General features: G+C 46.7%; 5 protein-coding genes and 2 pseudogenes across 11 annotated transcripts in view; 3 read left to right on the top strand and 4 right to left on the bottom strand.

The window, feature by feature from the left end:
* Positions 1-16,357: 16,357 nt before the first annotated feature.
* LOC140222422 (uncharacterized) lies at positions 16,358-17,389 on the bottom strand (annotated as a pseudogene).
* A 2,116-nt stretch (positions 17,390-19,505) lies between these two features.
* Positions 19,506-24,995, bottom strand: LOC117852689 (cysteine-rich receptor-like protein kinase 40). Of its 2 annotated transcripts, none has more exons than XM_072293218.1 (8): positions 24,794-24,995; positions 24,042-24,301; positions 23,689-23,950; positions 23,319-23,388; positions 23,059-23,209; positions 22,749-22,946; positions 20,940-21,164; positions 19,506-20,447 (listed from the first exon to the last, which is right to left on the bottom strand). In XM_072293218.1, the coding sequence occupies exons 2-6, from the start codon at positions 24,198-24,200 to the stop codon at positions 22,905-22,907; spliced, it is 684 nt and encodes a 227-aa protein (XP_072149319.1). In that variant the 5' UTR covers positions 24,201-24,301; positions 24,794-24,995; the 3' UTR covers positions 19,506-20,447; positions 20,940-21,164; positions 22,749-22,904. The 2 variants fall into 2 exon arrangements, with proteins under 2 accessions (XP_072149319.1, XP_034590784.1); XM_034734893.2 differs by having other exon boundaries at positions 23,319-23,556; positions 24,794-24,970.
* LOC117853564 (cyclic nucleotide-gated ion channel 1) lies at positions 19,938-20,945 on the bottom strand. The gene is made up of 2 exons (XM_034735885.1): positions 20,940-20,945; positions 19,938-20,447 (listed from the first exon to the last, which is right to left on the bottom strand). The coding sequence occupies exons 1-2, from the start codon at positions 20,943-20,945 to the stop codon at positions 19,938-19,940; spliced, it is 516 nt and encodes a 171-aa protein (XP_034591776.1).
* A 4,815-nt stretch (positions 24,996-29,810) lies between the features above and the next one.
* LOC117851451 (cyclic nucleotide-gated ion channel 1) lies at positions 29,811-44,386 on the bottom strand. 5 transcript variants are annotated; one of them, XM_034733270.2, is made up of 9 exons: positions 44,179-44,386; positions 37,947-38,013; positions 37,760-37,863; positions 34,994-35,426; positions 34,175-34,387; positions 32,780-33,066; positions 32,554-32,665; positions 31,736-31,972; positions 29,811-30,748 (listed from the first exon to the last, which is right to left on the bottom strand). In XM_034733270.2, exons 3-9 carry the CDS (start codon positions 37,789-37,791, stop codon positions 30,050-30,052), a joined length of 2,013 nt encoding a protein of 670 aa, XP_034589161.1. In that variant the 5' UTR covers positions 37,792-37,863; positions 37,947-38,013; positions 44,179-44,386; the 3' UTR covers positions 29,811-30,049. The 5 variants fall into 5 exon arrangements, with proteins under 5 accessions (XP_034589161.1, XP_034589160.1, XP_034589162.1 ...); XM_034733269.2 differs by lacking the exon at positions 44,179-44,386 and adding an exon at positions 38,541-38,681; XM_034733271.2 differs by lacking the exon at positions 44,179-44,386 and adding an exon at positions 38,153-38,299.
* On the top strand, positions 38,814-41,682 carry LOC117851450 (pentatricopeptide repeat-containing protein At3g57430, chloroplastic). The gene has a single exon (XM_034733267.2). The coding sequence runs from the start codon at positions 38,951-38,953 to the stop codon at positions 41,552-41,554; it is 2,604 nt and encodes an 867-aa protein (XP_034589158.1). The 5' UTR covers positions 38,814-38,950; the 3' UTR covers positions 41,555-41,682.
* Positions 44,387-47,310: 2,924 nt separating the features above from the next.
* LOC140222625 (uncharacterized) lies at positions 47,311-62,465 on the top strand (annotated as a pseudogene).
* Positions 62,466-67,440: 4,975 nt separating this feature from the next.
* LOC117852226 (probable protein phosphatase 2C 56) overlaps positions 67,441-70,392 on the top strand; it is a 3,584-nt gene continuing 632 nt past the window's right edge. Inside the window, exons 1-7 of one of the 2 annotated variants that reach the window (XM_034734228.2) lie at positions 67,441-67,831; positions 68,653-68,780; positions 68,858-68,956; positions 69,063-69,254; positions 69,666-69,752; positions 70,013-70,104; positions 70,203-70,277. In XM_034734228.2, the coding sequence (XP_034590119.1) occupies positions 67,584-67,831; positions 68,653-68,780; positions 68,858-68,956; positions 69,063-69,254; positions 69,666-69,752; positions 70,013-70,104; positions 70,203-70,277 (921 nt within the window). In that variant the 5' untranslated portion in view covers positions 67,441-67,583. The remainder of the gene's footprint in view (positions 67,832-68,652; positions 68,781-68,857; positions 68,957-69,062; positions 69,255-69,665; positions 69,753-70,012; positions 70,105-70,202; positions 70,278-70,392) is intronic. The other variant, XM_034734229.2, reaches the window with a different exon arrangement.

Raw genomic sequence — 70,392 nt, 5'->3', positions numbered from 1 at the left:
TATAGAAAAATGCTAAAAAGATAAATCCAACTCTGCAGTGTGTGTTGCTGAGTATAGAAGCTTGGAAAAATAAATTGGTGCCCAACTCAGGAAGATTTTTATTTTTGCATCATGATTAAACCAGAGATGATAAAAATGTGAAACAAATTGGAATAAGTCAGTGGTGTAGTGTAGTTTTTAGTAAAAATATAGAACCTAATCAGAAGCAGAAAGGAAACCACTTTCCTTTTTGAGGAAAACTAATTAGGGTAAATGTATGGAAAAAGATGCCCTTCACTAAAAATTATGAAAAATTCACCAAAGGCTTTATTTCACCTCTGAAACCTACTGTTAAAATTTCATACCCAGATTCGTTATGGTTTCTGTCTTAAAAATAGTTAAGCACACACTACCTTATCATAATGAAACAATTTTAATTATTTTTGTGCAACTCTAATGAGCCTCAAATTTGTGCAGTAGCTTAATCATGATAAGGTTAAGTTGCTGGTAAAATTTCAACTTCATAGCTTACTGTTCGAAGATTGAAATAAAATTTGGGAGATGAACCAAATTAAATGGAAGAAAGAAACCTTAAGTAAGGGTAATGATCTCTTTCGGAAGAGGTAAAAAAAACATTCAGAATTAGGATAACTTCCCGATCTAAAGCTTAATAAACTTAAGTTATATATATGTACACAATCACCATCAAATCAACCCCAGGTTTTATACCACAACACACCTTACCTTATGCAGATAAAGAAGGTTTAGAGCCTTATTTAGGTGAATGTGGTCATAATGTAATTTACACTCCAGTGCTAATTCATGTTTTGCATCCCAATGAGAAAGCATGGGAGTTGAACTTGATGCATTTGTATTTCGTGTAGAGCTGAACCTTGTTGACGGAACGTACGAGCTTCACCCGGCGCTAGAAGGAGCCGTAGCTGATCTACATCAAGTTGGAGCCGAGCCCATACCGGAGCAAGCCGATGACCAGTTTGCTAACTTCCCGTGTGAAGGCAAGCCCCAGAGCATGAATTTCTATTTTTCTTAAATACATGCAATATGATTGACCCTTTTGCCCTCCCAAGCTAAGCAACTATTTAAACCATAACTCAAATTTTTGCTTAAGGACTTAAAAATATGTCCAACTAAGAGTTGTAGAACTCAACTTCCCTAACAACTTTTATTTATGGTGTTTTGTTTGAATCTGAGCATAAGACCTTCAAAAACTTGAAGTTCAAAATTGTGTTAATTTAAGAAAAACAGATAAAGTCCCAAATTTGGAGCTCTTCATCTAAAATTTTCCAAAATAAACTTAAGCTGAACTCTATACAAAATTTTTAGAGCTTCAAGCCCTTAACAACTTGGACTAAAGGAGTAAGGTTGAAATCTGCACAGAAGGCTTTCAAAACCTAGGTCAAAGTTGGCCAAATTGGTCAACTCAGCCCAAGACCTACAAATCTAGGCTAAGTCTGGAATCAGTTCAACCACGCATCAAGCTTATCTCACAAAACTTGCACAGAGTGCCAGCAAAACCGTTTATAAGAGTTTGAAAGCTAAGTTTATACAACAACTTTGTCTTTTGGACCCTGGTCAAATTTACCTCAGAAGCTTTTCAAAATTGGGGCAGGGCTCTGTGAACTGTTTTTGGTGGTCGGTGGATTGCTCTGTCTGTCTACATGAAATTGAACTAAGGTCGAGATGTGATAGTGTTCATGATCAAGTGTTTGAAAGTACTAATCTCATACCTAGTATGGGATGGGGAAGCCTAGTACTTGATTGAACCGGAACGTGAGCGGATCGTTCCATTGTCTCTGTAACGAAGTTCCCTTGCGGCCGCATGTGGTGACAAGTGTGGTCATAGAATGGCAGAGGCCGGGTTTGTGGAGCCTTGTACCAAGGGAAGTGGACCCAACATGGGTCTGGGAATTGATGGGGACGGCTGACAAATGAAGCGACCCTTCGCGGTGCGTGGATGTCGTGGGATTAGGTTCGCCATGCATGGTTAAGAAATTCGAATCGATTCGTCTGCCTCTTACAGTTTGGGACTACTTGATCGCTATGCTACACTGAGTAAGAATGGAACTTGAGGATGATGTTAATATTAATGCTTGTCATAAATTCCTTGGAAATTATGCTTGGTTTAGTATAGTTGCTAAATTAGAATGGTAAAACAACAGTAGAACTTGTGGCTAAAATATAGAAAGTAAGGACCTACACTAGACGCTTTTGGCAAAAACAAACCCCAGAGCTAAAAAGCTTGCATGTCTAGGTGTTGGTGGAATAGTACCACCGGTCGGTTAAGTCTTGTTGAGCGTAGTCGCTTAGCCTTGTTGTGGCTTTCAGGTGATGTTGATACCTCTGAGTTCGCTGCAAGTGGCTCTTGGCCTACCCAACTTCCTCCTGGTTGGACGGTCGAGTGGGATCCCTCCTCGGACGATAAGGATAGGGATCATTGATGTCATGATCGGCTTCTTCATGATATCCTGCAACGACGTTTAGCTTCCGCTTATTTATTTCTGTTATTGGAAAACCCTGCAAATCTTGTTTGAATTTCGAACTTGATGTTGTAATAATTTGATGCACTTGTTTAATTGAGATGGGCTGTTGTAATCGCTGTAACCACTCATCTTCATGTGAGTCTTGCTTTCTCGATCCTGAGTTAAGTGGTTTATCGGATGAAATCCGACGGACAACCAAGTTGATTTGTTTAAAGTACATGATTGCGTGTAAGCGGCTTAAGTGTGCTTTTGGCCAAGTTAATTTGGGCGGTTTCGCCATAGCAGCGACTAATCTAGTGCCAAATTCGATGATGCAAGTCTTTGCTCCGTCGAAGAAATTATCCCCGATAGAACTCGAGATTCCAAAGAAGAAGTCGGGGGCAACCAAGGTCAAGCCGGCAAACGAAATCGATATGAAAGCCATTGACCTTGAGATTGGTGATAGCTCCAAGACAACCTTGATTGCCTCAGGGCTGGACCCCAAATAGGAAGACGCGCTCATCAGCTTCCTTCGGGCCAACCAAGACATCTTTGCATGGAAACCATCAGATATGCCGGGGGTACGCAGGGAGTTGATCGAGCACTCACTAAATGTGGATCCGAAAGCTACGCCAAAATGACAACGACAATGCCGATTCGCCCAAGATAGAAGAGAAGCAATCAAAAAAGAGTTCGCCAAACTACTCGCGGCTGGCTTAATAAAAGAAGTCTATCATCCAGAGTGGCTGGCCCATCCTGTCTTGGTGCGGAAGAAGAACAACAATGAGTGGAGGATGTGCGTTGACTACATAGATCTCAACAAGCACTATCCAAAGGATCCCTTCGAGCTCCCTAGGATTGATCAAGTCATTGACTTGACGGCTGGATGCGCTCTACTCTGTTTCCTTGATTGCTACTCGGGGTATCACCAGATAGCTCTTGTAACACCCAAAATTCCATCATGAAAATAATGTAAGCAACTCACGATCTAGCTTTTGTTCTCTAAGGATTAAATAAAATACCTTAAATAAATTATGAACTTTAAATAATTAAAGAGCAGTTGAATTTAATTTTAGAGGCAACAAGTGCTTTGTAGAGTTTCTCTTTTGCTTTAGTTTTGTTTGATGTTGTGTTTGTAAAAGTTTCCTAAAATAAAATCTCAATTTGTTTCTCCTCTCCTATCCAACCAGCAGATCCAATCTTTCCATCTCTTTCTTTTGGCCCAATAAACCTGGCAGGCTAGCCCCCTCCTTTCTTTTCTTTTCTCTCCATTGCACTGGCCCGTTTTCTTCCACCTACCGGCCCAACCTGCCAACCCCCCCTCCTTTCCTCTCTTCGCAGCAGCCCACCAAGCACCGCTGGCCCAATCTCCCTCCCCTCTCTTTTTTTTCTTCTCTAGCCCGCCTCTCCTTCCCTGGCGCTGGCCCAGCAATCTCCTCTCCACCAGCCCAATTGGCTAGCCAGCCCGCATATGCGCCTCCTCCTGCTAATAGGTGGGCCCCACTTGTCAGGGTCATCCTTGACCTCCAGCCGCATCTACTGCACGCGCTAGAAACGGCCGCCGCCTCCCGCACGTCTGGCGCCCCCTTGCCTCCCCATCTCCCGTGTCTCTTCAAAGCTGCGCCACCCAACTCCTCCATATCCCCGCGCCGCAGCAACCGTTTCCCCTCTTCAATCTCCTAGTAATGGACACCCCACACCTTCGAGGCCTTCAATGGTCGGCTGGCCATTGAGCTCCCTCGGGCGCCCTTTCGCTTCCCCTCCTCGGCCTATAAGTAGCCCAATGTGGCGGATCCACTTCGGATTAGCTTGATTAGACAGGGTTAAGCCGCCTAACATGCGACACCCATGCTTAAGCCAAATTAACACGAAGTGCCGTCGGATTTCATCCGATTAACCACTTGAACAAGATCGAGTTTAGCAAACTCACACGAATGTGAGTGGTTCCAGAGAATACAACGAGTCCACTGAGTTAAACGATTTAACCCTTTAGTTCGGCCACAAAAACCAACATCAGAGTTTTTACAAGGTTCAAAGGAAAACAACAAAAGGTAAAACCACTAGCGAAAGCAATCGTCGGGGTCGGACATCCCTGGTGAGGCCAACCGGGACATCACTGATTTCTCTCCTCGCCGTCCGAGGAAGGATCCCACTCGACCGTCCAGCCCGGCGGGAGCTGGGGCGGCCAAGCGCCAGCGAAAGAGGGGTCGGAAGCAGCAACTTCACCTGAAAAACAAGAGCCACACAAGGCTGAGCTACTAAGCTCAACAAGACTTAACCGATAGGAGTGAGCTACTCCTCCTTCTAGACATGCAGGGCTTTTTGGCTGAGGGGTTTGTTTGCCAAAAGCACTAAGTAAAACCCTATTTTCAAGTTTTAGCTCCGGTTCTAGGTTCGTTTACCAGTCTAGGTTTTGCAACCTGTTCTAATCAATCATAGAACCAAACCAGATGTATAGGTATATCAACAAACATGTCATCATCAGATTCCTCATTTACTCAGGGTGACATAGCGATCAAGCAATCTCAAACTATGAGAGGCAGACGAATCGATTCGAGTTCTTTAACCATGCATGGTGAACCTAGCCTCACGACATCCGCGCACCCGGAGGTCGCTTCCTGTGTCGGCCTTCCCCATCAATCCCCTATCCCGTGTCGGGCCCATTTCCTTTGGTGCAAGGTTCCACAGATCCGGCCTCTGCCATCCTGTGACCACGCTTACCACCACGTGCGACAACCAGCCGGGGAAACTCCGTTCCAAGAACAATGGGGCGACCGCTCACGTCTAGGTTCAATCCGGTACTAGGCTTCCTCATCCCATACTAAGTATGAGGCTAGTACTTTCAAACACTTGATCATGAACACCACCACTGTCGGGCCTTAGCAAGTTTTTATAGACAGACGGGGCGACCATCCGTCCACCAAAGAGTTACCAAAACCCTGCCCCGTCCATCGTCCTTATAGTTGTAACAGAAAGGTAGACATCCAACTCCTACAACTCGCGAGTGACAGGAGATCACTCGACTTTTACCGTCTCCTAATTAAGCAAGGCAACTACTTGGTCCAACAGCTAGTGCTCAGATCATGGGGATAACTAAGTCATGCATCTAGGGTTTCAAACAACTCCTATACGTAAATGCACAATCATGTTACAGAAGGCATGCGCAAGTCTGGTAAAACACACAGGGTTTTCATGCAACCGGGGCTTGCCTTCGAGCAAAGAGGAAGGAAACTGCTCGACTATGGGTGCGACTTCGGCTTCAGCGGGCAGGAGCTCAGCTACAGCTTCGTCTTCTGGCGCCGGGTGTAGCTCGTAGAAACCGTCGGCGAGGTGTAGCTCTACACGAATGCAATGCAAGAGTTAGCATAGACGGTTATTTCAACAGCAACACTAGCTCGTCTGAGCCCAGAAACTTGCGACAAGGAGCAGGAGGGTAGGGAGGTTCAAGAGAGCTGGTGATGATCAAGAGGCAAGGGTAGGAAAGGAAATTATGGTCTGATCCTTGAACTAGAGGATGTGGTATACTCGGGATCCTCAGACGCAAGCGCTAAAGGGTTCCTAAGTTTTACACATACACCCTCGGGTTGAAGAAAAAGATCACAACCGAACCCTCGGGCGAGGCGGATAAGGGTCGGCGGAACAGATAGGGTCGGGCGAGATGGAACCGGGGTCGGGCGGATAGGAGGGGTCGGGCGAAGCGGACTGGGGTCAGCAACTTACCTTCTTCCTGAAAGGAAAGCTTGGGGTCAGGAAGAAGCAGACTTGGGTGGAGGGACTAAAGCTTTGAACAACGGCTAAGACCGGGCAAAACTACGGCGGCGGCGGTGCTTCTTGCTGATCACAAGAGAGCTTTACGTAGCACGGAGGAGCAAGCGGCTGGGTGGCTTGGAGAAAACTGAGAGAGAATCTGAGAGCAGAGTTCCTCAGGAACTTGGTGTGTGGCGCTAGGAGCTTGAGCAGGGAGCGAGAGAATGGCTGAAGGCAACAATGGCGGAGGGAACTCCGGCGGCTGGTGCATTCCTTTTATAGCTGCTAGAACGGAGAAAAGGAAGCGGCGCGGGAGAGAGAGAAGGGGAGCGGCGCGAAGGCCGGGGAGAAGCAATGGAGTGCTCTGCCGGGGCGGCGATTGCGCGAAGAGGGCGGTGGTGCAGGACTCCGGGGGTGACGCCAGCGGTCATTGGGTTCTGGCGTCAGGGCGGCGTAGGAGCGGATAGGCCGGTGGTTGAGATTTGGCGGAGGCGGGCATCGCCGTGCGGAAGATTTGATAGAAGCGACCGGTTTAACGGTGCTAGAATTGAGGGCGCACAGGTGAGGAGACAGGCAGCCGCGGGCGCGCGGGCGAGCGCGGAGCAACAGATTGTCGGGCGGCTTCTGACAGGGCGGGGAAGGAGCTGTCGCTGCCGCGGTCGGGGTTGGCGATGGAGGAATCGTCGTGTAGCGGAGACCAGGCGGCGCGACTGTGGTTGAAGTGACGGAAAAGACGGGCGACATCGGGCTCTGGGGCCGGGATCTGGCGGCGTGATATTGGGCGCGGGAGGCGAGGCTCTGCAGAAAGGTTGCAGAGGGGCTTCCGCTGCCATTGGGGAAGGGGCGCGAGAACCCGCTCGGTCGCTAGACAGAGACAAAACTGAGCGGCGGGCGTCAGAGAAGATGAGCCACACGGCAGGAAGACTCTGAAGCAGGCATGCAACTCGAGTGCGCCTGTCGCGGAGGATCTGGGGAAAAAGATCTCGCGGGTCCACCGGGCGGATAGACGGACGTTTGAGGAAGATTTAGAAGGATCCGACGGCGGGCTGAGCTTGCCGGGGTCGGGAGAGGAGCGAAACGGGGAGGGGTCGGGTCTCCGGGGTCGGAACCGGGCGGAAGGCTGAGCACTCAGGCGCGGTAAACAAGACAGATGACTATGATCAAGGGCTCCGATTAAGATTATCTCGGGAGATTAGGGGTCGGTCGTCACACCCAAACTCTTCACCCGGCTTTCCCCTTTCTATTTTGCCACTTGCTCACCCTCTTGCGCCCCGAAACACCAGCGTCGTTGCTGCCCAAGAGCTTTGTCGTTGCCGGTTCCTGTTCGCTGGCCGTGCGCCTCTGCTTCCTCCCTTTCGCCGCCGGTGAGACTCCTTCCTCGCACCTCTTTCTTCTCCCTCACCTGTGCTAGTTTTCCCCCCTCCTCGCCGCGCCAAGCGCCGGGAGCCACCAGTCATGCACCGCCGGCCATCTACGCAAACTCCTTGCCGTGCCCCTGTGCAAGCTAGAAGATGATAAGGCTGTTTTGCGATTCAGATCCTGGCCTCTCTGTAATTATCCTGCTTAATTCATGTGTCTTGCCAATCTTGTGGAAAACCCCCTAGAACTTTAGATTCTTTCATTCTAACCTGAGCCTACAACTTTTACGTATCTAACCCCGTGTTTTTCTATTTTTGCAAGCACTATTCGCAAAGTCTTGAGAAACTTCTTTGCTAGCCCCTGAAGTATATAGTTAATCCTGTTTTAGTCCCTGAAACTTGTTTACTCCATGTCTTCATCGTTTTATATCCGATTTCAGCGATTCTCGCGCTCACGCGACCGTCTCTACATGACCGTTAGTTTTAGGAGTTTGTTTTAAGTCTTTTAGCATGTTTGGTGTACTGTTTTATTTATTGTTTGATTTGCTTGTTTGATCGTGTAGACGACGTGCCGTTCGAGGAGACTTAGGAGCAGCAGTTGTTCGAGGAAGAGTACTCCTAGTTTGCCGAGGAAGGCAAGTGGTTATCTCCCCCTGCATATTCTTTTTTGTCCCAATAATATCATGATTAATCACTTTATTAATTTCCTGTATGTGCATAATTTGATGGGAATACCTATTAAGAACTTACCTAGTTTTTAATCCTGATCCTTGAACATCGATTTAATCTTGTTGGGTAGAATTGCTTAGTTGCTTACTTCTGGGATGGAAATGTCATAATTTTTTAGAATATTAAACATGACTTTATTTTGTTGCTATACCTGGATAAATGTAAGAATACTTGTTTTTAATTGGAACATGGAGAACCACCCCAAGAAAATAGTACAACCACAACATCACATGGCTATGATCTTAGCCAACTAATTAGGCATGTGGTTAACTAGTGGCCTTACCGAAAGGGTAAGGAGGGCGGAGGTGTTGGGGGTATGACCCGGAGCGATAGCCTTCTAAGGCTACTAAAGCTCTAGCGGGCTACTAGTTATCTATATGTCTTTTCAAAGGCTTCATAGTGGACCCCCAGTCACTCACCAAAGGAAGTGTTTAAGGGCTTTGCAAACCCGGGCAACACGGGGAACACGAGTTGTGGGTAAAGTGTACAACCTCTACAGAGTGTAAACTGATATATCAGCCGTGCTCACGGTTATGAGCGGCTTGGACCCTCACATGATAATTGAACTTAAAGATGAAAATAAATCGTGATTCCTTGGTTTTTGGTTAATGCTAATGCTTTATGCTTAATTGGGTTGGTATAAACTTACACCTAGTAATTAGGTGCTTGCTAATAAAATTTTATCAACTAAAATGCTAATCGCTTAAAGCTTGAGCCTCTCCTTGTTAGCCTTGCATGTTTCCCCACTTGCTGAGTACCAACCATAAGTGTACTCACCCTTGCCCAAACGCTGTTCAGAAGCTTGTGACGACGCGGAGTTCTTCGACGACTTCGAGCAGTTCTAGGCGGGCGTTCACCAGTCAAGCCTGTGGAGAAGCTTCGCTGTGTGTGTGCGTGTTAAGGTTATCGGTGAACGATTAAAGATCTTCGTGTCTACCTTTCGGAGTGTAATAAGTATCTACTATTTTATTTATATTTTTGAACATTGTCTTTGATGTATTCACTTATGAAGTCAACATATGTGTGAGAACAGATCCTAGCACACATATGCGATGCATTCGATTTTGTACTGAAACCGGGTGTGACAGAAATGGTATCAAAGCTGTGTTGACTGTAGGATGCAAGCCTAGATAGAAATGGTCGAAATAAGGACTCATTTTCTTAGCAAGCCATGTCTGCTCAAAAAAATATCTTATGTTCCTCATAAAAATCTATTTTATTTTTGTTCTTTGTCATAAAATTTGTCTCATTTTGGCTTTGTTCTCAGTATCTGTTCTTTCTCTGTCAGCTGGCCAGGACCAGGTTGACCGCTCGCAAAAGCACTGGAGAATACCAGGTTACCCTTGCCCCTGCTCAGCCACGTGCTCCAATTCAGCCTGTGGAGGAGGTTGAAGAAGATTCGGAGGAGGTCTACTACTACATTGAGATGGAGGATGGTACTATCATGGAGGTTGATTCAGACGGGAATGTGGTGGTCCCGATAGCGTCACCAGCTGCCCCAGCTTCAGATGCTCCTGCACCAGCTACCCCTGCATTGGGCGACACTACAGCACCAGCTGATCTTACTCCAGCACCTGCTACTGATGGTGGAGACCTGGACGACTCCGGTGATGACAGCGATGGTGAGGATGAAGACAACGATGACGACAACGACTACAACAGCAACGACGACCACAACAGCAACAATGACCACAACAACAGCCATGATAACAACAGTGGAGATGAAGATGGGAATCAGAATGGTGGACAACAGAGTGTGACACCAGCTTGTGACTACCAGACTTTGGAAGATGAGCCTGGATACTTTCCCACACTGCTCTGGGAACTACTGCAGACTTTGGGAAGCACTATGAAACCCCTCTACGTCACTCACCGTGTCTCCTACTCTACCATGGATGGTTACTACGCCACCCAGGTCCACATCAGGGCACGTTTGGTGACTTCCAGAGGCTTGAGGACTTGCATGGCACATGACTCAACTACACCGCACGCCACCTACGTCGCAGCCGTCAGCGACGCCACCAAGAGAGCTCTGTTGGCCCTCTGCTTCACCCACCGCCAGGAGTTGAGCACCACCGCCTACCGACACCTTCCTCGCCGAGTTAGTGGTACTGAGGACACAACTGTACAGTTGGGAGAAGCCGGAGAAGACCGCATCAACATCGTTGCTCAAGTCACCGCTGCTCTCAACACCGACCTCGACGGAGCTACAACAGAGCTTGCCAAGACCCGTGAGAAGCTGCAGGACGCTCACGCCAAGATTGCACAGCTTGAGGCATAGCTTGCAGGACAGGAGCCACCTGAGGAGGAAGCCGAGTTCCACTACCCCACCGTTTCACCACCCTGCAAGAGGCTTCGCTATGGCACATCTGGCTCTGTCACCGGTCTTTTAGACTAGGTTTTCTTTTTAGGTTGCCTTCCAGAGTCTTTCGATAGAACCGTTCCTGCGAGGACGTGCGATGTAATAATGTTTGTTGTTTGAAAACATGTTTGATTTGGGTCTTTGTAATGTATGGGATGTTTGGTGGAGTGATGGCCACAAATGCATCATTAAATAAAATAAAGTTAATAGTCTATTGGGTCTCAATCTTGTTTCTTTGCTCTTATCAAAACATCATTCTTATCCGAGTTTCATTCTTCTAACACTCAAATGGTAAACACCAGGTCAAGAGGAGGACAAGATATTCCAAGTCAGAGGCGTGCTCACATAATTAATCAGCAAAATCAAGCACCACCTCCACCACCAAGTTCAATGGTGGAACAATTTTTGGCTGCTCAGATGCAACTGCTGCAGAACCTCACTGCGACCGTTCAGAATTTGCAAGCCCAGCAAAATTAGCAATGACCACAAGCACCTCAGGCACCGAACGACAAGCATAGGGAATTCATGAGCCACCACCCTCCTACTTACTCTCACACAGTAGATCCTTTGGACGCTGATGACTGGCTGAAGGTCATCAGTAAGAAGTTGGATATTACACAGTGCAATGACCATGAGAAGGTCTTGTACGCTGCAAGACGCTTAGAGGGAGCCGCAGCCGATTGGTGGGATGTTTATACTACTGCCCACGCAAACGTCAATGCCATTACTTGGGAAGAGTTCAAAAACAGCTTTCGCACACACCACATTCCAGCTGGTGTGATGAAGCTCAAGCAAAAGGAGTTTTTGGCTTTGATGCAAGGCAACATGTCAGTTAGCGAGTATCGGGACAAGTTCACACAGTTGTCCCATTACGCTCCCAATGAGGTGGTAACAGATGAGAAGAGACAGGAGCGTTTCTTGGATGGTCTAATTGGACCACTTAATTATCAGCTGCAGAGTCACACGTTCCCCAATTACCAAACTCTACTGGACAAAGCCATTGGCTTGGAGAACAAACGTAAGGAGCTTGGGGAACAAAAGAGGAAGTTTCAGTCGTAAGGGCAATCTAGCAGCAACACTCGCCCTTGCTTTAACTCATCGTAGGGATCACAGTTCCGTTCAGGAGAACAGGGAGGTTATCAACAGAATCAGAAGTTTCAACATACAACTCAGCAACCACAGCATTTCAATCAACAGGCACAGCGCACTTCAAATCCTCAGCACAATCGGGCAAACAATACCACAGGAGCACCAATGCATAACAATCCCATTACCCCGGTTCAACCCAATGGATGCTTCAAGTGTGGTGAAGTGGGACATTACGCCAACACCTGTCCCAAGAACAACATGCAAATCCCTTAGAAGACCATTGTTCAGAAGTCACAGCAACAGTCGCAAGCACGTAATGAAAATCCAAACTCTCAGGGCAACAAGGGCTAGCAAAACTTCATGCGTGGTAGGGTGAACCGCATGACAGCTGAGACGGCCTAGGAAGCTTCAGATGTTGTTTTCGGTACGTTTCTTGTCAATTATGAACCTGCATTAGTTTTATTTGACTCTGGAGCAACACATTCCTTTATAACTAATCAATTTGTGGTAAAGCTAAGCATTCTATGAAGGAAACCTTGCTAGTTAGTTCACCAGGAGGTGAAATGGAAACTAGGCAAATATGCCCACAAGTCAATTTGAAAATCATGGGAATAGATTTCCTAGCTAACCTAGTGGTTCTAAAGTCCAATGGTGTTGATGTGATTCTTGGAATAGACTGGTTAAGAGGATGTGATGAAATTATCCTGTGTGCCAAGAGGTCAGTGTTGTTGACTAGCCCTCAAGGAGATAGAATTGAATTTGTGGCTACTGCCCCGTCTAAAGAAAATGGTATAGTAAACTAGATAAAAGGAAAATCTTTACAGGATATCAATGTTGTAAGTGAATATCCCGATGTCTTTCCCGAAGATTTACCAGGTATGCCACCTGACCGAGATATTGAGTTCTCTATTGATCTTTTACCTGACACATCACCTATACCTAAAAGACCTTATAGAATGGATGTTAAGGACTTTGTTGAGTTAAAGAAACAAATAGAAGAATTATTAAGTAAAGGTTTTATCCGTCCTAGCTCTTCACCTTGGGGAGCACTTGTACTTTTTGTTGATAAAAAGGATGGCACCAAAAAAATGTGCATGGACTATAGATCTCTTAATGATGTGACCATTAAGAATAAGTATCCACTCCCTAGGATTGAAGATCTGTTTGATCAGATGAGAGGTGCAAAAGTCTTTTCCAAAATTGATCAGCGATCGAGATATCACCACTTGAAGATCCAAGCAGAAGACATTCCCAAGACAGCGTTTACAGCCAGATACGGCTTATATGAGTATACCATGATGTCATTTGGATTGACAAATGCCCCAGCATACTTCATGTACTTGATGAACACGATGTTTATGGAGTACCTAGACAAGTTTGTGGTAGTGTTCATTGATGATATCCTTAACCAAGCTCTGATACCAATTAAAGGACCGGGAAGGCGACCAGATGGGGGTGAATGGGAGCCGATTCAAATTTTCTCCAAAAACTTCGGCTAAAAACCCACAAGCCTCTCTTGTAGCAAAATCAAGTCCACTTGGCTATGCATGAGCTAATAGACCTAGGAATGATGCTAGGAACCCAATTTGAGAGTAGCGGAAGCAAGAAAGAGTCCAAACAAGCTTTGGAAGAGAAACTTTGAAAACTAACACCCCTGTGCAGAAAAATCCGGAAGAACCTTCGAAAAATTCTGGACGTGCGAAGATTTCCGAAGAAACCTTTGGAAATTTTCGGAGGTTCCGAGATTTCCGGAATTAGGTTCGGAGATTTCCGGAATTCCAAAATAGCCTGCATGAGGAGGAAAGAAAAATCCAAAACTTGATCAAATGAACTCCAAAAATCACAAAATTTGAACCATAGTCTCACAACATAGTAAAAAAGATTCTCCTAAGAAATCATCCCAAAAAGATTTGTCAATCAAAGGGAATTTCAAATCTTGTGAAGAGCACTATTTTTTTCAACCCCTAAACTTGAATCACCCCGATCTATGAACTCGTGAGGTTTCAATCAAATCCCTTTCTTGGAAAGATTCAACTCGTGTCCTAGTTCATCTCCAAACAATCGGTTTGACTCAAAAAACCCCACAACTCATGAATCGAACAAAAATGTGAAGGGGGCGGACAGGAAGAAGCAAGAACGTGAAGAACACAAATGAAAATTGTAAATCCAAACAGGATGGAACAAGATAGCACGAAATAGATCTTTGGATTACTTCACCATGTCCGGTTACAAGCCACTCCTTTGCACAATCAAAGCTAGGATGGCAAAAAGATCAAACAAAGATCCCTCCTCTCTCCCCTCTCCTTTCTCCCAAAGCTCTCACAAACAAATGAGTAGCAACCACCAAAACAAGCTCCAGGAGGATGGCTGCCCCAACAGCCCTCCCACATATATATAGTCATTTGGCCAATGTCCAAAATGCCCTTACATTAAGCATACAACACAAATACCCCCTAGGGGTAAAACCGTCCAACATTTTCTTCGTTCATCGCACGAACATGCTACCATAACGACTTTACTTCGCCTCGACGCAAGCTTCACGATGATGCCACGTGCCCTCCTTCTTGAAGCTTCGGCCGCACCGGGCTCACCCCCGATTTTGAGGCCCAAACCGGCAAACCTACCTGCGCCTTGGTTTTGTGGCCCAAACCACCCAAACCCTCTACACACCCTCCTGGCATGACTCACTCCGGGTTTTTAGGCCAAATCGGTCAACCCTCTTGCACGCCGCACCTGACGTGACTCACCCCCAGTTTTGAGGCCAAACCAGTCAAACCCTCTTGCACGCTGCGCAAGGTGTGACTCACCGATGTCGACGCGTGTCCAGCCTCCGCCAAGTCTTCGACGCCTCCAAGTATTTTTCTCCTGGCTCCCGGGCCACCTACTCGACTTGCCTTCGTCTTACTTGACTCGACTGACGCCGTCTCCATAACCGTCCATGTACTCTTGCTCTTCCGTGCACCATGTGGATCGCCCATGACTCCATCCGGACTCCTCGGGTCCCTCGGTCCAAGCCTACTCGTGTCCACCCTTCACAGCCCTAGTACATCGGCATGAACCTTTCTCTTGACCTTCACCTCATGCCGTCGACCACCATGTCGCATCCTACACCTGCACATCACAAGCCAAGAGACACAACACACAATATATAGTTTACACGAACACCACAACACAACGCACACAACACAACACATTCGGTTAGTCGTTAGCATAATCATACACATATGAAATATGGACTCAACCGGTAAATCCTCAAATCATCTAGTCAATCACTCATCACAAATAGACCAATGCACATATCAACTTGGTCTCTCAACAGCGTGTCTCGTTTCTACAAACTTAGTATGTCTGTCAGGACAGTAGAAACGATAATCTTTTGACTTATCTAGGTAGCCAATGAAATGGCAACTGACTGTCTTAGGATCTAATTTCCTAATATTTGGGTTAAAGACTTTAGCCTCAGCTGGACAGCCCCACACACGCAAATAATTAAGTGAGGACTCTCGTCCAGCCCACAATTCATACGGTGTTTTAGACAGCGACTTACTGGGACCTCGATTAAGAATGTGAATGGCGGTTTTTAACGCCTCCATCGACAAACTAATCGGTAAAGTGGACTAACTTATCATACTTCTCACCATATCCATTAAGGTACGGTTACGTCTTTCAGCTACTCCATTCTGCTGAGGCTCGCCCAGTGTAGAGTACTGGGCAACTATGCCATTTTCCTGTAGAAACCTTGCAAAAGGTCTAGGAACTTGGCCATATGGGGTATGTTGACCGTAGTACTCCCCCCCCATGGTCATATCTTACTATCTTAATCTTTAAACTATGTTGATTTTATACTTCAGCCTTAAATATCTTGAATTTATCCAACTCTTCTGAACATTCCTTAATTGGATAAATATAACCATAACGTGAATAATCATCTATGAATGTTATAAAAGAATCATAACCATCCACAGATGTCACTGGAAACAGACCACAGATATTTGTGTGAATTATTTATAAAATTCATGTGCTTTGTTTGGCGTCTTTCTTAATTTTTTTAAAAAAACTTTCCCTTAATGCAATTGATGCATTGATCTAAATATGAAAATTCTAAAGGTGGAAGAATTGATTCCTTAATTAACCGTTCAATTCTCCCCCTCAAAATATGGCCTAAACGACAGTGCCATAATTTTGAAGATACATCATCAATTCTTTTCCGCTTATTTCTTACATTCATAGACGAGGAGACATTCACATTCTCAGCGCTTACAACATTCACATTCTCACAAAGTGATAATAAATAAAGCTCATTTTGTCTGAAGGCACGACCAACAATCTTATTATTAAACTTGATTTTACATTGTTCGTCACCGAAATGACAAGCAAAACCATCATCGTCTAAGCGCGATACACTTATTAAATTTCTACGCAAAGAGGGTACATAGAGAACATCTCTCAGATGAAGTACAAAACCATTTTCTAATTCTAATGGGAGTTCTCCAATGGCTTCGACTTCAGCTTGGACGCCATTTGCTACTTTAATACTTCTTTCTCCTCTTTGCAAGATCCTCCTTGTATGGAAGCCTTGTAATGAATTTGCAACATGTACAATTGCACCTGAATCAATCCACCAAGTAGATTTTACATAACTTAAATACAAGGTCTCATCTATGAATGTAATAAGGTTCTCACCTCTGTTACACAGAAACTTTAGTAATTCTACAATCCTTCTGGTAGTGTCCCTTCTTCTCGCACCATTTGCAAGTGTCCTTGTCCACCACCTCTTCATGGTTTGATCTTTGATGGTGATCATTGAGTGGAGCCTTTCCATGTGTCTTAGAAGAAGAGGTATTGTTCCACTGAGGTTTCCCTTGTGGCTTAGAATTATTGTTCTGATAATTCCTCTTCTTATTTTGGCTCAGGTTATTGATAGAATCACCATGTGAGCCCTTAAGTCTTTCCTCTTCTTGCACACACATGGCAATCATCTTCTTAATGCCTCATTTTTCTGACTGTGAGTTGTAATTAACAACAAAAGCCTCAAACTCCTTGGGTAGGAAGGCAAAGATCAAATGGACTACAAACTCATATTTGAGCTCCAAGTCCATAGGCTTGAGCTTGGAAGCCATATTGCTCATTCTCAGTATGTGCTCCCTTATTCCACCACCAGTATACTTCATAGTAACAAGCCCCTTAATAAGAGTGCTTGCATGTGAAGAGACAGTAAGTTGACTCTCCACCTTTCTTAGATACTCCCCGGCAGTGGAATACTATGGGATTGCTCCCCTTATTTCCTCCAAAACGGAGCTCTTAATCACCATCATGCACTTTCTGTTCGACTGGTCCCACTTCGCACGATCAAGGTCGTACTGCATTCTAATTAGTGCATGATCATGCACCCGTGCATTGAAATCATCTTCGCTCTCATTCTCGGCCCTCACGGGGTCCTCCGGAGCTATGGGACAAGGATCAGTCAGTGCTAGATCAATATCCGACAACGCAAGCGCTATCTCAATCTTCTCTCGCCATGAGCCGTAATTCCCTCCATTGAGGGGCTCTATGGATGAGATGTAGCTCAAAGGATTGCCTGGAAGTAGAATTCGGAAAAAAAATTGAGTTAATTCAACGTTGGCTAAATTAAAACATAAAACTTCTCAATATTGATTCTACATCACCGTTGGGCAGAAATAGAATCAATAATGATAAAAACAGAACTTAGTAGTACAACAATTTCATCAACAACGTTGGTCAGTAGATAAAATTATTATACTCAGAAAAATTACTTATTTTCTAATTAAATTTTTCCGTTGGTTCCAATTTAATTAGAGAAATAGACTAAAAACTTCAACTTAATGCATAAATTGGCAAAATAATGCCAAAAATTTAACTTAACTTAAACTTAATACAGTGGAATCTTAAACTTAATTTGTGAATTTTACCCATAGGAAAAACTCCTTAAAACTAATTTTATTTGAGCCACTAATTCAATTTCCAGAAAATTACATAAATCATTGGAAAAAGAAAAAGACGGAGGCTCAATCTATATTGTTCCTTCGGCCCGAGTGAGGAAACAGCCCAGCATGCGCGAGCGTCGCGGCCCAGGCTTCCCCACCCCTGTCTGCAGCTGTTCTGGCGGCCCGCGCAAAGAAACGGCCCGACCCAAAATGCCGCAAGAGCTAGTTTTGCTTGGCAGACCAAAAATCGAGCCTATTCTTTATTGTGCTCCCAGCCCGAACAATAAAACGGCCCGGCCTGCTACTTACGCTCGCTTGCATGGCTCTCCTAGGCCACAACCTGGGCCTGGGCCAGCAAAGTTCGCACCCGCCTGGGCCAAAAGTCAGCCCGGCTGATCTGCGCTGTCAGATGAAGATCGATGGCTCTTCGACTGTTTCGCCGGATCAAAACATCATGCGGCCGTCTTCCCTGTAACCCTAGCGCCATTCAGTCCCTTCCTCTGCCGCAACCGTGCGTGAGCCGAGTGAGAGTGACGGCGCGGGTGAGCAGAGTGATGAGCGACGGAGCCGAGCGAGAGGTCGGCGGTGCATCCCCAGCCCGTTGCTTTCCTTCGGCGGGCCCTGAGAGAGAGGTGGCGGCACCGCCGCCGGTCCCCTTGCTGGCGCGCGCTCGCCCTAGGGTGACCGCGCCGACGTCGAGCGGCCCAGGGCGGTGCCCTTGCCGCCCGCACGCGTTGCAGCGGCGCCGAGTGGAGCAGCTGAGGCGGTAGCGCAGCGGCCCGATGTCTGACGCGGCGCGCGTGGCTCCCCAGCGCCTTCTTCCTGGACGGATCCGGTAATTTCCCCTAATCCCCTTTCATCATTCTTTCTTCCCGGAGCAGATCCGGTTTAGGGTGAGGATTTCTCAACTTTTCGCCTTCTCTTCTTTCTTCCCCTTGGGTTAGGGTTTGACTTTCTTCTCTGATTCGATTCATCTCCTTCTAATTTCTTACTGATCGCGACTAGATCTACACACTAGAACCGCTCTAACCATTGATAGCATTGTAGGATCACTAGGTGCACAACTAGTGGGTTAACGTCTTGATCTTTAGGATACAACAGTGTCCTAGATCTAAATAGAGAGACATCCGAGAAGGGGAGAGAGAGAGAGTCGGATGTCTGACACCCTGACACGTTCCCACTCCAGAAACAAAACAGGGAAAAATGGCATGTTGCCTGACCCTGACGGATGTGCAAACCGTGGCCATAGACTCTGGTCTCAACTGGAGGACAAAACGGCAGTGGAGCTGTCCATCCAGAACTTCACAAGAGGGCACAGGAACAGAACAAGTCACGTTCAATGACGGTGGCATATGTGAATGGAGATGCGCAGAGAACATGTTCCTTTTTTTTTCCCCGACCCACCGAATCACGACTGCATCGTCAAGCGGCAAGCACACGTTGATCGTGCGCGTCCATCACGAGACAGACCACTGGGCGCCACGCAAAACCGATATTTTGAGTTTTGACCCACAAGCCATAAGGAATATATAGGGTGCCACCGGCAATCTTACGGGAAATCCTCCAGTTTAGTAAAAGGAAATTCTTTGCATCGATCTCTAAATGAGCACGGCACCCGGCAGCTCGGTGTTTGGATATAAGTTACTAAATTTAAACTTTAGGATTAGGAGGGTCACATCGGATGTTCGAACGCTAATTAGAAAAACTAAACATGACCTAATTATAAAACTAACTGCAGAACCCTATACTAATTCGCGAGATGAATCTATTGAGCCTAATTAATCCATAATTAACACATGTTTACTGTAGCAGCACATTGACAAATCATGAACTAATTAGGCTTAATAGATTCGTCTCGCGAATTGGACTGCATCTGTGCAATTAGTTTTATAATTAGACAATATTTAATACTCCTAATTAGTATCAAACATCCGATGTGACATGAGTTTAGCCCCTTAGACAGCAGCCACGCAGTTTTTCATGCCCTGTTCTCTTGAACAGGGACTGACGCTCGCTAAGTCCATAAGATTAGCATGTTGATCTTTAAGAGGGGGTTAATGATGTTCCGCAAAGTACGGATAGCGAACGTTACTGCTCTTCCGCAGAGAAGTTGGTCTCTGCAGGCTTCCACAGCAGTCTCGCAGGCAGCCGGGCCTTGCGCGTGGCTTTTCTCCTCAAGATCCGTACCATGTTTCTAGCGAAACGTGAAGCATACAGTGCTGCCATGAAGCTGAGAGAGGTGGAGCCTTCAATCACAATCGCGAACGACAACCTCCTCCTTCTCGTACAAGGAATATTCAGTCTTCTTCCTGCAGTACCGGTGCCAGGCTGCTTGGATGAAACAGGCGGCCCAGGTTCTCCACTGCTCCTGGTGCTGGAGCTGCTTGCTGTGGAGTCGTCGGAACTGGGTGGCCACAAACCTCAAATCATCAACCCTCAAAGCAAAAGCTTCGACTTTGGAAATTGTCTTCACCATCCTTGTTGAGTTGGGGAGGCTTGATGTTGATGTGGGGTCAAGAGCCCATGTTAGGAGCTCCTCGCTGCAGAAATCTCCACCTTTCAGAATGTCGGAGTTGAAGAAGCCAGTCCTTCCACCATTTGTTGTCATGCTCATTAGATTTCCTCGCATGATGAAGAGCATTTCGGTTACTGGATCCCCTTCACAAATGATGCAGCTGCCTTCTGTGTATAGAATGGGCTTTAGGCGATCAGACATGCCATTCAAGAGCTGATCGTCCATATTTTCAAACATTGGAACCTGGAAACAATGAACACAGCAAGGTAAAACATTCAGGATGACCATAGGATGGAAGATCAATCCTTGCATCGAGATACAAATAAGAAGTTTGTGCTGGGGTAAATTCAAGGCCCCCTATATAGAAATTAGTGCCCAAATGGAGTCTTGCTAGGACCATGATGTGATATGGTGCTTGTTGACTTTACCAGTTTGTGCAAAGTCCACATTACTGAGTATTCAGATTACAAAGAAAGGAACAAAAGTTAGATTATGGCAACATATCAGGTTGGTCCTTTGCCTGGAAACAGTAGGACGGAACAACAGATTGATCATGGCACTGTATCTGATTGGCCCTTTGCCAGGAAACATCAGCACTAGCAAAAGGGGCAAATTTACAAATCTAAGGAAGATTATGGAGTCTTACAAAACTGGCTCAGCCTCAAGATAAATGATTTACTGATAGGTGATGGTCAGCAGGTTACTCTGGGAAAACAAAACCATGTAAGAACATACCCTCATGAGAAGTGATAAACAAAGATGTCGTTTAATATCCCTCCTAAGATCTTTGGGGAGATTCACAAGGAGTTGCTCTTCATCAACACCGCTTGTTTCTTGCCATCTGTATTGTTCATAACGCCGTATTCTTTCCTTGAGGTTCTCAGGAAGATGTCAATATGACATCCACTGATCTGTATCATGCCTTTTCACTCTCATTTCTTCTATTCTCAGAGAGGCTGACTGCAAATATGGGGAGGGAATAGTTAGAGCATTGTCAAAGATCAGAAAAAACATATTAATTGTGAATTAAGACTCTGAAGTAAGGATTCTTCTTTCAAACTCTATATTGTACAATCCAGGAATTTAGCTTCTTGCCATACTTAATATGGAAATATTTTTCTATAAACACTATTTCTGTTGTTAGTGAGTTAGTCTCAGAAAGATTCTGTTGGTGAGAGTGATTAGTATCCAAAGACTAATTGAATTTGCACTCAAAATACAAATTCGATTATGAGTAAATCCTGCACCAATAACAGTGGTGCAGTATGAAGGGTTCAGTTTTCTAATAGTCTTTCAGTTGTCTAATTGAACCAATGATTTTTTTTTTTGGTCCTGGGATATATGTATTCAAGTTTTCTCCAATAGATCATGTAGCTATCAGAGTCATAACATGTGACACAATCAATTTCAAAAAGAAAAAAAGGAAACCATAAATAATATTTCTGATTTGATGCAGGTTTTATTGATGGTGAGCTTCAATGATGGAAATTTATGAACAGTTAGTATTGTTGTCCAATTGATTTCTCTGTCTCTTAAAATGAGATAAATAAGTTGACTTCCATATCAATAGAAGTCCCGATTTCTAGTTAGATAATGTAACACCCCGCTCCAAAATCTGCTTCCGGCCCAGCTCCTCACGTGGAACGGGCCCGCATACGCATAGCACCTCTCTTACACTTTCGTCCTCGCTTCGTGTAAAAGGGTTAACCCGGAGGTGCTATGTTTGGAACGGCAATGATTATAAGCTGGCCCTCACCCCCCTAAACTTCCAAGGTGGTACCAAATCCACCAGCTACAACCACAATTGGGCCACATACAACTTCAGCTACTAAGAGATATTGGGCTGGGGTATGACAGATAAGATCTGTATCCTGTTTCCAGCGAAACGTGAAGCGTACAGGGCTGCCATGAAGCTGCTGCCATGAAGCTGAGAGAGGTCATTCGCAATCACAAACATCAACCTCTTCTCCTTAATCTTCAATCTTATTCCTGCAGTAGCGGTGCAAGGCTGCTTGGATGAAACTGCTGCAAGTAGAACCTGAAAGTGTGATGGAGCTGCTTGCTGTGGAGTCCTCGGAACTGGGTGGCCACAAACCTCAGGTCTTCAGCCCTCAAAGCAAAAGCCTCAAATTCAGACATTGTCTTCATGACATATCACGAAGATTAATAACTAATCATCAAGAATGAATATCAAGAAGACCGATAAGTGTTTACGCCATTTCCATTTTTGAGTTTTTTATGAAACTTTCTCACATGAAGTGTTTAACAAGGCAATATGTGCAAGCTGTTTCTAGAAATGTGTATTTTGCTGCTTTCCAAAGTATTTCTCCTATTCAAGAGGCGTACATGCCAATTCGGAGTAGAGAGCTTGGTACCATGTGTCTGCTTTAAGATCTGAATTAATTCCGCTATATCTCCAGAGCAATTTTCTCACTCATGAGTGAATGTAGTCGCTTCATTCCATCACAACTATAGTGCAATCAGGGGTGCATTCATCCCTGTATGGAATGACAAAGTGATCACACCTAGTAGTTAGTGGCTTACCTCTTTTCTCTTGGCGCTTGCTGCACCTTCCGGTTCATGAAGCATTTTGATAATTTGGCTTGTTGTAGGCCTTTTCGACCGGTCAAGTTTCACACAGAGAAGACCGATCTGAATGCATCTTCTTATTTTTTGGCAATCATTCTCAAATGATGTATATCACTGTGATTTTTCCAGACTATTTCTCCAATTATTAATTATCTGCAAAAAAAATTCAGGTCATGGATCTAGAATGTTTCTATGCAAAGGAAAAATGTACATCATCTCTCTATATAGAACCTCCACCATGAAAGTTGAAACATAATTTTCTTACAAGCTCAATAAATTCCTGGGAAGATATTTCAGTCTCATCTGGGTAGTCCCTGTGTCCTGTCACTATCTCTATGATTATTACACCAAAACTGAATATGTCGGACTTTGTTGTGATTAGACCTCTGTTTATGTATTCTGGCGCCATGTAACCCCTGCATTGCAACATGAGTGAGTCAACTTTGAAGCCTTGTGAAAACTGTAAAGAAAATTCATTTCAGCGATAACGGAAAGAATACGGTATCAAAGAGCCATCTGACATACAATGTTCCATCACGACTTGTCGTGCAAGTCCAAGTTTTCTCCTCACTGAAGAGTCTGGACAAGCCAAAGTCTGCAATTTTGGGCACCATATTGTTATCTAGCAATATGTTTGCAGGTTTCAGATCCATGTGAACGATAGGTGCATTAAGTTGCCATTCCTCATGGAGATAATGTAAACCATAACAAATACCCTCGATTATTTTGTAGCGTGTGTCCCAACTAAATCCGGAAAATTCATCTGCATTTGTAAGAAAGGATTCTGAAAGTGCTATCTGATTTATTTTTAAAAAAATGGGCATGCTCTAACCACATAAACTACAATATCAAATAATGAAAAATAACAAGATATGCCCATATTGAATTGTTATACCTGAAAGGTACCCACGAAGGCTTCCTTTAGGCATGTACTCTAAGCAAAGCAACCTTTCTGACTTCTCAGCACAGATATATTTCCCATTATACTCTACATATGTAATCTCTGTTTCAGAACAGCAGGCTGTAAGTAGCACTACATTTGGATGTCTGAGCCTCATAAGATGATAGGCCTCATTCTCAAATTGCCTATCCGTAACTCCTGGTATTGACGAATTAAGTTTCTTTTCAGCAATTGTTTCCCCATTTTGTAGTACTCCCTGTTTAAACTCTCTTATTAATACGGGCATGTGTTTCTGCATAGACTGGCAACTCATATTCGAAGGACCGATGGGTCTGATTTAGTCGTACCTTATATACCTTGCCAAAACCACCTTCACCAAGTAGTCGCTCATCAGAAAAGTTGTTTGTGATGTTTCTCAAATATTCTAATGGTAGATTGCATGGTTCTGAACTTCCATTGTGTAACATGCTCTCCAGCTTTTCATATCTGCTAGACTCAGAGTCCATTTTCTTTTAAACAAAATCCTGACTGCAAAAGCACTTTCACATGACTGCAAACATCTATTTGTCTTCGCCAGCGTGCAGGCTTCCTTCAGTGAGTCATGTTGCTGAAAATTCGATATGAATAATTTCACAAAACCAAGAAAGCTGTATAAATGAAGATGAAATATATATGGTGTTAACATACACGAACTGATCACAAAGACAAATTTATGTTTATTGCATTCACCCTGATATAAACTTAATTACTTCATTTAAAAGAAGAGTATACAGGCTACGTTTCATGTCTTGTGTTACCTATCTTTTGACTCCTATATCGCTGAAAGAATGAATCCATCATCTGGATAATTAAATGAATACCTAAGGGCAAATTTTGAGGTGCAGTACTCTTCTGCTGCTACTCCTCTTTATTAGATGCTTAGCACTAAATTTTGGTTTGAATTTGAAATATGTGTTTGTGTGCACTGGGTAGTTTTATACTTTGATATCGAAAAAAAAGCGGAGAAAGGTATTGAAGAAATAGGCCAATACTATGCGAGCCAGCTAACTTTTGGTTTTGGACCTGAATAGAGTACAGACTTCAGAGCAGGACTCAGTACCTTTCGCCTATGTATCCGACGTCAAAAACGAATCCAACGGCTCGTAACTCGTTTTCACCAGTGGACGCAGGCAGCACTCCAATCGCGTGCGCCGTTGACTCGGCGACTCGCATGGACCCACGCCGCGCCTACCTCTCTATCGGTAGCCCTCTCTCAGGCCCGCCGCCGCTTGTTCACCGCTGCTCCACCTCCCCGCCGCCTGGATCGGCGCGGAGGTGGAGGAGGTCGTCGCCGGAGGAGCTCGACGGGGATGCGCTCGGCGCGGCGCGGAGGAGCTCGGCGGGGAATCAATCGGGGTGGAGTAACTCGGCGCGGAGCCGGGCCGGCGCTGGAGCGGAGGCCGCCGCGCGGGGGAGGTCCGGGCGGCGCGAAGGAAGCCAGCCGCCCGCGGAGGAGCTCGGCGATGCGGCTGGAGGGCGGACGACGGCTGCGGACGGCAGTAGGAAGCGCCGGCACGGAGGAGGTGGGCTGGAGGGCGAACGGCGGCGGCTTCGCGGCGGGAAGGCACGGGGAGGGGAGAGGCCGAGTGGGGCAGGCAATCAACGGGCCGGTGATAGGAGCACTACGAAGAATGGTCGTGGGTTGACCTGAGCCAACCCAGCGGGGTACACGGTAACCTTCGGAACCACACAACTACACCAGTCACCAGGAGTAACCATGGCACCCAATTTCATGAAAAGAAATTCTTTCCATCGTTTCTGACTTTCTGGATGAGCATGGGACCCAGCTCGACAGAAGGAAACCAGCACAGCTCATCCGACACCATCCACGCAGTACTATGTATAGATTTCCATTTGGCCCGTGGGCCGGCCCACGGCACGACATTTTGACCCGGTACAGGCACGGCCCAGCACGACGGCCTTGCAGGCCGGGCCGGCCCGGCCTACATCACGGGCCGGGCCTGGGCCGCTACCTCAGCACGTGGGCTGGCCCGGCACAGCCTGGCCCATTTGGCCCGTGGGCCAGCAACGGCCGGCACGGCCTGTTAAGGCCTGCCTCGGCCCGGCCAAACGGCCGTATATAAGGCCGCACGACCGCCCCCGGCGGAAACCCTACCCCCGGCCCCCGCTCCCTCCCGCATCGAGCCGCCTCGCCTCTGTCTCTCTCCCGGCTCCTCGCCTCCTCCCCGCTCACTCCCGGCTCCTCGCCTCCTCCCCTAGATCCTCCGCCGTCCTTGCCCGCCGCCGACTCGCCGGTGGCCCCTCCGCCTCCCTCCCCCCCGTAACTGCTCCTCCACTCTCAGATCCGGCGTCCTCACCCACCGCCGGCTTGCTGGTGGCCCCTCCGCCGGCTCCGCCTCCCTACCCCTGTAACTGCTCCTCCCCTAGTCCCCTCTCAGATCCGGCGTCCTCGCCCGCCGCCGGCTCGCCGGTCACCCATCCGCCTCCCTCCCCGTAACCCCGCTTCTCCCTTAGCCCCTCCGGCCCTCCGCCTCCCTCGGTTCCTCACCTAGTCGCCTCCTCCCCCCGACCCTCGCAGATCCGCCTCACTCCCTGGTTCCCCACCGTTGCGGTTCGTCTTCTCCGGCTCCGGGCTCCGGCTGCGCAGGTAAACACCATCCTCACTCCTCTCGTTCCTCTTCTTCTTCCGTTCTTCGACACCTCACAGATCCGCCTCCCTCACTTTCTTCTCTTTTATCGTGTAGGTCTCCTACAGGGGCCGCGCGTCGTTGAGGAACGGAGCCGCCGAGGCGACGACATCAACGGTGGAGGGCTCGAGGGTGTGTTCTGGTTCCGGGTGTGCTCGAGGATGGACGACGACTATCCAACCTGCCTCAATGATGAGTTGCGGTTGATGGGGGAGACCGGAGATGATGATTCTGATTTGGAGGCGGATCGGCGGGCGCTGCTCGGTGGTGCCGTCCCCGATGCTCAGCCAGGTCCTGGAGATTCTCCAGCACCTGCTGCTGCTGGCTCTGGTGCTGGTCCGGGCTCGGAGAGTACGGGCAGCAAGAGGACTCGTTCTTGCACCTCTAAGGTGTGGGATGACTTTGAGCCTCTGTACGAGGTAAAGAATAACAAGAGGGTAAGAACTGGTGCTAAGTGCCTACATTGCAAGAAAATTTATTCTGGTAAGTCTGCTAGTGGTACTGGACACTTGCATAGGCACCTTCCAAAGTGCCCAGTCTTGCTAGGTGCTTCACGTATGGCTCAGTCCCAACTCAAGTACAATCCTGATGGCTCTCTCCATATGTGGGAGTACAATCCTGATGTTGCTCGTATCCAATTGTGCAGATTGATTGCTAGACTAGACCTTCCTTTATGCTTTGGTGAGTCTGATGCATTTGAGGAGTATATTAATATTGCTCATAATCCTAGATTCAGTTGTGTGTCTAGGCAAACCACCACCAGAGATTTTGTTAAGTATTTTGATGAGCGTCGTACTAAACTCCTGGCTTCTTTGCAATCTGTTTCCTCTGTTGCTCTTACATCTGACATATGGTCTGGTAATGCTAAGGAAGATTACCTTAGTGTGGTTGCTCATTATGTGAATGCTGATTGGCAACTAGAGAAGAGGATCTTAGGCCTTCGTTTAATTGATGTTTCTCATAATGCTGATAATATTGCTGAGCGCATTACAGCTGTTGCTACTGATTATGGTTTAAATGATAAGATATTTTCTATCACACTGGATAATGCATCGGCAAATACTGCCGCCATTGGTAAGCTTCATCCTTCACTGACTGGTTACATGGGTAGACTTTTTTTTCATCAGCGTTGTGCTTGTCACATCATTAATCTTATTGTTAAGGCTGGCCTTGATGTTTTCAAGCCTATGCTTAGTTCATTTAGAACTGCAATTTCATTCCTGAATTGTTCTAACCAACGTATTGCGGCATACAAGTCATATTGCATTGCTGTTGGTGTCCGTCCTCGTAAGTTTGCTTTGGACATGGATGTTAGATGGAATTCAACTTATCTCATGTTGAAGCATCTATTGCCCCATAAGACCACATTCCATCAGTTCATAACCACTCAATATGGTTTGGTTGAAGGTCAAACAATTCTGACAGAATTACACTGGTATATTGCTGAAAAGATTCTGATATTTCTTGAACAATTCTATGATTCTACTGTTATTCTGTCTGGTGTTTACTATCCTACTGCTCCATTAATCTTGCATCATATTCTTGAGATAGCTGGGCACCTTAATTTCTATGCTGATGATGCTGATCTGAAACATGTTGTTGCACCCATGAAGTCTAAGTTCTTATCTTATTGGGCTGATATACCTATGCTTTATGCCTTTGCTTTTATATTAGATCCTAGAGCTAAGATTACTGGTTTTAGCAATGTGCTTCAGCTGATGTCTCAGCTAACTGGTAAGGATTATTCTAGTTACTTAACTGATGTAAGAGCTGAATTGTCTACAATCTTTGGCAAATATGAAGCTAAGTATGGTTCTGTGAGGATGCAGAGGGCCACTCAGCCAGGCCCTGCAGGTAAGAAGAAGACTGCTTGGGGTAACATCTTTGGTTCCCAGGCTGCTTCATCTACTTATTCTGCTGCTAGCCTTGGTGCTGGCTTGGGTTCTACTTCTGTTTCCTCCTCCCTGTCTAGGAGACAATCTGCTAGTGCTTTGTTGCAAGCTGCTCAAACTGGTGCCTCTCTTGCTGCTGCTTCTGAACTGTCTGCTTACCTAGACAGTGACACTATCAATCAATATGATGATGACTTCAACATATTGACCTGGTGGCATGAGCATAAGTTATCATATCCTGTTCTATCTATCTTAGCTAGGGATGTTATGACTGTGCCTGTCTCTACTATATCTTCAGAATCTGCATTTAGTACCACTGGCAGGATCATTGAGGAGCGGTGACGTCGTCTGACCCCTGAGATGGTGGAGATCTTGGCTTTGATCAAGGATTGGGAGCAAGGAGATGCAAGACTGCAGCATACCGTCGACGATACCGAACTTGAAGAGTCATTTGAGGATTTGTATCTTGATGAGTAAGTTTTCTACTCTCATTTACTTCTAATCAGTATACTTGTGTTAGTTGTTACTTGAAGATCTCTAATCCTCCTATCATTTTTTGCAGAAGCTAGATGCCTGCTGCCCTGTTGGTGCTCTGTCAGTGTTCAGGAGCAAGTTAGAACTCAGAAGTGAGAAGCCTTGTGCAGTTGTGCTGTTGTGCTTGTGTAGATCTTGTGACTTGTGAGTTGTGAGTTGTCAGTTGAGTTGTGAACTTGTGTGATTGTGTATAGTGTATCTGAACAATGAACTTATGAGCTGGCTGTACTCTTTTTTCCTTTGTAGGGTTTTCTCATGAGGTGTGAGTTTTTACCTACAAAGATTTTTAATGAGGCAGCAATACAAACAGCTCAAAATAATATTCATATTTGTTTGTGTTATTGTGATTGTGAATCTGTGTGAATCTTGGTGAATTTGTGAATCAGTTGAATCTATGAATATATTGAAAGTAAGTTTCTGTGAATATGTTGAAAATGTGAAAATGTCTTCCTTTGATAAATTAGATTCTGGTGAGGGGTTTTTATTAAAACGTTACACGGGCTGGCACGGGCACGGTGAGGCTGTTAAGGCCCGCCAGGCCAGCGGGCCGGCACGGCCTGCGTAAGAAGTTAGCAGGCCGGACCTGGGCCGCTCTTTCGGCACGCGGGCCGGCCCGGCCTGGCACGACAGATAGGCGGGCCTAAACAGGCCGGGCCTATTCGTACCCGTGCCAGGCCGGGTCGGGCCGCCCGTTTGGCTATCTATAGTACTATGCAAAACAAACACGAGTTGTTCTTGTTCATGCCATGTTCTCTTGCAACAGGGACTGACCGTCTGACCCTCAAGTCCAAAGCATTAGCATGCCATTCATCTGCTAGCAGCGCACGCGCGCCAACTAAGTAAATTGCAATATATACGAGGGGCTGGCGATGTAAAGTTTAGATACCACCTACCAGTCCCGTCTACAATGAGCAAACACGATCGCCAACTATACATATATACTTTGAGGCACATCACTACATTGCTAATCACACCTACGTTACACAAGCACATAAGACCTAGGTAAGGCATATAACTCCTCCGAATCTCATATATATTATTATGCATCTAAATATAAATATGTATTAGAAAAGCTAAAACAACGGAGGAGTACAACGCTACTCGAAAGATCTGAAACAAGCAGCCATCTACGTCATCAAGTAGTCACGCTATCATGGTGCTCTCTCTCTCTCTCTCTCTCTCTTTAATTTCCTTTTTTGGCTTAGCATCCATGTCTGGCAAAGGTTAGGCACAAGAGCGAAGCTACTGCTCTTCCGCGGAGAAGTTGGGCTCTGCTGGCTTCTGCAGCATTCTCGCAGGCACTCGTTCCTGCAGCCGGGCCTTGCGTGTGGCGTTCCTCCTCAAGATCCGTACCATATTTCCAGCGAAACGCGAAGCATACAGTGCTGCCATGAAGCTGAGAGAGGTGGACCCTTCAGTCGCAATCGCAAACTTCAACCTCTTCTCCTTCTCGCGCAAAGAGTCTTCAATCTTCTTCCTGCAGTACCGGTGCCAGGCTGCTTGGATGAAACAGGCAGCCCAGGTTCTCCACTGCTGCGAGTAGAACCTGAAAGTGTGCTGGAGCTGCTTGCTGTGGAGTCGTCGGAATTGGATGGCCACAAACCTCAAGTCTTCAGCCCTCAAAGCAAAAGCTTCGACTTCAGACATTGTCTTCACTGTCCTTGTTGAGCTGGGGAGGCTTGATGTTGATGTGGGATCAAGAGCCCAGGTGAGGAGCTCCTCACCGCAGAAATCCCCACCTTCTAGAACATCGGAGTTAAAGAAGCCAGTTCTTCCACCATTTGTCGTCATGCTCATTAGATTTCCTCGCATGATGAAGAGCATTTCAGTAACCGGATCCCCTTCACGAATGATGCAGCTACCTTCTGTGTATAGAATGGGCTTTAGGCAATCACACATGGCATCCAAGAGCTGATCGTCCATATTTTCAAACATTGGAACCTGGAAACAATGAACACAGCAAGGTAAAACATTTCAGGATGACCATAGGATGGAAGATCAATCCATGCATCAAGACACAAATAAAGAAGTTTGTTGGGGTAAATTCAAGGGCCCCTATGGAAAATTAGTGCCCAAAAGGAGTCTTGCTGGGACCATGATGTGCTATGGTGCTTGTTGACTTTAACAGGTTGTGTAAAGTCCACAGCACTGAGTATTCAGATTACAAAGAAAGGAACAAAAATTAGATTATGGCACCATATCAGATTGTTCTTTTGCCTGGAAAACATTAGGAACGAATAAAAGATGGATCATGGCATTGTATCTGATTGGCCCTTTGCCTGGAAACATCAGCACTAGCAAAAAGGGGCAATTTTACAAATCTAAAGCAGACTATGGATTCTTATAAAACTGGCTCAGCCTCAGGGTTGAGTAAAATACACGGGCGGTCCCTGAACTTGTCATCGGGTGTCGTCTAGGTCCCTAAACTCTCAAAATGCAATTTTCACGTCATGAACTTGTCTCAAGATGCCATCCAGGTCCCTAAACTCTTAAAACACATTTTCAGATCCCCCAACTTGTCTCGGGGTGTCATCCGAGTCCTTAAACTCTCAAAGTGCATTTTAAGAGCACCAAGCAATACATGCGTGATCACTAGCATAAGGTGGTTGTGAAGGCAACGAGCGAGGAGGAAGCATTGCCATCAGCGACATGTAACAAGTTTTAAGATTTGAAAATGTATTTTGAGAGTTTAGGGACCCTGATGAAATCCGAGGACAAGTTTGGGGGTCTAAATATGCACTTTGAGAGTTTATGGTCCTAGATGACACCTTGAGACAAGTTTGGGGACCTGAAAAAGCATTTTGAGAGTTTAGGAACCCAGATGACACAAGACAAGTTTAGGGACCGCCAATGTATTTTACTCATAGATGATTTACTAATAGGTGATAGTCAGCAGGTTACTCTGGGAAAAAACATGTGAGAACATACCCTCATGAGAAGTGATAAACAAAGATGTCGTTTTATATCCCTCCTAAGATCTTTGGGGAGATTCACAAGGAGTTGCTCTTCATCAACACCGCTTGTTTCTTGCCATCTGTACTGTTCATAACGCCGTATTCTTTCCTTGAGGTTCTCAGGAAGATGTCGATATGACATCCACTGATCCGTGTCACGGCTTTTCACTCTCATTTCTTCTATTCTCAGAGAGGCTGATTGCAAATAGGTCTGTTGTAAGAGGGGGAGGGAATAGTTAGAGCATTGTCAAAGATCAGAAAAAAAAACATTAATTGTGAACCAAGACTCTGAATAGGGATCTTTCATTTAAATTCCTTCTTGCAAGATCCAAGAAATTAACCTATTCCGATTGGTGTTTTGGAAATGTGAACTGTTTTTCTGTAAATAGTATTGCTGGTTTGAGCCTTAGAAAGGTTTGTCGGCCAAAGCCAGTAGCGAACCAGTTTCCAACCTGGATTTTGCTGGTATTTAGCTTCACAATGGTGAGCCGGGACAACTGGCATGAGGCATCACAAGGTCCCATGACTTCAAACATGTACAGAGGGGTTTCTCACTAGTGGAACATGATGATGGGTTCAGTTTTCTAAAAATCAACCAACCCAGTTTCTCAGTCGTGTAATTTAATCATATATATTCTATATTTTTCATGGGATATGCCTTTGGCATCAGTCTAGCATTCAAACACACTCCAATTAACTATGTATCTAATAGAGTCGTAACACCATGCATACTTACTTCAACTAAAATAAACAAAATGAAAGTTCTTAGCTATCAGTGTTAGATGCGTTTACCTGCATATTACCAATAAGCAGTGCAAACAAAACTAAACCTGATATTGAGACAAAAACAGCAAATATATTCTCCCATGCATAAGTGCTTGTTTTCAGGTTTTGGCCAAGAGAACTGCATTGAACAAAGCAAGGTATAAAATAAGTGTCGGGCTATCCATATATTAGTTTAAAATACAAATAGAGTACTCATACAAATATATCTAAAGTTTTTGTCTTTTGGACACACCTAAGATTTTGCAGGCCCCACCAAACACAGAAGAACAATTTTACAAAGAAACTTCTTGATTGTGTTATATTTTCTATAGCTGGTGCATAAATCCCGAAGAATGGATCTGGAAGACTGTTTGGTGGACTTAATGAGCAAACAGTCTTTAAAAAAGCATTTTTCTCATTATTATTGACAGCCCCACAGTATATATATTTAGCATCACATGTTGCATTATTTCTACACTCCTGTCTCCAGCAGGATTCTTGGCGTTGAATAGAAAGCAAGTACCAAATTGCTCCAAGGACCTGCAACAGTTGAAAAATTGCTTTCAAATTACATTGAAGTTCTGTTACAATGCATACAGCCATGTTTTAGAATACTTGGAGGAACTACAAATATTATAACAACTTTGCAAAAATGCTTCAGATTTTAAGCCAATTTATAGGCCACCACAACATGTCATCCTGGGTTCGGCGTCCAACCTCACGTATCTCCTTGGTTCTTTCTATACAACAAGGGTGGTATGCAAGGCTGAGCAGTGAAAACCCAGGATGTGTGTTTCAATATCCACCATGCCACCAGCATTACCAAGGAACCCACTTCTCCATCAAATTATCGATTGGATTACGAATCAGCTACAAATAAAAAGGCAAGCCAATTGGTGATGCTTAATACAGTGCCCCTTATGGCTCTGTTGGAGTTTTTTTTTAAACCATGCAATTCCAATTCTATTACTCACTCTGTGTTTTTAAATATATGACATTTTGGACAAGCTAATTAGTTCAAAAAACATCGCATATTTAAAATCATAGGGAGTACACAAAATGGATGCTGATAACTCTCTCAGTCACTTCTGCTGATTTAATCAATGCAATGTTCAATATATAGTTCGGATGGTTTAACATAAGTAGGGGTCTGCAAGGAAAATTATATGGTGCATGGCTTATATGTAAATTTTGAGAGTGTAAACATGGTGTTTAGGGTTTAGAACAATTTAACATATGGGATACCAATATGTACAAATCAAAAGATTGGCTGATGGCAGAATTGGATCTAAAGAAAAAAAACAGGAAAGAATTGCTGTACAACTGACGTGTGACTCAACAAAGTACCGCAACTAAATGCATGCAAAAATCATGATACTGCTTTTCTCCTTCTTTTCCCCTTTTGGTGGTAGCTCATGTTGGGTTTCAGCAATTCACCTCTAGCCTAACCCAACTTGCTTGGGACTAAAAGGTTTTCTTGTTGTTGTTTTAGTAATAGTACATGAAACCAAAATTTCACAGTTTTTAGCCTATTCAAATTTTGCAGTACATGAAGTGGCTCACGATTTCATTAATGGAATTAAATTTACTGCATAAAAATGACGACTGAAATTAGTTAACATTCAGACTTCACAAATACAACACTTACATGACTGGCAAGCATGTAAAGTAAAAGATTGAAAGCAGCACCAGCCCGTGCTGTCTCTGTAATAACCCCAGCAGATCTTGTGATTTGTTGATATAGCGGTCTTATTCGGATTAGTCGAGGCACATATTGGCATATAATTATAATCATCAAGACGTTTTTGGCTTTCATAACCTCTGCGTCTGGAAGTTTAGGTAGCACAACCAAAATAATCACCTGGTAACAAAACTATCATGATTACAATCTTAACTATAGAACAACAAACAAATACGGATAGGCCTTAACTTAATGCACTATCTGGAAACCTAAAGTGCAGAAGAATCATCAAATAAAAAGATAATATTTTAGGTAGCACAACCAAAATAATCACCTGGTAACAAAACTATCAAGATTACAATCTTAACTATACAACAAGAAACAAATATGGACAAGCCTTAACTTAATGCACTATCTGAAAACCTAAAGTACAGAAGAATCATCAAATAAATAGATAATATTTTTTCTCTGAATTTATCAAAACTATCAAGTTTCTGATATGTGGATTTGAATGTAACTCTATCACCTTTAACAGGCAAACAGATTCTACTTCTACACAATTCTTAGGAAGAGACTATTAAAGGGCATTGACGACAACAATTTGTTTCAATTATATTGACACACCGTCATAATTTCCTGTAAAAAATATATAGTAACATAACTGTGAGAGCACTTCCTATGATGCTATCAAATATTTCAGTAAAGAGCTTAACCAAAGTATATTGCACAGAGTATTTACTATGATACTATCAAAATGTTTCTGTAGACAAAGTGTACACGACTTACCTGCGGGATGGGTAGAATAGCGAAGACATCAATAAAAAAGTATGTTGATATGTATCGCTTCATTATTGCATATCTATCTTTGATTAAGACACCCCGCCCAAAAGTCGTAGGAGATGACGCAATAAAGCCTGTTCGGAACTGAAATATGATATGGAGTATGTAGAAAATATCTGTGAAAAAACGCAGGACACTTGCTGCCTTTTCCAACTTTCTATCCAAGTACCAGCAAGGTTTTTCATCATTGATAATTGGGATATACAAGAACAATGGGTCCACTGAAACTGCAAGTATACATGATATCACAAATATCCTGTTCCATTTTTGCAGAAACGGCCCTTGGGGATGAAGAGTTCCTGTTGCAGACTTTGTTTTTCTACATGGAACAACTATGTTCTCTGAGCTAACAGATTGCTCTGATCTCCAGTCCTGAAACCTGTACATAGAATAAATCAAAAAAATCAGAACAATTGCTATATAGGACAATTTCCCCAATCACCACTGAGCTGGTCTTCATTCTTTACTTAAAACCATAACTGATCTGTGTGCATTTCATTTTCATTAACCAGGTTACCAAAGGCCTAAGATTCAGTTCTTATCTCATTGGTTCAGTTGGGCCTCATCCGTTTAATCCGATACTGGCATAACAATCCAATGAACATGCTAGTGTGGTGTTGCACGCTATGCTTATTTAAAGCCTCATGCAATACATGCATTGAAGCCTCATGCAATACATGCATTGCCATTGCAGTTTATAAGACTTAATGGAGGATGCCAAAAATGAAGCTCAAATGAAATGGGCTCAATTGATGAATTTGGAAGAATAAGGAATATAAAGTTTAGAATGCGGTACTACTGCAGAGAGTAGGGCTAAACAGCATAGCATGAGTAGTGGAGAAGGGTACTAGAAGAGGGAAATAAACTACATAGTTGAATGATAAAACTTTAGACGTGAGAGATTTTTTCATCATTCTAGTTTAATTGACAAGTGAAGGGCAGATCTGTCGCAGTGGTAGAAACTCTCCACTTCTGGCCTGGAGGTCATGGGTTCGAACCAGCCTCTTTGCTTGTGTGGGAGTTTTTGCACTGGGCACGCCCTCATTTAATTGACAAATGTGATATAATGCAGGCATTTTTTATAGGAATAACTTGACTTGGCCCCCTCAGAAACAGGCTCTAACTTATCTATACATATGTAGGGAAATAAATCATTTTACTATAACTTCCAACCAATACTGCAATTGTGGCCCCAAAATGGAACAACACTACAGCAACATGCCATAGCAGGACCCAGCTGAAGTTTTTTTTTTCTCGAACAACGCAGGAGAACTGCACGTCATTTCATTAAGGTAGAAAAGAATACACGAGTCAGGAGAGACCCAACACGAGCACCAGGACACCACACTCACACCCCACACAAAACCCCCAGATTACAACCTCGCCACAGAAAAACAAAGAAAATGACCAACACCCTCCAGAGCTTTAAGCTCCTGGAGCTAACGACCTGAGCACAAGCTCTTGGAGCTTTGAGGCTCCCGCCAAGCACCAGAGGCCTCCTTCCGTGTTAACAGACCTGAGCACCTCCTGAATGTTGGGCCTCACATTATCAAACACACAAGCATTACAATGCTTCCACACCTCCCAGGCCACCAAAATTATCAGGGAATTGAGGCCATTACGCACATCCTTTGGGACAGCAGCAATCGACTTCCTCCACCAGCCTGGGAAACGAGTCGCAGAAGGTTCTGGCATCAACTGCAGCAGGCCTAACTGCTGGAAGATCAGTGCCCACACCTGGTGTGAGAAAGAAAACACAGCCCACCAACAGGTGATGTATGGTTTCCTCATCCTGATCACAAAAGGTGCAGGTCTCAGGATGAGCGAGCCCCCTCTTAGCCAACTGATCAGCCATCCACAATTGATTCATGTGGAAAATGGGATCCATAGGTGAAATGTTATTCTTAGAAAGTGGCATCGAAATTCTTGTAATAGCATTTAGATTCAGAGGGGGCACGTTCAGTTCGAAATGGAGAGAATGATCAAATGTGATCTTTAGAAGCTCAAATTTGAAACTTCTCTTGTAATACCTCTACTTTCAGAAAGTTCGACACAGTTCCTCAACATTAAAATTTAAAAACCACGAAACCTCTCTGATGCTTTTGCTGGACGGAAAATAATATTGGCTCTATGCAGGTTGCTGACACAGATATACATGACATACAATTTTGTTCTTCAAAGGGATGCGCCTTACTAACGCCGATATCCATGACTATGCGGCTTGCACGAACATGTATATACATGGACATATGCACCCGTGCTTGCTTTTGCATTCTGGTTATTGGAGTTCAATTGCCGCACTGTCATGAGCCATGGCAAAAAATTAAAGTTCAAGAGATATGGATAGAGCAATTTGGAGGAAGAGGGCTCAGGTTATGGAGTCAGATGCAAACATTGGCACAAAGTGCATATGTTTGTGGCTGTTTTCTGCCATCTTGAAGAAGGGACTTGGATTCTTTGCCTGTGTTGCTTACCATTCAGTCCACATCTGATGGCCCAAGTGGGCATTTGCTCGATCTAATTCAAATGTTCGCTTGCACTAGATATGTTTCCTCTTTTTTTTTTGAAACGTAGATATGTTTCCTCACTTAGGATAATATCACACTCTTCACATGCTTTTGTGTTGCTAGCATGCTATAAATGCAAAACACTTCGACGAAGTACCCAGTAATCTAGAAACTATCCCAAGCAGCAGGGGATGGAGATACTAACCTCACATATCTGTCCTCTTTTCCCATCATCATTTTCTTATAATTTTAGCTGCTAGCAGGATTAGATCTATCCTCCAGGCCTGGTATTCACATGCATCAAGCTCCCTGAAGATTATAATCACAACTGAGTAAGAGCACCAACACTAGCATAGTGGAATGTGCAAAACAACAAGAAGAAGAGCTGCCACCTTTAAGTATTCTCAGTGATTAGGATAATCAACAAAGCTAAGTTATGCCACAACAACCAACTGGGATCTGATATTGGAGAAAATAACACACTGATCAGAAACTGGAATGCCTACTGGATACTGAGTGCTTAGATATTTCCGGGCAAGGATTAAATGATAACAGTGATAGCAAAGTTAAGGGCAACAAACAAAACAACCGTTCGTACCTATATCATCCAATTATAGAACTAGATTATTCCGTTTATATTAATCTATGTAATTGCTTCCAAAGATAGCCTGAGAGCAGCCTGCCGCCCCAACGGCCTCAATTTGTTAGGAAAAAAAATCACTCAAACCTCCACAAACAAGCAACCATAGGCTACCAGCAGAAGCTCCAACCAGACAACAGATCAAAATTCTCGAGAGTTAAGCAAGCAAATCATCGCACTGTACGGGCAGACGGCTGTCCGTCCCCGCAGCGAAACCCAAGCGCTAGCTAACCAACCCACCAACTGCTTCCCAAAACCACCACAACCGCAACTAAATCACCGTAAACCAAGCCAATTCGAACCACAGAATCGAACGCACCGCCTTATCGCTAAGGAGGTTGATTACCTAGGGTTTCGACTTGGGGGCGCGGGCGCCTCCTTTCCCCTTCGACGCGGGGCGCGGTAGGCGGGCGGAGTTGGGGCGGGAGCAAATGCGATGAAGCTTCCCGCTGACGTGGTCTTCGCCGCATGATGGTGGTGGTGGCGGCCTGGCGGGGGAAGGGAAGGACACGAGTGGGAAAGAGAGGCGAGGGCGTGTGGTCGCGTGGACTCCACCACAGCAGTCAGCAGAAGTGCAGGACGGCACGACCCGGCAACGGTCTTCGCTGGCTTATCCAAATTCTTTTTTGAAAGATCGCTTATCCAAATTCCAACCCAAACACTCGACACCACGCTGAACGGCTGAAGCCGAGCTCCCTAGCCGGCTTGGCTAGCTGAGGCTGAGCTCCCAATCCCCTCCCCGCTGCTCCAGCCTCCATGGCCGCCATGCCCCTCCCCGTCACCTCCCCGCCTCCCCCACCGCATCCGCCCCACCCGCCCACCGCCGCCACCATCCGCTCCCTCACCGCCGCCGGAGACCACGCCGCCGCCCTCCGCGCGCTCTCCTCCCTGACAGCAGCGGCGTCCCCATCCGCGCCGCTCGACCGCTTCGCGCTCCCGCCCGCCGCCAAGTCCGCCGCCGCGCTCCGCTCCCTCCCGGCCGTCCGCTCCATCCACGGCGCCGCGCTGCGCCGCGGCCTCCTCGATGGGCCCACCCCGGCCGTCGCCAACGCGCTCCTCACCGCCCACGCCCGGTGCGGCGACCTCCCCGCCGCGCTCGCGCTCTTCGCCGCGATGCCCGACCGCGACGCCGTCACATTCAACTCCCTCATCGCCGCGCTCTGCCTCTTCCGCCGCTGGCTCCCGGCCCTCGGCGCGCTCCGCGACATGGTCCTGGAGGGCCACCCGCTCACCTCGTTCACGCTTGTCAGCGTCCTCGCCGCGTGCTCCCACCTCGCCGAGGACCCGCGCCTCGGCCGCGAGGCGCACGCGTTCGCTCTCAAGAACGGCTTCCTGGACGGCGACGAACGGTTCGCGTTCAACGCGCTGCTCTCCATGTACGCGCGCCTCGGCCTGGTCGACGACGCGCAGCGGCTCTTCGGCTCCGTCGGCGCCGCCGACGCGCCGGGCGGCGGCCTCGTCACGTGGAACACCATGGTCAGCCTTCTGGTTCAGAGCGGCCGCTTTGACGAGGCCGTCGAGGTGCTCTACGACATGGTCGCCCGCGGCGTGCGCCCCGACGGCGTCACGTTCGCGAGCGCGCTCCCGGCGTGCTCGCAGCTGGAGATGCTCTCCCTCGGCAGGGAGATGCATGCCTACGTCCTCAAAGACGCCGACCTCGCCGCCAACTCGTTCGTCGCCAGCGCGCTCGTGGACATGTACGCGAGCCACGAGCGGGTGGACGCGGCCAGGCGGGTGTTCGACATGGTCCCTGGCGTCGACCGCCAGCTCGGGCTGTGGAACGCCATGATCTGCGGGTACGCGCAGGACGGCATGGACGAGGACGCGCTGGAGCTCTTCGCCCGGATGGAGGCCGATGCCGGGGTCGTGCCCAGCGAGACCACCATAGCGGGCGTGCTGCCTGCGTGCGCGCGCTCGGAGGCCTTCGCCGGCAAGGAGGCGGTGCACGGGTACGCCGTGAAGCGCGGCATAGCGGACAACCGGTTCGTGCAGAACGCGCTCATGGACATGTACGCGCGCCTCGGCGACATGGACGCCGCGCGGCGGATCTTCGCCGCGATCGAGCCCCGCGACGTGGTCTCCTGGAACACCCTCATCACCGGCTGTGTCGTGCAGGGCCACATCAGCGACGCGTTCCAGCTGGTCCGGGAGATGCAGCAGCAAGGGGGATGCACCGATGCAGCAACGGAAGACGGCATTGCCAGAGCGGACGAAGAGCCGGTGATGCCCAACAACATCACACTCATGACCCTGCTCCCTGGCTGCGCGATGCTCGCGGTGCCAGCAAGGGGGAAGGAGATCCACGGCTACGCGGTGCGCCACGCCCTGGACTCAGACGTCGCTGTTGGGAGCGCGCTGGTGGACATGTACGCCAAGTGCGGCTGCCTGGCGCTGTCGAGGGCTGTGTTCGAGCGGCTGCCGAGGAGGAATGTCATCACCTGGAACGTTCTCATCATGGCCTACGGCATGCACGGGCTCGGCGACGAGGCCATCGCTCTGTTCGACCAAATGGTGGCGAGCGACGAGGCCAAGCCGAATGAGGTCACCTTCATCGCCGCGCTAGCTGCCTGCAGCCACTCTGGCATGGTCGACCGCGGCCTGGAGCTGTTCCATAGCATGAAGAGGGACCACGGGGTCGAGCCAACGCCGGACCTTCACGCCTGCGCCGTCGACATTCTCGGTCGGGCGGGAAGGCTGGACGAGGCCTACAGCATCATCAGCTCAATGGAGCCAGGAGAGCAGCAGGTGTCCGCGTGGAGCAGCTTCCTCGGAGCGTGCCGACTCCACCGGAACGTCCAGCTCGGCGAGATCGCTGCCGAGCGGCTGTTCGAGCTCGAGCCCGACGAGGCGAGCCACTACGTGCTCCTGTGCAACATCTACTCCGCGGCCGGCCTATGGGAGAAGTCATCGGAGGTGAGGAGCCGGATGCGGCAGAGGGGCGTCAGCAAGGAACCCGGGTGCAGCTGGATCGAGCTCGACGGCGCGATCCACAGGTTCATGGCCGGCGAGTCCGCGCACCCGGAGAGCGCGGTGGTGCACGCGCACATGGACGCGCTCTGGGAGCGGATGCGGGGCCAGGGGTACGCGCCGGACACGTCGTGCGTGCTCCACGACATTGAGGAAGGCGAGAAGGCGGCGATCCTCCGGTACCACAGCGAGAAGCTCGCCATCGCCTTTGGGCTGCTGCGGACGCCGCCGGGCGCCACCATCAGGGTGGCCAAGAACCTGAGGGTGTGCAACGACTGCCACGAGGCCGCCAAGTTTATCTCCAAGATGGTCGGGAGGGAGATCGTGCTGAGGGATGTGAGGAGGTTCCACCATTTCGTGGACGGCGCCTGCTCTTGCGGGGATTACTGGTAGAGGAAATAGCATGTCGTTACAGTTACAGTGCCTACCAAATTGTTTAGTTCATACACACAGTAGTAAAAGATTGTTACAGGACTCTGAAGTCTCTCTGGCTATAAAGTTGTTTGGAGTGAACTGGCTAATCGTCATGGTCACCACCATTCTAGTAGAACCTACTGATCGGTCTGAAACTGGAACGCTTTACTGAGATACTGAGTGCTTAGGATTTTCCAAACAAAGGATTGGATGGACGGAAATATGGAATGATAATAGCGACAGATTGACAGTAAAGCTACGGGGAACAAAACTATCGCCCGTGTCCGTATCATCCAATTATAAAAATTGAACTAGACTGATCTGTGGATGGTTTAATGCTTCCAAAAATAACCCGAAAGCAGCGATACAAAACCCACAAGTTCACAACAACCGGAGAACGTATCAAAATCCTTGAGAGAAACGATAATGTAAATCAAGCAAAGGATCGTACTGAAAGTCTGAAACAGCGAATGCACTCCGTACGGTTATTTCTCCCCCGCGTCAGAAACCCAAGCGATTGAACTCAGCCTTGTTTTTATAACGAGGGCTAAACTTTAGCCCTGTCATATGGGATGTTCGGATGCTAATTAGAAGGACTAAACATGAGCTGATTACAAAACTAATAGAAGAATGGTTACTGTAGCACCACATTGTCAAATCATGGACTAATTAGGCTTAATAGATTCATCTCGCAATTTAGCCTAGAGGTTGTGCAATTAGTTTTGTAATTAGTCTATGTTTAATACTCCTAATTAGTGTCAAACATCCGATGTGACAGTTTAGCCCCTGTCTCCCAAACACCCCATCAGCGGCTTAGCGCGGAGCAGAACTGGGGGGCCATTGGTTGGCGAGCGCTCGTTGCTACAGGGTTTGCGACGACCGAAGTAATGTTCTTCGTCCCCCTTCCCTCTTTCTTCTTCATCTTCCTTCCCTCAAACAGCACAGCACTGGACGACCCCACCCTGCCGGCCTCCACCACCTGCCGCGGCCGGTGGCGACCTCGACGCTATGCCACTCCGCCCACCTCCCGCCGCCACCTCCTCCCCCACCCTTCCTAACCGCTGTTCTTTGTCGCCCCCGCCGCCGGCACTGCCCACCGGGGGTCCTCCACCAACCAGCCGGCGGCGCCATCGCCACCCGGCCTCACCGCCCGCAACCTGCAACCGCCGCCGGGCCTATCGCCGCCACCGACCTTCTCTTTAGCGCCGGACATCACAGCCCCCAATCCCCAACCCCCAAACCCTAAAGACCCTAATCCATCTCCAGTGATGGCCAGCGCCGCGAATCCATTTTTGCAGAGGGAGCGATAAGCGGCAGCGAGAAGGGCTCGAGGAGGATGATGACCTGTCGCGTCGCTTGGAGCCTAGGAGCAGATAAGGCCACCCCTTGGTGTTAAGGTCCATCGTGCCTTAGGCATAAAAAAGAGGATAGAAGAGGAAATATGGTTCAGTGAAGTGGCGCGGCACTATCCTCAGTCTGGGGGGACAATCTGATGAGCGAGTTCATAATCTGATGCGCGAGTTCATAACACATGGACAACAAACCATACCGATAGGTTGATAGTTTTCCATTGGTACGGCGTGTGATCACAGGAAAAATCGGTAGGTGGACCGACCTCACTCACAGGTCTGCAACCTGCTTCCGCACGACGACAATAAGGGTGGGGATGTCGGCCTCCTCTACCATAACCTTAGACCCTCTATGCTCGAAGGGGTCCCTGTCCCGCTATCAAAAGTCTCATAGAGGTGGCACTAGCACCGATTAAGGGGTGCGTGAGGCCCAGTGGGCAGGAAGGGAGGCAGTGAAGAAGGTAGGACACAAGCATCCATGCTTGTCAAGTATAAAATTGTAACACACGTTTTTACGTTACGTTCCTTGTTTTAAATATAAATAGTTTTAGTTTTGTCATGGTTAAATTTCTTTGACGACTCTGCCAAAATTTTAAAAATTACATCAACATCTAGAACGTCAAATTAGTTTCGTAAAATCCACCTACATTCTATTAGTATATTTATTTGGCGTTATCAAAGTTAGAAAAAAATTAACTAAAGACAAGACTAAAACGATATGTATTTAAAATGCAGGAAGTACTTTAAAACTAAAGTCAAACTAGAATAAGCTAAAACAATATGTCAAAAACAAATTGAAGACACAAAACATTAAAGTGAAACAATAAAAGAACGAAGTAATAATAAAGGAAATGACTTTGGGAAAAGGAAAGCAACTTCTCTCTAGCGCCGAACATCACAGCCCCAAATCCCCAACCCCAAACCCCAAACCCTAAAGACTCTAATCCGACTTCTCCTTCTCCAACACGAGAAGCTGGATCTTATCGCCGGTGATGGCCAGCACTGCGAATCCATTTTTGCAGAGGGAGCAATGAGCGGCGGCGAGAAGGGCTCGAGGAGGAAGATGACCCATCGCATCGCTTGGAGCCTGGGAGCAGATAAGGCCACCCCTTGGGGTCACTGTGTGTGGGCGCAACGGGTGTCACGTGTCTGTTCGTCGGTAGTGGCTAGTGACGCTCGAGCGCCCGCTAAGGAATCTGGCAGAACTGCATCAAACCGGCGAGGAAGAGAGGAGGGGAGCAAGAGATTGATCACCTGGTGTTTCAACTTGGAGGCGGCGAGGCGCGGGTGCCTCCGATCCTTTCCCCTTCAACGCGGAGCCAGGTGCGGGGACGCGGGTGAGATACTGGGGAAGGAAATGGGAGGAAGTGTCATGCTCTCGGGGTCTTCGGCGCATGATGGTGGTGTTCATGGGCTCGTGGCGGGGAAAGGATAGTGAAAGTAGAGGAGAAGGCGTGGACTCCACAGGGAAGCAGCTGGACCCTGGACGGCACGGCACGACTCAGGCAATGGTCTTCGCTGCCTTACGCATGGACCACGGCGGAGTGATTGATCTCGTCATGATGTCATGCAATACGCCGATTTACTTGTGTAGTCAAGCTTTTCTTTTGGGCGCTTGTTTTTATGGTAACAAGGTGTTTTATCTCCCCTTTAGCACTTTTTTTTAAAAAAAAATCATCTTTCCATCATATTGTCCGATTAGGGAGTCTAGTCCATGTTACGATAATAAACTTGACGGGATTCCTTAGCAAGGTTAGGGTGTTAAAGGTTTATAAGAAGTTAAAACTTAAAGTCCATTGTGCCTTACGCATAAAAAAGAGGATAGAAGAGGAAATATGGTGTGGCGAAGTGGCGCGGCGCTTCTTGCAATATTATCCTCAGTAGAAGGGGGGATAATCTGATGAGCTAGTTCATAACACGTGAACAATAAACCATACCGATAGGTTGATACCATTGGTATGACGTGTGGTCACAGGAAAAATCGGTAGGAGGACCGACCTCACTCACGGGTCTGCAACCTGCTTCCGCACGATGACAATAAGGGTGGGGATGTCGGCCTCCTCTACCATAGCGTCTGTGCTCGAAGACGTCACCGTCCTGCTATCAAAGTCTCGTAGAGGTGGCACGAGCAGGCCCAGTGGGCAGGAAGGGAGGCGGTGAAGAAGGTAGGGCACAACGTCCATGCTTGTTAAGTATAAAATTGTAACACACGTTTCTACGTTACCTTCCTTGTTTTAAATATAAATAGTTTAGTTTTGTCATAGTTAAATTTCTTCGACGACTCTACCAAAATTTTAAAAATTAAGGACATCAAATTAGTTTCGTAAAATCCACCTATATTCTATTAGTACATTTATTTGGCGTTATCAAAGTTAGAAAAAATTTAACTAAAGACAAGACTAAAATGATATGTATTTAAAATGCAGGAAGTACTTTAAAACTAAAGTCAAACTAGAATAAACTAAAACATTCTGTCAAAAACAAATTGAAGACACAAAACATTAAAGTGAAACAATAAAAGAACAAAGTAATAATAAAGGAAATGACTTTGGGAAAAGGAAAGCAACTCCCAGGCCCTTGTATTGAATGAGTTACAGCGTTTTCCTAAAATTCTGCCCTCGCTCGCTAACTACTGGCCGTGCTTTTAGGAATTGTGCATTTGTGCTAGGAAGCTGTCTCTTCAGCATAGTATTTTTAAAACTTTGTGCCGGAAAGCTGCCCTTTTAGGGAGGATTTTTTTTTTCAGTAAGGGCCTCTTTGAATCCATGGACTAAATTTTAGTCTTGCACTTTTAGCTCAAAATTTAGCTCTTGGGATCCAAACAGAAGGGCTAAAAGTGACAAATAGCTAAAATTTTGGAGCTAAATTTTAGCCCCCAAAGAGACTCTAAAAGGGGCTAAAAGTGCTCCTGGACACTCCATACCCCTCCCCTCGCACAGCACCCTAGGCACGCACCCCTCGCCCTCATCCGCACCTGCCCCTCGCCCTCACCCGCATCTCCCTCCTCCGCGCAGCCCGCCGCCAGCTCTCGCACACCCCTCGCGCCGCCCGCTCGCCAGATCTCCACCGCCTCCGCCCGTCTCGCCCGATTCCCCCGCCTCCGCTTCCTCTCACATCGCCACCGCTACCCCTCTCTCCTGAGTTCGTCCGCCGCCGCCCCTCTCGCCAGATCTAAACTGCGTCCGCCCCTTTGCCCGACTCCCTCCGCCTCCCCTTCCTCTGACACGCTCCCGCATCGCCGCCGCCATCCCTCTCTGCTGAGATCATCCGCCGCTGCCCCTCTCGCCAGATCTACATCTCGTCCCCTTCCCTTCGCCACACCAGTGGCCGGAGCACCTCAACCGCCTACAAGCTACAAGTTTCACATCCGCGCGCCACCGATGGACGGATTCGGCGACGACGGCACTAGGGACTTCTTCTTCGGCAACTTCGACCTCTTCGCCGGCAAGGGGAGCCAGTATCCGGGGTCGGGATCCGTCAATGGTCCCTGGATTGGCATTGAGGCACTCGACCTCAACTCGCAGGCGAATGACTGGTCGTCGATGGCGGCTTATCAGGGGATCTTGCAATCCGACGCACTGGCGGCATCCGAGAGCACGGGGCCTCATCCCTCTCAACCACGCGGTGGCAGAAGAGGTAGCTCTCGCACACTCGGTTTACGTAGTGCTCGGAGCTGTGGCGGAGCTGTAGCAGGCCATGGCGAATGGTCGCCGTCCAGTCGCGGCCGCCGCGGTCGGTTGCCACCTGTTCTCGCCGCCGGCCGTGGGATGTGTGGAGCTTCTTCGGCAGCGGCTGGTGCATCTGTAGGCCGTGGCCGCGGTCGACGTGTTGGACGGCAGGGCAACGACGACGACGACATTGACGACAATGAAGTCAAAGAAATTTTTCCAAGCCGTCAGGTATGAGTCCATGTCCTTTGATCTCAGAGAAGTGCATGAATTCACTACTGTTGTTAGAGTAATATGAAATGCTTGTTCTTGTGATGCATATGGTAGAATAAATTTGACAGAGGAAGTTGGTCATCAAAGCAGAATAACAACTTGTTGTGTTGATCAAATTGAAATGGGTAACTACATCAAAGGGACTATGACAGCAAGAGGGTATAAGCTCATCATAGAAAAGTATTACTGCGGTTCAGGGCTGAGGCATGATAGGAAACAGATAGCTAATAGGATTAGGTAGCTCAAGGGAATGTATCAGTTCATAAAAGACATCCATTCCGACAGTGGCTTAGGCCGTGATGAAAATGGGTGGCCTACTGCAACCTTGGAGTGGTGGGAGACTACAAGAAAGGTATTTGTTGATCTATTATATGTGCAGGCTGCAAGGAACCATCTGATTGCAATCTAACTTCACCTACTACATGTGCAGAAACATCCAGAATAGATGAAACTAATGTATGGGCCTCCAGAGTATCTACCACTGCTCGAACATATATTTGATGGTGTAGTTGTGGATGGTTCAAGTTCTTTTGTGCCAGGATACACCAATACAGATGATCAAGAGCCTCAAGAGCCTAAAGAGCTTGAAGAGCTTGAAGAGCCTGAGCAAGAGATGCCTGAGCAAGAGATGCCTCCAGAATATACACACAGTCCTATGAGTACAAGCAGCCGCAAGAGAACAAGTAGTACCAGCACAACAGCTTCAAGTCCAAGCAAGAAGACCAAAAGCCCAATGGTCAAAATTATGAAGGATTACATTAGTTTCTCTTCTAAGCAGCAAGCTGAAAGGAATGAGTTTATCAAGCAAGCTGTCTGTAATAGGCAAGACAAGAAGCAGGCTCAGTTGTCCAATACTATTAAGCAGGCTCAGAAATTGGTTTTGGAGTGTGGGGTGGATAAAACTAGTACTGAGTACTATGTTGTTTCTCAGATCTGCTTAAATGATGCAATGAGAGAGTTCTTCATTAACATATCCACAACAGAAGGAAGGCTGACCTTCTTGAGGAGATATTGCAAGCAGCACAACCTAGATTAGGATTATGTCTTTGAGATGATGCATTTGTGTTGAACTGAACTCTCTGTACTAGTTGAAGTTAGATTTGAAATAAATTTGTTTGAATTGTTTGCACTGAAATGAATTTGATTGAACTGTTTGTGCTGAAATGAATTTGATTGACCTGTTTGTGTTGAAATGAATATGCTTGAACTGTTTGTTGGTTGATTTGAATTTGTATTGAAGTGTATGTGTACATACAATTGAATTTAACTTATTGCAATTTTGTATTATGTCTTAGGATATGGATGTGGACAGTGACTCAAGTGACGATGAGGTGTTCAGGCTTATTACTGAGGAGGACAGTGAATATGAAAGGCAATTCACGGAGGATCTACTTCTGTTTGGTATGTATAATGACACTTACTTCAATAAAGCTAAGAAGAGAAAGACGGTTGAAAGTGGTCATGATTGGGTGATGAGAAATCTAACAGATAGGGTGCAATGCTATAACATGTTTAGAATGAGTAGAGAATTGTTTGATCGTCTGCATGATCTATTGGTGCAATCTTATGGCCTAAAGTCCACATCAAAGAGCTCTTCAGTAGAGGCCTTAGGAATGTTTCTTTGGATGGTTGGTGCACCTCAGTCAGTCAGACAAGCCGAGAACAGATTAGAGAGATCATTAGATACAGTTCACCGCAATTTTGACAAAGTTTTGAAGTGTATCATAAAGCTAGCAGCTGACATAATTAAGCCGGTCGACCCTGAATTTAGAACAATGCACCTGTTGGCGCTAGAAATCGGTCAACCGAATTCCCAGCGTCTGACACACGACCCGGGAGAATCTGCTTAACTCATGTTCGGGTGATTGCCCTGGTGCGGTTCGCGCGGCGTGCCAGCCAATCTGACGTGTTGATTGGCAAGGAAGAATACGTGTCAGGTCCAGAAATCACGATCGGTTGAGTTTCCGATCTCGAGAGAGCTTATCAGCGAATTGGCCGATTTGCCGTAATAAAGAAATCGGCTATAAGGCAGCCGATCACTGTAGCCTTGTAGACAGAAAACTACTGGAGTAATCGACACAATGCTATAGTAACAACACTAGGAATAGATCTAATCGGCAAATTGTAGAATAAGCGAATTTAATAGCAGAATGTAAAGAAAGCCGAAACCACCGATTCCTAGCTGGATAACTGGTGATAAAACTAGAAAGACAGGTAAAACCTATGATTCTAGCAAATATCGATAACTAGTGAATAAATCTAAACGAAACAACAGCGATGCGCCCGAAGTTAAAGCTTAGAATTTGCTCGGTAAACGGAACTTACAAGATCGGCCGGAGATCAAGTTGATGTAGCCCTGCCAACCCGTACGAACTCGTGAAAAAGGAGAAAGTATTTGGTGAAGTCGCCTGCTCGAAAATAAGTACGAGGAAAAAGTAGTTGGTTGTATTGATTTGTTGATGATTACAGATTTACAAAGGTAGCTATTTATAGCCCCGTACAGATGACTCCTTAACTGACTAGAATTCTATCCCTAATTCAAATAGAAAACGAATATTTACAAGCACGATTCGTGCTAGGTTGGTTATTATACGCTTCATGGGCTGATCTCCCCCTTATCCTTCTATTCTTTTCCAAGCCCATACCGGCCCAATTATCCCAACCTCCTAATCGGCCAATTCCTTATCGGCAAAAGGTAACCGATCGGGAACCCGGCATGTCCGATTCCTTAGCGGTTCACCCCGCACTTCACCTTCAAGCTCACGTCCTTCTTCCTCAGCGCGCGCGCCCTCTTCTTCCCTCAGCACTTTTCCCTTATCGCCGAAGCTTCCCAGCGCCATCCCCCTATTGCTTCTTCTCTTCCCCTCCAATGGCGGCCCCTTCAGGCAGCTCTCCAGCGCGCGATGCTCCGGCAATGGCGCCCCCGGCGGTAGTGGCGACAGCAGTTGCTCCGTCGTCAGAAGAAGGAGCTTCGTCAGAGATCCCAATGGCGATCCCCATCGCGGCCTCATCCTCCGTAGCTGCACCGGCGGTCACGCCGACTACTAGGAACTTCATCCCAGAGGTTATTACCGAACCCTTTCTCTACTGGCAATGCATTTACTTTTAGATTTGTTTCTTACTCTTGCACCCCCTCTTTCCTTTTTAGGCAATTAGACATCGCATCACCATCCATCTTACCGGAAATCCTGGCCTTATTTGCCTCGGACCCATGGGGAACCCAGATCCAATAGAGCTCATCAATTTAGAAACCCACAGAATCCCCTTCAAACAATCCACCATGGACCTAGATCACTGGTTGGGCACCTTTAGGTCTTGGCCGAATGAAACCCCAGGTTGGAGGGAGTGGTACCAACGGATAGCCGAGCCGAAGAGGGTCTCATGGGACGAGCTCAAAATCGGCCAGTGTATCAACCTGTCTTTGTCCCAGATGGAGCGAAACGAACCGTTGGTGATAGCGGCCTCTTACTTTTGGTCTGATGCCCTCAATGCTTTCTTGTTTGGGCATGGGCCTATGACTCCCACACTGGCCGATGTGGTTCTATTGACCGGCCTTGACATTTCCTCCCCGGACACACCTTTCCGCCTCTTAGCCGCAACGTCACATCGGCTGGACACAAGAGGAATCGGTGGGTGGAAAGGATTCATCAGATGCAACAAAAGAGCCGGGTCTGTTGAGAATAGAGAGCACACGGCCTTTTTAATGATGTGGTTAGAAAAACATTTCTTCTGCGGAAGAGCAGCCGGCCCATCAACCAACACCCAGGCTTTAGCCGAAGCACTATCGGCAGGGACCCTTGTTCCCCTTGCGAAACACTTGCTAGGGGCGACGTACCACATGCTCCACCAAATCGGCATCAAACTATCCAAGGGGGAGCCGATCGGAAATCCAGGCGGACCCTGGTGGTTCATCAATTTATGGCTGAACCTTTATATGAGCAAGATCACTCAGCAGAGGGTAGATCACATGATGTTCCCCAACATTGAATCGGCAGAAGATCCTACCGCTCGTCGCCGATGCACCTCTTATGGCGAAGCGGCATCGGCCTTTCCAGGTTGCACGTACTCTGCTACAGAAGTGGCCGAGTACTTCCGATGCTTTTACAACGGCTTTAATGAAGATGCAACCGTCTGGTTTCCTTATCAGCGGGATGACCCAATCTTTGAACTCCCAACCTGCTTCGACTCGAGCACTGGCCAATTCGACGAGGAACTCACCGATGAGTTAATCAAGCTAGGAATCCTACCAGCCAACTTCTTCTCGGGGAAGGATGCCCCCACGTACGAGTTCTACAATCCCTCTGTTGCAGCACGCCAACTCGGCATGGGTCAGCTGCCGATTCAAGTATATTTTGCTGGCCGAGTCAAGTTCAGAGATGGGCTCACAACAGGTCTGGACTATAGTCGGGTACGAGACCGGATTCCGGACTCCAACACTATTGACCTGAACAACTGGATAGTAGCCCCCTTTTCTGTCCAGCCATTCAAAAATTTGGTGGGCCGAATGGAAACAATTCCTCTTCTGCAATTCGGCATCGGCATACTGCAACCTCCTGGATCCAGCCAACATCGACACGAATGCCGAGGTATTTTCCTTAGCCGATTTTTACTCCTTTTTCAACGCGACTAAACACTAATGTTTTACTATTTCTTCAGGCTGAGAATCGTACTCCTCCAACACACAGCCGAAGTGGTCGGCTAATAGAGGGTCATCATCCATACACCTCCTACCCTCTCATCGGCTCTGACGCTCCGTCCGTGGACGTGATTGCTGGCCGATCAAAACAAACTCAGAAGAGAGTCACCAAGAAGACCAGCCGCCGAGTTCGAGCCCGTATAGAATCGGCGGATCCTCCCATGCTCGTATCGGTAGAGACTCCGGCCGCGCCACCCCCTCAGGCCACCAGAGAGATTGACACTCAAGTCGTCGCACAAGCCGGGGCAGCCGCCGCGTCGTTGTTGTTAGAGGCCATTCAGGTAAACTTATATTTTAATCCTCCCGATTGTCGTTTTGATATTAACCCTTCTTATCTTAGACTGCACAGAATACTCCCATGGACACACAACAATCAGCAGCAACTCAATCGGCCGTCGACGTGCCCCCGCTTCCATCCGTTGAGGTACAACACTATTTCACCGATTCCCCTAGTATTTGCATAATATACTTACTCAACCTTTTGACACAGGTCATCGGTACACCAAGCGCTCCTCAACCACTGGTCCCCTCTCAGGGAGCTGGTCCAAGCACCGCGCCGATCATCGTGGAGTCTTCCTCTTCTGATGAACCTATGGTACAGGCCCCTGAGCAGGGAACAACGGCTTCCCGAACGCAACTTGAAGAGATTCGCTTCAAAGTGGTAAGACATCCTTCAAGCTTTATTTGGCCGATTCGCTATCACCATCAGCCGATTTATTTTTTCTTCCTTATTATTTCCAGGAATAGGACACTCCTGACAATAGCCTCTTCTCTTTCGCGGTCGCCCTTTCTGACGACGAAGAAGTCGCTTCCCGCCAAGTCACCTTGAGTTCCATCCCTGACGACGTCCGAGCCAAGCTTACTAGTATCCGGTCCCTTCTTCAAGGAGGCATCGGCCGATTAGTAGAAGATGCCTCACCGATTCGGCAGCTTTTCGGTGACGTCAGCGGACGAGTGCCAGAAGAAGCGTAGGAAGCCTTGGCACCGGCTGCATTCATCGAGTCCATGAGGATCCCGGTTTTTAGAGCCCTTCGTCACATGGCCAATCGCGCCAAGCTGGCCAAGACTCGTGAAGAGGAGGACGCATTCAAACGTCAAGCTTAAGAGGTGCACCAGCGTATCCATTTTCTGGAGGACTCCCGCCCAGGGATCGTCGGTGAGATAGATCGCCTCAAACGTCGAAGGGCAGAGCTTGCCAAGGAAATGGAGCAGGTGACCAAGGCAATCAGCGCCGAAGAGAAAAGGCTCCAAGAACTCCCTTCCGTCATTGCCGATTTGAAACAGGAGAGGCAGCACTTGGCCCATGAAGCCCTGAAGCTCCACCGTAGTGCATCAGAAGTCCCCGGATCGACGGATGAAGACCTATGGGTCCTGGACTCTGCCAATCAGATCCGGCGTCGGGCGATTGCGGCTATCGATACCCTTCTGGGTAATCTGTAAAGCACTGACTATTTTGTACGAACATTTAATAACTGCTTTGATCGTCCTTCGCGACGCCCCTTTCATTTATTGCCCTTCTTACTTCCGATGGGACGCACCCTTACCAAATTTCCACACCTCTTTCTCTTATAAATACCGGCCTAGACTTCCCCCTCCGAAAGCATCAGTTTGGCTTCGGTCTTGTTTTCTCAACTTGTTCTTATCGGCGCGACCTTCTGTCATGTCTTCGTCGTCTTCCTCTTCCTCTGTTAACCAGGTGAAAACTTTATCCTTCTCCTCCGTTCAACTTTCTAAAGGAGATCACTTTTTTACTCATTCTTCCTTCAGCCTCGACGCCTCAGCCCCGAACTTGAGCGCGCCATCGAGGTTATACACTCTGATGAACCCTTGGCATCGGAGGATAAGGATTTAATCAGAGCTCATCATGACGAACTTCGAGAACACGTCTCCGCCGACGCCCGTCGAGTACTGGACTTTCTGGAAAGCAACGCCCGTCGGCGACCTCAAGCTGACAGAAGTCATCCGCTTCCTCCGCGAGTCGCTCTTGAAGACGCGGCGGCAGCAACGTCCCACCCGGCGGTGGACCGGAGCCACCCTCTCCCCCGTCAAGTCGAAGCGGAGGCTTCGATGAAGGAAATAGAAGAAGAGTACATCCGTCTCATGATATAGTTAGGCCGGACTGAGAGAGAGCGCAAGAAAAAGAATAATTAGTTATTATATATTTTTTGTTCTAAGGGCGACTTGTTCCTTGTCGGCCGTGTAACCCACCGTCCGTACCGAATGAATACATCGGCCGATTTGGATGATTACATGTTTTTTATAGATGAACCGTTTTGTATCGGCTATGTGCGATTGTATTATGGTCAATCCTTCATGCTCCAACCCATATACTAGGGTAGTATCTTTTTAAGTATCTTCCGTTCAGAGCCCTAGTAAATTCTTCTCCCTCGATTGTTTCCAAAATATAAGCATTTCCTGGAGCACATCTACCGATTTTATACGGCCCTTCCCATGTAGGAGACCATTTTCCAACTTTAGGATCTTTCGACCCAATCGGCAACACTAACTTCCAAACCAGGTCCCCAGGGGAAAATTGTTTAACTCTGACCTTCTTATCGTACCACCTGGCTACTTTCTTTTTGTTTTCCTCAATGCTTATCAAAGCTCTCAATCGCTGGCCAGCCAAGTCATCAAGTTCCCTTTTCATGAGTGACGAGTTGTCATCGGCCGCTAGCTGGTCTTGGAGTGACATGCGCCTTGACCCCGCCCTTGATTCCCATGGTAGCACTGCATCGTGACCGTATACCAATTCATAAGGGGATAACTTGGTGGCCCCATGACAAGCCATCCTGTACGCCCATAGGGCTTCGGTCAAACATAGGTGCCATTTCTTCGGTTGCTCCTCTATTTTTCTTTTGATTAACTTAATTATCCCTTTGTTGGAAGACTCGGCCTGGCCGTTGGCCTGGGCGTAGTACGGAGAGGAGTTTAACAATTTGATCCCCATATCGGCTGTAAATTCTTCGAATTCCCCCGACGTGAACATTGTTCCCTGATCGGTTGTAATAGTCTGGGGAATGCCGAATCGGTAGACGATATGATCTCTTACGAAGTCGGCCATGATGGCCGATGTTACAGCTCTTAACGGAATTGCTTCCACCCATTTGGTAAAGTAGTCAGTAGCCACCAGAATAAATTTGTGTCCCTTGCTTGACGGTGGATAAATTTGGCCGATAAGGTCTATTCCCCATCCTCTGAACGGCCATGGTTTGATAATGGGATTCATGGCCGATGCGGGTGCACGTTGGACATTCCCAAATTTTTGACAATCCTGGCATCCCTTATAATATTTGAAACAATCTTCGAGGATCGTTGGCCAGTAATACCCATTATTCCTGATCATCCATTTCATCTTATGGGCCGATTGGTGTGCTCCACATACCCCTTCATGGATTTCTCCCATTAGAGTCTTGGCCTCCTTCGTTCCTAGGCATTTGAGTAGGACACCGTCGATCGTTCGGTAGAACAGGTCATCTTCGAGCAGTACGTACTTAGTAGCATGAAAACGTACTCGTCGTTCCACCTTTTTAGACGGATCTTTCAAGTAGTCGGCAATTTCTTTCCGCCAGTCATCGGCCGCGAGTTCCAGAGCCATAGCGCCTAGAATTGGTCGATATCCAGATGCGTGCTGGGTGAGCTTGTTGGCATCCTCGTTGTGGTCCCTTGGGATGTGCTCGATTACTGCCGATTTAAATTCTTTTAAGAACTGTAGGCAATCTTCATAATGAATTCTTAATACATCGTCCTTGCATTCGGACCTTCTGGTTAATTGATCCACGATAAGCATGGAATCCCCGAAGACTTCGACAGAATCGGCCTTGACTTCTCTCAATAGTTGTAAGCCCTTCAATACAGCTTGGTACTCCGCTTGATTGTTAGTGGCGGTGGCTTCTATCGGCAGAGAAAAATCATAGCTTTCCCCCCGAGGTGATATGAGAATGATGCCGATTCCTTATCCGACCCCACATGACGACCCATCAAAATATAAAGTCCAAGGCGCCGGCTCTACAAGGGTAACCTCTGGTCTGCAGTGTTGGGCGACAAAATCGGCCATGACCTGACCCTTGAAGGCTTTTGCCGATTCATACCGCAGGTCAAACTCTGACAAAGCTAAGATCCATTTGCCGATTCGTCCTTTCAAGATCGGCAGTGATAGCATGTATTTTACTACGTCGTCTTTGCATACGACCACGCATTCTGCCGACAGTAAATAGTGCCTGAGTTTGGTGCATGAGAAGTAAAGACATAGGCACAATCGCTCCACCGGAGGATATCTTGTTTCAGCGTCCAGAAGTCTTCTACTGACATAATAAATCACTCGTTCCTTTCCTTCGAATTCCTGGACTAGAGCCGACCCAATAGCCTTTTCATCAGCTGATAAGTATAGTTTAAATGGCTTACCAGTTTGAGGAGGAACCAACACCGGTGGTGAGACCAAGTACTGTTTGATATCTTCCAATGCTTTGCGTTGTTCTTCCCCCCATATGAACTCCTGGTCAGGCTTCAACTTCAACAGTGGCGTGAACGCCTGAATCCGCCCGGACAAATTAGATATGAATCTTCTGATGAAATTCACCTTGCCGATTAAAGACTGTAATTCAGTTTTGTTCTGCGGGGCCACGACTTTGTTGATAGCCGCTATGGTCTTCCGGTTGATCTCTATTCCCCGCTCGTGCACCATGAATCCTAAGAACTGTCCGGCGGACACGCCGAAGGCACATTTATTGGGGTTCATCTTCACCCCATGTTTCTTGGTGCATTCCAGCACCCTTCGCAAATCGACCAGATGCTCTTCGTGTCCTTTGGACTTGACTACGACGTCGTCGATGTTGATTTCTACCAGAATGCCGATGAGTTTTGTAAATATGTAGTTCATGGCTCTCTGATACGTAGCGCCGGCGTTCTTCAAGCCAAAAGTCATCACCACCCACTCGAATAAACCAAGGTGGCCCGGGCATCTGAAGGCCGTTTTGGGTATGTCCTCTTCGGCCATAAGTATTTGATTGTATCCAGCGTTTCCGTCAATGAAGCTAATAATCTTGTGTCCCGCGGCAGCGTCTATTAGCACATCGGCCGTCGGCATGGGATATCCGTCCATCGGTGTGGCCTGATTAAGATTCCTGAAGTCAACGCATACGCGTAACTTTCCGTTCTTTTTGTACACTGGTACAATGTTGGAGATCCATTCGGCATAACGGCATTGCCGAATAAATTTTGCTTCGATTAGCCGAGTTATTTCGGCTTTTATATCTGGTAGAATTTTAGGATTGCAGCGCCAAGCGGGCTGTTGGTACGGCCGATACCCTGGTTTTATGGGTAGCCGATGTTCAACGATAGATCGATCTAAACCGGGCATCTCATGATACTCCCAAGCAAAACAATCCTTAAATTCTCTTAACAAGTTCGTCAACTTACATTTGTATTCTGGGTCTAAATTTGCACTAATATAAGTCAGCCTTGGTTTGGTACCATCGCCTAAGTCTATCATCTCTAGTGAATCGGCTGACGTGAACCCGTGCCCTAGCTTCCCATCTTCTCGGGCGAACTGATCCATTTATTCTGAGTCTTCGGAGCCGACTGCTCGGATCGGCTGTAGGCTAAAATCGGTCACCTTCAGGAAATCGGTCTCCCATACTCTGCCGGATATGCACCTGACGGTTTCGCAGCTCCACTGCTGCGTGTCGGCTGCCGCGATGCTGTATGCGGAATCGGCGTTGACTACCTCGATGTTGTCGCCGACCCATTGTACAAGACATTGATGCATTGTTGACGGGATGCAGCAATTTGTGTGTATCCAGTCCCGGCCGAGTAGCATGTTGTAGAATCCCTTGCCATTAATAATAAAGAAGGTGGTGGGAAGGGTCTTACTGCCGATGGTGAGGTCGACGCAGAGGGCGCCGCGAGCGGGAGACACGTTGCCTTCGAAGTCTTTGAGCATCATGTCTGTCTTGGTCAAGTCATCATCACTCTTTCCAAGCTTCCGGAGCACGACATACGGCATGATATTGACTGCAGCTCCTCCATCCACCATTAATCTGGTGAGGGGGCGACCGTTGACATGCCCTTTTGAGGAACAATGCTTTCAGGTGTTGGCGTTTGTCATCCTCGGGCTTCTCGAACGTGGTTATCATTGGCTCCAAAGCCAACTGTGCCATCTGCTCTTCTATCGCCGACATATCCTGTCGATCGGCAGGAGTCATGAATTCCATCGGCAGTATGAAAACCATGCCGATATCGGCTGCCGATTCATCACCTGCCGATTCATCGCCCCCTTTATTGTTTCTTTTGGGGCGCCATACCCGAGGCCTGCCTTCCTTCTTGTTCGTTGTGCTCTCTTGTTCCTCTTCCTGCTGTTCCCATTGGCGGAGACGTTGGATCCTTCGTTTTTGAGATTTGGTCAATCCATCGGGACACCACCTGGGGTTTATTGGTTTGGCTCCTGACTTGGCGCGTTCCCACTCCGGTTCGCGTCCTAAAGGGTTCTCGTCTGTCACCCGAGCGTCGGCCATCTCTTCAAGCCGACTGTGAACGTTGGCCCTGTTTTCTGGCCGGTCGTGTCGATCAAACTTGCCCCCCGATCTGTTACGGCGCCTGTCTTCTGACCGGTCATATCGGTCACTTCTGCCCCCCAGCCGATCACGCACGGGAGGGCACTGGTCATCTTGGTCGCGCCAGTTCCTGCTGATCGGTTCTGGTCTTCCGTCTCTGGAGCGAGACCTTTTAAACGGTCGATTACCACGATACGGGCCGTTGCATTCTGGGCAATTATCGACCGAAGGTAGCCTGAGGTTGCTTTCCCAACAGTGGATGAAGAATGGACACTTCCAGTGATCTTCGTGCCGCCGCATTGCTTCTTCCCGGGATCTTGAGCGTTCATATTGACGCTGATATTTCTGGAGCAGGAACTGGGAAGTAATGCGTGGCTCTTCCGATTCGCCATCTTCGTCCTCCATCCGCCGCTTTCCTTTGACGTCCTCAGGCGTTGCTTGATTTCTGGGGTCTACGGCACCACTCTTTCTAGCCGATTCGGACGTCAGCACCTTTGTTTGGAGTGAGTTCCTCCCCGTATCAACCATGTTGGTGGGAAATGGGTGCTGGTCGATCTTCATCGGCCTGGCCGATTTTGTCGGTACTTCAAATTTAAGTCTGCCCTGCTCAATTGCCGACTGTATCTGCTGCCTGAAGATTTTGCACTCATTAGTATCATGGGATGTGGCGTTGTGCCACTTGCAATATTTCATCTTTTTTAGTTGTTCGGCAGAAGGTATTGTATGATATGGCGAGAGCTTGATCTGCCCTTCTTGGAGGAGAAGGTCGAAGATTTTATCGGCCTTTGTTGTGTCAAAACCGAACGCCTCTGGCTCCTTTTGGCCGAACGGGCATGATATTGGCTTCTTTCCCTTGACCCACTTCGCAAGTCCGACCTCAACGTCCTCCTCGTCCTCCACCTCTTCCAGGAACGCCACTTTCTTCTGGAAATTCCTCCGTGGATCGAAAGGACGTACCTCCTGTCCAGACAATCGGTGGATGATTTGGCTTAAACTCTCGAACTCCTGTGAGGCGTATTTTTCTTTGATGTGGGGCAGGAGGCCTTGAAAGGCTATATCGGCCAGTTGCGCGTCGTTTAGAGCCAGGGAATAGCACTTGTTCCTGATCTCCCGAAACCTCTGTACATATGAGGATATCGGCTCGTCGCTTCTCTGCTTGAGGCTGGTCAAATCGGACAGCTTCATCTCATGTACCCCGGCGTAGAAGTATTTATGAAACTGTCTTTCCAAATCGGCCCATGTAATAATCGAATTCGACGGTAAAGTCGTGAACCACTGGAAAGCCGATTCCGACAAGGATGATGAGAATAGCCGCACTCGTAGAGCGTCTTGTGTGGCCGCTTCTCCGCATTGGATGATAAATCTATTTACGTGCTCCACGGTTGAAGTGTCATCCATCCCCGAGAACTTGGTGAAGTCAGGAACTTTATACCGATGGGGAAATGGCAGTAGATCGTATGTAGACGGGTATGGTGTCCTATAGGTGTAAGTTTGTACCTTCTGCTTTAAACCGAATTGTTCCTGCATCACCTCAGCAATACGTGCTGACCAATCCGGTTGTTGCTGGTGAACCGTCGGCTGAGGTATTGGCACGTGCTGGTATACCGGAGGTGGGATAGCCTGATGCTGAGTGAAAGCAGGTGGCATCTGGGTGAAAGCCGACTGTGTATTCAGGGTCGGCTGTTTGAATGAGCCACTTGCTTCATCATATAGAACGAGCTCTGCTGTTTTACTCATTTCTGGTGCAACAGGCTGGTACGGCAGCATGGTTGGTCGAATGGCCGCTTGGAACGATGCCTGGAATTGGAGACTTCCTTGACCGGCCGATTGATCCTGAACAGTCGTAGCCGATGGTGCCCCCCAAGGCGATGGGCTAACTGGAGGGAATGGCACAGAGGACAGCTAGACGGGGTGTGGCTGAAAGTGTTGTGTGCCACCATACCCCATAGGAACCGATGATGATGAAGCGTCTGTCCCTCTAACAGAAAATTGGATCGGCTGAGAAACCGAATTCAAATAAGCCTTGTTTGGTGGAATCGGCTGAGTATATGCCAGTCCCCTGTATCCTTAAGGTACCCCACTAGCGAAGGAGTTGACAACGGCATTGTACACCGTATTTGCAAGCACTGGGGATTGATCAATGAAGGCGTGATAAACGGACTGTTGGACCATATCGGCCATCTTGTCCGAGTCCTCAGAGATTGTGATCTGGCGGGGAGTAAGAAACAGAGACTTCTTGATAGTCTCCCCGCTTCTGGAGCGACTGAAAGATTGCAGGCAAGCTTTCCGGAACTGTGCCGTATGCTTATCCAGTTCTTCCTTCTGTTCGTCCTTTAGATCTGCTTCCGTCACTTCGATGACGTTATCTTCAGAGACTTCAGCAGCTTTCGACATGGCGGCGGTTGTGTTGGTCCCACTGGGCGTGCCAAAAGTGTGTTGGCGCTAGAAATCGGTCAACCGAATTCCCAGCGTCTGACACACGACCCGGGAGAATCTGCTTAACTCCTGTTCGGGTGATTGCCCTGGTGCGGTTCGCGCGGCGTGCCAGCCAATCTGACCTGTTGATTGGCAAGGAAGAATACGTGTCAGGTCCAGAAATCACGATCGGCTGAGTTTCCGATCTCGAGAGAGCTTATCAGCGAATTGGCCGATTTGCCGTAATAAAGAAATCGGCTATAAGGCAGCCGATCACTGTAGCCTTGTAGACAGAAAACTACTGGAGTAATCGAAACAATGCTATAGTAACAACACTAGGAATAGATCTAATCGGCAAATTGTAGAATAAGCGAATTTAATAGCAGAATGTAAAGAAAGCCGAAACCACCGATTCCTAGCTAGATAACTGGTGATAAAACTAGAAAGACAGGTAAAACCTATGATTCTAGCAAATATCGATAACTAGTGAATAAATCTAAACGAAACAACAGCGATGCGCCCGAAGTTAAAGCTTAGAATTTGCTCGGTAAACGGAACTTACAAGATCGGCCGGAGATCAAGTTGATGCAGCCCTTCCAACCCGTACGAACTCGTGAAAAAGGAGAAAGTATTTGGCGAAGTCGCCTGCTCGAAAATAAGTACGAGGAAAAAGTAGTTGGTTGTATTGATTTGTTGATGATTACAGATTTACAAAGGTAGCTATTTATAGCCCCGTACAGATGACTCCTTAACTGACTAGAATTCTATCCCTAATTCAAATAGAAAATGAATATTTACAAGCACGATTCGTGCTAGGTTGGTTATTATACGCTTCATGGGCTGATCTCCCCCTTATCCTTCTATTCTTTTCCAAGCCCATACCGACCCAATTATCCCAACCTCCTAATCGGCCGATTCCTTATCGGCAAAAGGTAACCGATCGGGAACCCGGCATGTCCGATCCGAACCCCAAGGGTTAAGCAAGGCAGAAGTCATCGGCCGATCTCGTACTGTAGCATTAGCCGGTCTTGGACTGTAGCGCCATTCGGCCGATTCCCAACTGTACTTTTCCAATTTCCTCTTTTCTTGGCGCTGATTCTACTGGTGACAAAATCTGGCGTCAACAGCACCGTAGGTTACAGAATCCTAGATTCTCTCCACACTTCAACAATTGTATAGGAGCAATAGATGGCACTCATATACCAGTTGTCGTGCCAAATAACAAGGTGGTGCAACATTTTTGTCGAAAGGGCTTCACTACACAGAATGTGCTTGCGGTCTGTGACTTTGACTTGAGGTTCACATTTGTTCTTGCGGGCTGGCTGGTTCAGTACATGACATGAGAGTTTTCAATGATGCAACAGACAAGTACAAAGACAAGTTCCCACATCCCCCTCCTGGTATGTTATGCCTATGTTTGCACATTGAGTACAGAAGCCACTTTGGTTGTAGCTTTTGTTTGTAACAATAATGTTTGTATTTGCAGGGAAGTTTTACCTAGTGGACTCTGGATACCCCAATCGGCCTGGTTATCTTGCACCTTACAAGGGAACAAAGTACCATCTTCCAGAGTTTAGACAGGGGCCGATGCCCAAAAGTATGAAAGAGACCTTTAACTTCGCTCATTCATCTCTTAGGAATTGCGTCGAGAGGTCATTTGGAGTTCTTAAGATGAAGTGGCAGATTTTGTTGAAAGTGCCAAGTTATCCAATGCCAAAGCAAAGCCAGATAATTGTTGCATGTATGGCACTTCATAACTTTATTAGAGAGAGTCATATGGAGGATGAGGACTTTGATCGTTGTGACCGTGATGAGAACTATGTTCCTCATGAAGCATCAACCTCTCAACCCCCACCGCAAAATACTCAATCAAGGAACGAAGATACAAATATGAATGTATTCCGTGATCAAATAGCCTCAAGTTTGTATAATAGATCGTAGAGTTTTTGATTTCTTGTATTGCCTAGGACTTAGAAGTTGTATGCTTGAACGATGATGTAATTGAACGAATTAAAACTATTGTTGAATGTCCAGAAGGAACAGCAGCGTGTTCCTCCTGGCTGGCGCCTATGCATGGCCGGAATAATGCACAGATATAGGTGCATGTGTATCTTCAGTCTTGCATGTGCCTGGCCGGAGCAAGTTGTTTTTTCAAGTGTGCGTGTGCATGAGCGTGCATGTACATGTGCATGGAGTGAATTTGAGACATGCATGTTGTTTGAATCAATAAATGAGGGCAAATCAGTCATTACCTCAAGGAAGACTACCTTTTAGCTCTTAGATCCAAACACCCCACCAGGACTAAACTTTAGGGGTTAAAGTTTAGTCCCATATTTGATGCTAATTAGGAGGACTAAACATGAACTAATTATAAAATTAATTGCAGAACCCCTAGGATAATTCGCGAGACGAATCTATTAAACCTAATTAATCCATCATTAGCAAATGGTTACTGTAGCACCACATTGTCAAATCATGGACTAATTAGGCTTAATAGATTCGTCTCAAGAATTAGACTCCATTTGTGTAATTAGTTTTGTAATTAGACTATGTTTAATACTCCTAATTAGTATCTAAACATCCGATACGACAAGGCTAAACTTTAACCCCCTGGAGCCAAACACCCCCTAACTTATTTTTTTAACACCTCTCTCACAACACGATGTTTAATGGTATTTGAATACCCGAACTAAACTTTAGTCTCTATCACATTAAATGTTTGCACACTAATTAGGAGTATTAAATATAGTTTAATGATAAAACTAATTGCATAAATGATGGCTAATTCGATTCGTCTCGCGAATTAGCCCTTATTTATACAATTAGTTTTATAATTAGTTCACGTTTAGTCCTTCTAATTGGTATCCAAATATCCGATGTGACCCGAACTAAAAATTAGTCCATGGATCTAAACACCCCCTAAAGCTGCATGATACTCCCTTCGTCCCGCAAAAAGTGTCCCTTTAGTTCTGTACTAAGTCAAACCACTTTAGTTCTGTACTAAGTCAAACCACCCTATGTTTGACTAAATTTATATAAAAATAAGTTTTCTCAGATTCGTTATGAAATATATTTTCATAGCATACCTATTTAATATTATAAATATTGTTACTCTTCATTGTAAACTTGATTAAACTTAAAACAGTTTGATTTAGGACAAACCTAAAGTGACACTCTTTGTAGAGGGAGTATGCGCTTTCTCTTCTCCACATCTACCAGCTTAGGGGTGTTTGGATACGAGGTGCTAAACTTTAGCAGGGTCACATCAGATATTTGATGCTAATTAGGAGGACTAAACATAAACTAATTATAAAACTAATTGTGCAGATGGAGTCTAATTCGCAAGACGAATCTATTAAGGCTAATTAATCCATCATTAGCAAATGGTTACTGTAGCACCACATTGCCAAATTATGGACTAATTAGGCTTAATGGATTCGTCTCGCGAATTAGACTCCATCTGTGTAATTAGTTTTATAATTAGAATATGTTTAATACTTCTGATTAGTATCAAACATCCGATGTGACATGTGCTAAAGTTTAGTCGAGGTATCAAATACAATCAGTTCTAGCTAATACTGCTGGAGACGCCCTTACCTGGGTTTCTGCCATTCGATCCTCCAAAGCTCCGCTCAAAGTTAGTCTTCGCGCGCATTCGTTACCGCTGAATCCAATTCATCTCTTTGATCGGATCCAGAGTCTCTCGAATTTGGAACCTACTCAGCAAAAGCAAACATCATAGTCACAAATTGAGTTTATAGTTAAGTTGGTTATGTTATTATGGTGGAACCCACCCATCACATCATAGCCAGTGAAATAACAATCAAGTTTAAACCATTCGTTCCGTACAATCTTAAGCTTCAAAATGATGTAATTCGAAGGAGTGCATCAACTTCGAATGCTAATCCTCAAAAGGACCCATCTACGATCTTGTTGGCGACTACAGTGCTACACCTATCCATATAAGATCCACTTGACCATCTGGCTCAAGTTTGATCATTTGAGGTGTGTTTGGATGGAGAGATGAGATTTAAGGTGTATTTGGATGGAGAGATGGCAATGGACAAGATCATCCTACTTTTATAGTGTTTGATTGGGGTCAGGTGGGATTGAAACATCATCGAATGAGAATATTCCCATGTGTTTGGTTTGGAGACAAGAAGGGATGGGACAGTGCCGTCCCTATTTCTTGGGATGGGATCGTCCCGTCCGATGTTTGGTTGAGAGGGATAAATTCATCCTAGTTTTTTTTGGTACGATGGATTGAAAATGAGGGATGGATGGCTTGGGTAACACCGTTAGTTGTATGTTTTAGTGGGACCCACCAATCACCCATGGGCCCACATGTCATCCCCTTTTCTTTTTTTTCTCTTCACCCTTATCCCCATCTTCTCCCCATCCGCCGCCGCAAAGCCAGCTCCCACGCCGCCGGCCTGGGGCGCCACCGGAGCAGCTCCCGCGCTCGCCGGCCCTGGCTGCCCCGCCCCCAGGATGGGCTCCGTCGGAGGCGGGCTGAGCAACGCCATCCTCGGAGCTTGCCCCCGCCGGCCATGGAGGGCCATGGAGCTCCCTTGCCGGCCATGGAAAGGGCAGCGGCGCCCCCCACCACCCATGCCCGCGACCCCATGGAGCTCGCCCCCGCCGGCTGCAGCGCACCGAGCTCGCCTCACCTAGTGACCCACGCGCGGAGCTCGACTTGCCCGGCCGGTGGCGGGCCCTAGTGGAGCTTCAGCTGGCCCAGCCCGCAGCGGAGCTCGACTCGCCCGGCTGGCGGCGGCCCCAGGCACGCCGCTTACCTATGCCTCTACTGCTTGCCCGTGCTCGCTCGTAGACGGGAGATGACGGCGTCGAATCGGGACAGATCCGTCCGCTCATTTTGTTGGGATGGGGACATCCCGCATCTGGAGGGTATATTCCCTTGTAGAGATATTACCATCCCACCTATCTCTAAACCAAACATCTGGACAAAGTGGGATCGTCCCATCCCGTCCCACCTCATCCCTGGAACCAAACACACCCTTCCTTGAACGGCTTGTTCCACCAAAATTGGCGGATGAGCTCGTCCCTCCTCAACGGCGTCATCTCGCTCCGTCTCCCCCGCGCATGTGTGACTCGTCCTCCTCATCCGCCTCCCTTCGATCTCGCCGGCGTTGACCTGCCACCCCGGCCCGCCCCTCACTAGAGAGCAGCGTGAGGCTGCGGGGCTGGAGCACCGCGAGGCTACGTGGGGCCAAGATGCCGCCGGTGCCGCGGGGGCCAAGATAGCGGCGGCGCGTGGCGCGGGGCTGGAGCAGCGGCGGCTTAAGGCTCGGCCGGCGGTGGTGCGGGCTAGTCAAGGCAGGGCGGTGGTGGGATGAGCTGGCCGCTCGACGCGTCCAAGGCAGGGCGGCGCCACAGGATGGAGAAGGGGCGACGGAGGAGCAGGACAACGAGGGGGCGGCGGTGGCGTCCAAGGCCGAGTTGCGGCAGCACAATGCGCATGCCATTGCGGGTGCGCTCGCGAGCTCGATAGAGGGGCTGATAAATGGGATCCCAGTTCTTTGCAGCAGGCGGAGGCAAACGACGTCAAACTAATTTGTCCTTGTACCTCGATCCAAACAGCGAACCATGGATGTCCGCGTCTTTCCAACTAAAATTTAGGTGGGATTATCCCATCCCTAAAAATTAAACTGGGATCCAAACAATCCTTGGAAAACTTCCTATTTAATGTTAGCTTATTTATATATGAATACTACTGGGTATAAAAATTAATTATTTATCCTATTATAGCTTAATTTCGGTGCTATCTATCCAAATCATCTCTTCAATTCATTATGCTAACTTTCTCCCCTATATATTTCGATCTCTTCGATGCAGCTTCTTGTGTTCCTATCAGATTTGGCAAAAAAAAATATCCATTTGGGCAGGTAGACGGGGAGGGTGAGAGGCAAAAAAGAAAATAAAAGAAAAAAGAGATATATAGGAGAGTTTATGCTTTTTAAAGTGTTGGAAGAGGTATTTATATTTGATCACAATTCACAAAAAATTATATGGCATGGCAAAATCTTTTTTACTTGGTACTATATTCTTAAATAGCGACGACTTCCTTATTTTCAGCTGCTTGGGCTTATTCTCGCTAGTTGAGACCATTTGCATATCTATATTAGATTTATTTACTCCCTCCGTCCCAAATTATATATCATTTTGACTTTTTTAAATTTATAGAATTTGATATGCACATAGATACGTGTTATATCTAGGTGTATAGTAAAATCTATAAATCTTAAAATGCTAAACGACCTATGACTTGGGACAGATGGAGTATCATTTAGTGTATGTATCTTCTAACTTTACTTTAGCTTTACTTTATATAGGACAGAGAGATGGATGAGCATCACGATAAATGCAAATCACAGGGAATAGAGCAAAATTGTGCGCGAGAGCGAGACTGCGAGGTATGCTGATTGTGGCTGTCAACAAACTTTATTATAATAATGTAGGGGTACTTGCTAAAATTTAGCACACGTCACATCGGATGTTTGGATGCTAATTAGAAGTATTGAACATAGGCTAATTACAAAATTAATTGCATAGATAGAGTCTAATTCGCGAGACGAATCTATTAAACCTGATTAGTCCATGATTTGGCAAAGTGGTGCTACAGTGACCATTTGCTAATGACGAATTAATTAGGTTTAATAGATTCGTCTCGCGAATTAGCATAGGGTTCTGCAATTAATTTTATAATTAGTTCATGTTTAATCCTAATTATCATTCAATATCCAATGTGACACTGTTAGTGGTTAGTATCAAACACCCAACACCCCCTAATGTGCTCACGTAACGAAACCAAACAAAGCTTGTCGGAAGGATAAGCTCCTCGCCGAGCGAGACGAGGAAACACCTTTTTGTCTTTTCTCCTTGCACAGCCATCCACCAATTCATTAACCGGTGGCTCCTTTTCGCCGTCCCGTGCGCAGGGCTCCATCGCCACCGCCACCCTCGTCCTCGCCCCCTCCCGCTACCGAGCGCGGAGGCCGGCGCCGCTGGACCGACGGCATCCGCCGCGCGCTGGGTACCATGGCGCGCACCGCCGCCCTGCAGGGCCTTGTCGGCATTGCGGCGGCGGGCGGGCGCCGCGTGCGCGCCTGCGGCCAGCGGTGGGACGCCGGCTGGCGCGGGTTCCGCGCGGGGGCCTCCGGGGGCAGGGGCGCGGCGACCCGCGGCTCCTCCCCCTCCCGTTCCTCGGCAGCGCGGCAGGCGGGGCCGCTGCGCGGCGCGGCGGCTTCGGCGGGGCGCAAGGGCTGGGTCACCGGTGGATTTGAGAGGTAGGCAATGAGAGCGCAATGATCGCGCCGATTGATGTGTTGATGCTGCCTGTTTTTGTTCCTAATTAATCAATGTTATTATGTTATCAACGTGTGCTAGTGCCGTGTTGGTGGATATACAAGTCTTGCGGTGCCTAAACTGCCTATGTTCGTGATGTTCTAGGAGGATATTATTAATTCAAATTGATTAGCTTGACGGGCATCAAGATGCAAATCTGGGATGATGACGTGCTCCCTCCGTTCTAGTCTAGTTTTGTCACAAGTAAAACTTATCTAACTTTGATCAAGTTTATTGGAAAATGCATCAACATCTACACCAAACCAGTTTCGTTAAATCCATCATGGAATATGTCTTGTTAGTGCATTTGTTTCTTATTGTAGATGTTAATATATTTTTCTGTAAATTTGGCCAAAGTTAGAGAAATTTAAATTAGGGCAAAACTAAAGCGACCTACATTTTGAAATGGAGGGAGTAGAATATTACATGGCAGGTTTATGATCTTCGCCCTCTAATATTAATCTTACTAACACCGTTTTGATAGTGGAAGCTTGAGAACTCATTATGATGCTGATGCAGTTGTGCTACATTTTACAGATATCTCCTTTTGTGATGCTGATGACATAATAAATGAATATATCAAGTTTTAGCTACTGGCCTTTAATATATATATATATATATATATATATATTATTGCTGGCTTTTAATAGTTACGTTGTTCTTGTAATACCAACTTTGTGTGGTCAACCGCTTACATTTCTCCAATCTACTAAAGATTCAGACACTACTTTGATTAACATAAGGTCAATTACTTTGTTGGCAGTGAGGATGGTAAGCTGACCTGTGGATATTCAAGCTTTATTGGGAGGAGATCTACTATGGAGGACTGCTATGACATTAAATTAACTAAACTTGATGGACATTCAGTTAACCTGTTTGGCGTATTTGATGGTACCATTTTCACTCTTGCCTTCATTACTTCGCAACTCCTTTATGCATCATGTTTAGTTGATGCTTTGGTCCACTAGGTCATGGAGGAAATCTTGCTGCTGAATATCTGAAGGATAATCTTTTCAAAAACCTTATGAAGCAACCTGAGTTCCTGACAGATACAAAGCTTGCAATAAGTAATGCGTTTTACCTTCTGTTTAGCAGTGTCGTTTAATTGTTTTCCTTTCTAATGCTTCAAACTCTGATATTCACATTGTTTTTGGTTACTTTTGCAAAACACAGGCAGAGGATTTCTTGAAACTGATGGAGATATCTTAGAAACAATATCCAGTTCATTTAGAGATGATGGTTCAACAGCTTTGGCTGCTGTTCTGATTGGCAAGCATCTATATGTAGCAAACGTTGGTGATTCACGTGCTGTTGCTTCAAAAGCCAGCAAAGGTAAAGTCCCGGCAAGAAAGAAAAGACCAAAATGTACAGCATCCACTTTTCTCATATTTGAAAATTAATATCCATTTTGTTCATTATTATCCTCTGTTTTTTTTGAATATACGACGTTTTGAACTAATTAGCAAGTCCCAAACGTCATATTATTTAAAATGGGGAGTATTTGTCTTACCAGTTTCTGTATATTATACCCGAGTATTATCAATTGAACCAGTACTCTGCCGAGCTTCAGTCATCAAGGGGAGTGGCTCTTATTTCTAACCATATGATAATGAATATAAACTGTGCTGGACTAAAAATTTACCAATGCAATATGTTGCTATTTTGCCTTGATAAGCCTCCAATGACTCTAGAATCTGTTAATGTTAGTAATTCTTTGGTTCATTTGTTACATGTGAAGAATATGTTAAACTTTCTATATATTTCTGTGCTCTATAGCCGTCCCACTGTCAAAAGACCACAAACCAAACAGGAAAGATGAACGAAAGCGGATTGAGGATGCTGGAGGTGTTGTTATATGGGATGGTAAGCCTTTTTAATCCTCAGAACACTCTCGGTGTATTTAAGCCTGCTTAATTGGATAAAAGAAAATACTTACTTCAAGCCCTCCAGTTTTAAGCAGTTCTGATATGTGACACGTTTAGGACATTAGGTTAGTTTAATGGGGCGGCATTTCATTGTGTCTATACATGTTTTTCCTGTTTTTCAAGTACTCAGGGTTGAAGGTGCTTTATAAGTATTGAGTTGTTGTTGTAGTTCTTCATTTGACATTAGCACTTCTGCAGATACATGGAGGGTTGGTGGAATTCTGGCAATGTCCCGTGCATTTGGAAATCGTATGTTGAAGGAATATGTGATAGCCGAACCTGACATTCAGGTATAATTAGAACTTTCAGTAGTTCGGCAGTCCATTGCTACCTAGGCAAGTAATCTCCACTGGAAAATTAATCTTTGGTAACATCTACAAACATGCAGGAAGAAGAGGTCAACAGTGATTTGGAATATCTAATTCTTGCTACAGATGGGCTTTGGGATGTTGTGCGAAATGAGGTAACTCCTTGAATTCCAGCTGTAATCAACTAGCTGAGGCAACCTGTTGCTTATGTAATCAAGAAGAGAGCATCACATTACAATACCACCTTAGCTACTAGTATGATTTAAAAGG

The sequence above is a fragment of the Setaria viridis genome, chromosome 4, assembly GCF_005286985.2.
Source record: "Setaria viridis chromosome 4, Setaria_viridis_v4.0, whole genome shotgun sequence".
Taxonomy (NCBI): Eukaryota; Viridiplantae; Streptophyta; class Magnoliopsida; order Poales; family Poaceae; genus Setaria; species Setaria viridis.
Note: the sequence above shows the minus strand (reverse complement) of the source record. Positions and strands in the feature narration are given on the sequence as shown.

What these genes read in the sequence shown, in the direction of transcription:
- LOC117851450 (XM_034733267.2), top strand. Translation starts at nt 38,951, where the DNA reads ATGGCCGCCATGCCCCTCCCCGTCACCTCCCCGCCTCCCCCACCGCAT.
- LOC117852689 (XM_034734893.2), bottom strand. Translation starts at nt 24,200, where the DNA reads ATGGACTCTGAGTCTAGCAGATATGAAAAGCTGGAGAGCATGTTACAC. An exon ending in CCTTCGTGGGTACCTTTCAG is followed by an intron (nt 23,557 to 23,688) that starts GTATAACAATTC and finishes TTACAAATGCAG; the next exon opens with ATGAATTTTCCGGATTTAGT. An exon ending in ACAAGTCGTGATGGAACATT is followed by an intron (nt 23,210 to 23,318) that starts GTATGTCAGATG and finishes GTTGCAATGCAG; the next exon opens with GGGTTACATGGCGCCAGAAT.
- LOC117851451 (XM_034733270.2), bottom strand. Translation starts at nt 37,791, where the DNA reads ATGATGATGGGAAAAGAGGACAGATATGTGAG. An exon ending in CTATTCTACCCATCCCGCAG is followed by an intron (nt 34,388 to 34,993) that starts GTAAGTCGTGTA and finishes TTTTGTTACCAG; the next exon opens with GTGATTATTTTGGTTGTGCT. An exon ending in TGCTTATTGGTAATATGCAG is followed by an intron (nt 31,973 to 32,553) that starts GTAAACGCATCT and finishes CTCTTACAACAG; the next exon opens with ACCTATTTGCAATCAGCCTC.